This window comes from Aphelocoma coerulescens, chromosome 13 (assembly GCF_041296385.1).
Source record: "Aphelocoma coerulescens isolate FSJ_1873_10779 chromosome 13, UR_Acoe_1.0, whole genome shotgun sequence".
In the NCBI taxonomy this organism is placed as follows: Eukaryota; Metazoa; Chordata; class Aves; order Passeriformes; family Corvidae; genus Aphelocoma; species Aphelocoma coerulescens.
The window spans coordinates 9017742-9089830 of NC_091027.1; the positions used below are offsets into that span (position 1 = coordinate 9017742).

Below are 72089 nucleotides of genomic sequence, written 5' to 3' on the forward strand. Positions count from 1 at the left end.
GCTTGGATTTTCTTTCAGGAGTTTGTAGCAGAGTCCAGGGTGGCCTAGTCCTGTGCTGTTAAACATTCCTGCATTTGTTCAATTAAATGTATGAATTAAACATACATTTACATATGGAGAAGCCTGATGAGGCTTTGTGGAGTTTAATTTATACCCTGAAATTTGTTGAGCATTATCTCTTACCCTGCCATTCTTGCAAAGAACACCCAACCCCACTTACCACAGTAGATGAATTTAGAAAAAAAATCTCCTTTCTCTTGGGCCTCAGGATAATTTTGTCATTTGGGGTAGTTAAGGACACCTCAGGCTTGGGATTTGTCCTTCTGTAGCTACAAGCCATCTGCCAGCAATCATTCCTTCACAAATTCACTTCCCAGCTATCACCAAATACATCTCTAATAACTGAAAATTATGCTCCCTGCCAAAAGAAATCCAAACAATTTTTGCTTAAAACCAACAGCATACCTTCAAGCTCCCCCCTACCAAGGGTAAGTCAAGTTTCTTATTTATCCTAAATTCAGCCAACCTGTGGGTACTGCTGGGCTGGTTTCACTACTGCCTCCTCCTGGCCAATCCTTCTTGCTCACCCCTGCTCCTCCCTTATACTCAGGCTGCCGTGGTGCTATAAAGACTTCCTGGAGCTGTTTAAAAAGAGATCACTTTGGATTACAAGACTTTGCCTGAATTCTTCTCTTTTCTGGCACTTATCACTTGCTGAACTTTTGGGTTCTTTATTAGAAGCAGCAACCACATCAAAGCAAGAGCGGTTACCAAGGATTGTCGAGTCCCAGATGAAAGCCCAAATCCCACGGGAGTTAGAACAGTGAAGATTGTAGCCTTCTAAGATTTAATGAAATCTCCAGCATCCTTATGCCACTAAAATGAATCATTTCCCTTCAACAAAATGAAACTGCCATACCTCCAAGGTTTTCTTGTAGTGCACTCAGCCAACTGTAATTTCTACTTTACATTTATATAATTTGCTTTTGTTATAAAACTCTGAACTCTGAGAAACACACTGTCCACCAGTCACTGTCTTCCAGAACCTCCAGCACTGAACTGATAATGCAACCTTTCATAGAAATACTCCTTACTCTCCACCATGAACTCCTTGGGGCAAGAAATTATTTTTTCCCCTCTTTTTGTGTGTTGTGCCTGACACAGCAGGGGCCAGATTCCCATTAAGCAGCACATAATAGGATCTACAGCATAATGAGTGATAACAAGCAGAGTGGTAAATGATGTCATTTAGTGGATACTCTCCCTGTGGTTCCCTGTTGGCAGTTTTTTTATTGAACTGACTTGTCTTCACAGTTTCCTACTGATCTAAAAGTTTGTCTCTATCATTATGCCTGTCTGATTCTCTATTTAATGCTTTCCTGCTGCAGCTTCTCATTTCTTGTCCCTCTTTTTCAGCCTGCTTCAGGGAATTGGAGACTCTGTTCCTGTGTAACCTTTTCTTCTTTTCCTTTCTTTTCCTCTCTTTTCCTGTTTCACTTCCCAGCTTGGTAAGCAGTGTGGACAGTCAAGTGCTTCTGAAGGCCAAAATGGGACTGCTACCACAGAGAAGCAGATTTACCCCTAAAGCAGAGATGATCCTCACAATCACACATTTCAGGAGACAATATTTCACACATATCACACAAACACACAGCAGGAGCTAATACAAGGCTGCTTGGTATATTTCTATTAATCATCTTGGCCTCATCCCATCTGCCACCTCTTTGCTTTGATCTGGCTCACCCCACTCCCAATTTTATAGTACTTGATGCAGAAGAGCAAATTGAATCCAATCTCTCAGCACAATCTCCAGCATCTGCTGTTCCATACTGGGCTCCCAGCACAGGCTGCTCAGTCCCAGCCTCATCTCTCTTGTTTATACCACAGCTCCCATTAGACCAAATGAAGAACGTATTAATTAATTTGTACCTGAACTTGGAAGTTTCACATGCTTTGTTAGAAGTAATCAAAAAGCTCTGCTCTGTGTGGAAACACCTTTTAACTATGTCTTCTCATTATTTGCAGGGCAGCAAAGCCAGGAGCCCCAGCTCACCCTGGGAGCTCATCTCTGCAGGTCAGAAGAAGGTGAGAGATGCAGCTGAATAAATGGAGGGATGGGAAAGCAAAACAGGGAAAGATAGGCAAAATTCCATGTTTTATGCCATGTGTTCTTTTGAATAACACTTACATGAGTGTGGTTTTTATTATTAACATTTTTAAAAGCTATTGAAATTTAAAAAAAGTAAATAATCAGAGCAGTGTTTACCTCCATCCTCACATGTTTTTTATAACAGAATTTCTCAACAGTTTGTAAATTTTAAAGAAGATGCCTTTACAATCATAACCACAATGCTTGTTTTATCACAGATACTGAGGCCAGGGTGTTTTCTGGCACAAGAGCCAGTGCAGGAGGCCAGGGCAGGAGGAGGCAGCACTGGAGTCAAGCTGTTCCAAGCACTGTCTGATGAAGAGGGTGAAGTCCCAACAGCCCCAAACTGCCCTTTGATACCACACCTGGGTTTTGTCCATGTATTCCCCCCTGAGGAATACCTTGTTCTGCAGGGTCTCTGTCTGCATTGGCCATTCATGGATTTCAGCAGGTAGTGGTGCACAGCAGATCCCTAAATGAGACATGATTGTCCTTTTTGTAACAAAATCAACTCAGTGAAATGATGAGCCTGGGTAAACGAATGGAAAACCTATCATCCAGCAGCACAATCCCACTTTTGCTTTCTTTTGGAGGATGGTACCTCAGGCATTCACTTACTTGACATTCATTACTTTTTCTGGAGCCCAGCTGCGTTGCCTCTACCCCTCATTTCTTTTCTTCACAGCGCAAATCATTTCGATGCCTGCATAGCTCTGAAACAAAGCAGCCATTTCTTCCTCCACTGCTCAGCCTGGTCCTTCTGCTGGAGATAATTCATGTGCCTACTGTTGTCATCCATCCCTGGAAAGGGGGAGGGCTGGGCTATGTTTAATAAAAAATATCTTATACTGTTTACTGACCAAGAGTTGTTCGACAGATGCTCCATTCTTAGCCATGCTTAAATTATTCCCTAAGCAAACAATGCAAACTGCACACTTCATCTTACCCAACACAAAAATAAACAGAACACGCAAAATATATGGTTCTGGTTTAAGTTCCCATATAAAGAATACTGATTTCTTCTTTGCTTAAATATTTTCTGCATAATGTTTGCTCGGTGATTTATTCTTTCACTGGCTACAACAAATTAAATGTCAAAAACTGTTTATTTTATGAATTTTTAAGACTAATAGTGAGTCTCCTATTTCAGCTTAAATAATGTTGTTCATGAGATGCCTCTTGATGGATTGTATAAATAAAGCCAGATACAGAGATTAAAAAAAACAAGAGCTAGTTTTTTTTCTCATTTTTCTTAGTTTACCAAAGAGGCAAATGAATAAAGAAAACAGCTCTAGTTTCCCTAAAACTTCTCAGGTTTTTGAGTCTTTTGTAGATGTAGGAAAGGACACTACCTGCAAGATCACTGCAGATCTGCTTTGCTGCTTTTGGGTCCCTCCTACCACATCCCGCTGTGTCCTGTCTTGCCAAGAGGCTGGAGGGGATGGAGCTGGGGTGACCCAGGGCACTGGGACCAGCCCACTCCATGTCCCAGTACGGCCCAGGCTCCGAGGGCCCCTGGGAAACCGGACTGGGATCCACTGAGGCCAGTCCAAACCACAGAGCCCCCGTTCCTTCCAGCCAGGGCCATCCCTTGAGCAGCTCTGCCCATCCTTGGACAAACCAACACAGGCAGTCTGGCCCTCAGCCTGGCCCTCAGCCTGGCCTCACAGGTCATTACTGCAGAGCAGGACAGACACTGCCATAAAGATGGATAAAAATCACTTTTCACCTTGACCTTTGAAATATGGAGCTATGTCAGGCATACCAGACACCAGTTCTCATTTGGAGTGAAAATGTCCAAGGATCTGAGCCATCACCCATCATGGCCCTTCATCCTGTACCAGCTCACTCTGGGCTCTCCAGGGCTGCCACATAGCTTGGAATAAGATCCTGGCTAAAGCCTTCACATGCACTTAGAATAAATATTTCCTACTAATTAAATAATTTTCTCACAAGCTGTAAATGGATTAGGCAAAGATCTCTTGTATCTCTAAAGCCACCTTATGTTAATTCACAAACAAAATATACCAATTTATTTCACATGAGAAGGCAGAGGGAGTAAGAATCAATTTAGAAACATCCTGGCACTGCCAGGAGCTTCCTACCATTTTCCCTGCAAAAGCAGATGTTGGGCTGTTCTCTTGCTTGCTTGCAGCTAAAAACCAAAGCAATGTGTAACACAGGTCCCCAAAAGAGACTGCCATCCACCTGCTACCAGCAGCTCCTGCCAATTGCCGTGTGCTTGGAGCCCACCCAGGAGGAATTGTTGTATTAAGACTTTTGTAGCAGGGTCAGGAGCAAGCTCCTGCCTTGCTTTCACTACTGACAGTCTTAAAAATGTCAGCAGGGAGGAGTGGAGGGGTTGACAGGGCCCAGTGTGTGTGTAAGCCACATGCTGCAGCAGGGCTTCACCTGGGGACATGTCAATACTGGCTTTTTGGATCTGTCTCACCATGTCACTTCCCACCAAATATATTTAAAGAGAAGTCAAACAAAAGAATAAAACATCAGGGAACTAATGGGTCTTATTCATGGGGGTGTTTCTCCAGATTTAGGCAATTCCACTCAAAACTCTACTTCAGAAATGCAGAAAAACTGAACAGAGACCAGCAGTAGGAGCAGAGCAATTTCTGTGAGTAGTGATGCAGGAGCAGAGATGCAGCCCTTGAGGGAAAAGAAGGATGCAGGTGGAAAGAGAAGAAAGGAGATTGCCTCAGTTTATCAATTACTAATGCAATGAATGGATTAACAAGATGAGGAAGGCTCAGGGGTAAAGAAATAATGCTCTGGCTGTTGGTGAGCTCTGCTGTTCCTGCTGGGATCAAGTGGCAGCCCTGGCAGGTCCAGCAGGGCTGCTGGGCTCTCAGCAAGGCACAGGTGGGTGCTGGGGAGGGGTGGCTGAAGAGGAGAAGAGATGCCATCAAGGAGGAATCAAAAGTGCAGCTCTTCAAAAAACTGGGATGTTTCTCTGGCTCTTGGTTTATCCAAACCACTGGGGTGAGGGTGGACCAGTGACAGACCCTCTTGTTTATGCTTTCAGTCTGAGAATGACAGGGCATTTTTGGACACTGAAGGGGCAGGAGTAGTGGCTCTGACACCTTCCCAAGGAAGACAGACACAACACAAAACAACTGTTTCTCACATCAAGGAATTACTAGACTCCACAATCTTTTTGTAGTAGTGTTTCCAAAGCAGGTGAAGAAATATGGTCTGATTTCTCTCCATAGCCAGGGGAGTACTTGTCCTGACTTGGCAGCAGGCATGAGACAGCGGGGCACAGAGGTGTTTCTTCTGTTCGCCCAAGGCTCCTTGGCAAATCACATCCCTGCCAAACTTGGAGGGCTGAATACTGACACTCCCATGAACAACCTGCCCAAGTGGCCACTCTCCAAATGAGATGCAGGTCAGAGGAGTGTTAAAGAACACAGAATCATAGAATGGTTTGGGTTGGAAGGGATCTTAAAGATCATCCTGTTCCAACCCCCCGTCATGGGCAGGGACACCTTCCACTAGACCAGTTTGATCAAAATGGTAACAAAGCTGATGTGATCCATGCAAAATGGTTCCTTCATTTAAATAACTCTTTACTTAAGTTTATTTCTTATGCAGCAGGAGTGCTAAGAGAGAGGGAACATCTCCTGGAGCTTCTTCTCACTAAGGAATTCCAAACTCAAGAGAAGAGGCCTGTAACTGAGACAAAGGGGATTTACTTCAGTTCTTTTTGTATCCATGTAGGTTGCTGAGTGTTTTCTCAGTGAATTACAATAGATCACTCAGCTCGGGACCTCTTTACAGTCTTCTGGAATCAGTTGCAATAACAAGTGATGGAAATATTCCATTCAGACAAAGGATTAGGAGAAGATAGACACACTTGGTGTGAAAATTAGCAGCACATAGGAACGAAATTATGATCTCTTCTCCACCCTACCACCAAAGCTGCAGCCAGCAGGGCGTTCAACCAGCTGAAATTAAGGGCTATTTCAAGTTTCATGGGAGCTGAAGGAGGCACACTCTCTGGCCATCTGTGGGGGGTCAGACCAGATGCTGACAAGATCTCAAGGCACACGTGAGGGCTGGGATCCCAGCGGGAGGTGGGTACAGCCCTTGGGAAGGAGCTGGGCAGAGCTGGGGTCCAACCTCCCCTGTCAGAGCACAGTTCTGCTGGGCCTGCCCCAACCCCACACACAGGTCATGGTCTAAGAAAACAGTGGGGTCCCACAGTGGTGGGTCTGTTGTACTTCTCTGCTGCCATGAGGGGAAAGTCGAGCACACTCTCTTGTTCCTGTGACTTGGTCACATCATGAAGCACTGCCATGAACCTGCTCTACGTGACATCAACTCCCAAACACTGTCTGAGGGTTCAGAGTTTGTCATCAAGGGAAATGGCATATTCAGGGCTGGTTCACTGAGACTCAGAGCTGGAAAATGCTTTCAAAATGCACTGAATAGAAATACAGATCAGGAGAAGAAATACATTGTAAAATGACTCTTCAAACATCGCTGTCAACAGACCCAGTGTCACAAATACTTTTATGGCCTGTTTGCTTGTGAAAGAGACTGTGAAAGGCATTATTCTGTGAATATTGGTATATTTTCTTCTACAGGATGATAAAGCACAGACCTGTCAATGCAGGCCCCAAGGCAGGAGCAACCCAGATTATCTCGAATATCAAAATGTACAATCACACATTGCCTGCAAAGGCAAAGAGATCATTTGGCATTGACTAACTACAGCCTCATTATCATTGTGACTTAATTATTATTTTTATTGCAAAGCTTTTCCCACTGTTGGACCCACAGTCATCTCTAAGTAAGAGGTTTATATTCCCCTTCCTGTAAATCAAACTTGGAACAAATAAAACTTTGCAAAATTTTGCTGACCTCCTGCTGTTGCCTTTGCATCAGCCTGCCCCAGCCAAATCCCTGTGTGTCCTCTCAGACAAACAGTTCAACTCCTTCCACCAAAATTACACATTGAATTTGCAGACCCCTTGTTTTTAACTATTCCATTGGAGAGTAGAAACAGTGTAAGATTTATATAAAGAGTGACCCCAAAACGTGAGAAACTTGCAACCTCTGCACAGATCATCTCTGAACTTGAAAAAGGGCTCACTTAGTTGGCTAACAGAAATATTTACCCAGCTCGAGGGAAAATACTCAGGCACAGATTTTTATCTAACAGTGTCTCTAGTGACAGTTTAACATGGAATTTGTATTCAAAGGGGTAATTTAACTTCAACAAGCTTTTCCTACAAAGAACACTGAAAATTGCACTTTCTCTGGTCGATGGGTGCTTTCATTGTTTCTGGTATAATGTTCTCTCAGTGTATAGAAGATTACTCATATTTTGTTACTCATATTATTTACAGACATAGGTCTCAACACATACACAGGTATTGTGTGTACCACTGAGATGCTGGAAAGAAAAACTGCTGAGATTTCCACCTCTCCAAGAGAGGGAGGTTTGAACCAGTTCCCAGATGTCACATGACAGTTAAAATAGAGCTATACTCATGTTTTTATTCAAATAACTACTCTAAAATTACAAAAGATAAGTACTACCTTTCAGCATGAATAAACTTGAATACATGCTAAAAATAATCCCACATTAACTCCTGAAGTCGCTGCCTTCTGGAAGGTGTAAACGGATAGAGTTTGCTATTAGATGTTTTACATAACCATATGTCAAAAAATTCAATAGAATGAAAATTTCATATCTGAAAGGTGAATCTGCAGCATTTTGAGAGGCAGTGTCACTTATTTTTTTTAAACAGCTACTCAAATCTTTTATCTAAGATGAAGATTTTTGATGCAAATCTTTTTTTTACACTCTGATGGCATAAAAATTTTAGGGGGTAGACAAAGAGGTCTGAAACACAGTGTGGGGATTAGGGTACAGTTCTCTCACCCTCACTTCGAACTGTTTGTACTTAAGAGTGCGAGTAGCCCTGATGAAATCAATGCACTCCAGAGTAAGGGACAACTCAAAATGAGAAGGGCAAGCAGAGTCTGAGCCACTTCTGATAAATGTCCTCCAGTGGCAGACTGTGGTTTCAGCTGTAAGCCAGAGTCCTCCCCTTGTTGTATTTTTGCATATCACAGCAGATTTTTTACCTCAGCCAGCTGGTAAGAACAGCACAGGATATCACCTTTTGGCTCTGCTGCCATGGAAGTTGCTGAGGCCCCTGCAAGCTCAGAGAGGAGTTATTTTCTATGCCACTTATTTCTTATAAAGTTCTCTCAACACAGTGTGTGGCACAGGGTAGAGGGTCAGCAGAGCCACGCTTCAACAGCTCTTTGGGAGTTTCCTGAGGAGGGGCAGTGCTGGGCTGTGTGTGTTTCTAATAACTCAGAGGACAATTTTCATCCTTGATTCAGGCATTGCTTTCAGAAAGCACAGCTGCTGAGCTTCACCAGGAGAATGTCTGGAATTGTGAACAATAAAAGATGTATTAACCCAAATACACAGATTGCAGCATTTATTCCTGCAAGATACAGCACAAACAGCTTCTTTCTATATGCACGGGTGGGCTCTGTAAATCCAAGTAAAGCAATACCATAAGCAGGCAAAACACAATGCAAAATGAATTTGTAAGTACTAAGTGAAGAGTTTGAGAACTACTGCAAATGGCAACTTCTGAGCATTTAAAACATGAAAGGTGTTCCTTACTGGAACAGAATTTCCAGGACTCATCATTTGGGCTGTAGTGTCAAACACAGGACCTCTAAATACCATGGCCTTCACTCTGCCACTTCTTCACACATCTTAATTACAAAGAAACATATTTTCAAAAATAATGGTATATATTATTATAAAACAGTTCTACTTCCCAACATTATGGTGGTATCCAAATTTCAAGCTGATAAATATGCAGTGAGACTCCTTAATGTTACTCAAAGTTCCAGTGTCAGGGAGGAAATTACATATTGGACCAGTTCCCGGAGAGAGTTTGTAAATTCATTTTGGGTCCCTAAACACTCTGTGTGTGAGCTGGTTTTCCAGTATGTTACTAGGCTCAACAACATTGAATAATGTGGGGGGGAAAATTCCCTGTAGAAATCACAGGAGTGGATAGCCTTTCCAACACAGAGTCTTTCCCTGTAGTGTCCAACTCAACATCCATAATTGGCAAGACAGACTGACTTAATTTCTCGTTACTGAGATCTATTCAGCACATAACTTCACAGTTCCCCCTGCTGTAAGTTGGTTCTGCTCTGATGACTTCACCCTCTGGAAGTATAAATGCCTGCCTCATTTGGACATCAAATACCACGCACTGGGGGTGGGAGGGTTTTGAAAGTCCACAGCTTACCCTTCTGTCTTCTGACATGCATCAGAGACTTTCCCTACTCCAACTGGAGCAGAAAAATCCCAGCACAAGCTTTCTTTTACAGCCAGTCCCTGCAGTCATACATTTGTAAATCATTCTCAGCTGTGGATATTTATGATTCAAACATCTCTTCTTTTATCAATAAACATCCTTCAAAGCCGAGCCTTTGCTCTGTGACAAACTTGAATTCAACAAACAAACTTTAGGCATTTTTTTTTTAGATCCAAACAATATAAATGTACAGTTAAGAATCTTTATCTTTGCAATCAGTCATTTGCCATCATTTTCCTTCTCTCCACTTTCAAGTTTTAGCAGAACTGCATGATTTTATGTCTTACATAATACAGACTGGATAATTACCAAATGTCCCATGTGTTGCAGGTCATTCCTACAGCTGTTGATGCTTAAACTCTTGCCTCTTGTTTCTCCTTGAGCAGGCATCCTACCAAGTTTTGATGCACACAATAGACTGGGTAAAGGGAACGGATTCCTTTCCAATAATGAAAGAGGAAAAGGAAGAGGGGAAAAAAAAAAGGAAAGTTTTGAACTACTAGAGCAAAACATTTTAATCAGGCTGATAAATAAATCAGTCCAAAAAGTATCAAAATCTTTCATGAGATGGCAAAATTTATCCAGCTGTGAGTTTGAAGAGTGGATGCTGAGGGCAGCCTGAAATCTGGAGCAGAGACAGGAAATGACACAAACAGCAGGAGAAGAGGGGTTATTTTATTTACATGAGATAAGCAGCACGGCCCCTGTCACACCGATTCACAAGGAAATTCACCATTGTAGGACTGTTAGTGACTGACACTTCGGATCCCGAGGTGCAGAATTCCTGAGGCTCCCGCAGCCTCGTGTTTGGGGGAAGGTAATGAGAGCATTTTGTGAGCAAAGTAGGTCATGGCTCAGCGGGAGAGGCACGTTGTCACGTCAAACTACGACGATGCACAGCTTCCAAAGGGTTTCTTTTTTCCTGCAGTTGTTTCGTTTAGCCGAGTATAATCTGTATTTTAAGGCAAACAAGATGGTGGTAACTTATGGGTCACCTCATTCTCTCACAAGGGCTTTGTGAAAGAGGAAAGTGATTGCGCTGCCTCACCAGAAAAGATGGTGATTTGGGTAAGTAAGCTCAATTGTCTGAACAATATTCTGCAAACTAGTGAAAAAAATTGTATCAGAGAACAAAGGATGAGTCACACAGAATTACTCAATAAGAAACAGCAAGTCAACTTTCACAGGATTTGGGTAATGTGGATATCTCCTGAAGTTATGCTTCACTGCAGCATCAGTCATGATGGAAACAAGACACACACAGCAATGAAAATACCCTGTTGTTCCATAAGTGGAAAATTTCAGGTGACAAAAAGCAAAGCAAAGCTCTGTCACACCATATTTCTGATAGCTCATGTAAACTCTGCCAAGTGAGCCCAGAAATCTCCCAAAGAAGCCTGAGGAGCAGTAATGTCTTACCCACTATCCCACCAGGAACAAGAGACTGATGACAGGAATGATTGAGGCTGGATTTTGACACTTGAGCATACATAGAGTAGGTGTAGAGAAGATTACAGTTATGCACACAGATGGAAGAAGTAGATCACTGGAGAACAGAAGTGTGACAGTATTAAGACAGATAAAGTAATTTATTTTATAGGAAACGATTATACAGTTGAGAATCGTGGGGTGCTTTCTTTTCCATCAGAGTGAAAAGGAAAGAATATCTGATTTTATTCCACATGATCCGCAAGATGTGTCATGTGCTCCCTAATGGAGTCAGAGACATAAAATGGTTTAGAGAGTGGGTGAACATTTGGATTTCTACCTGATTGACAATGTGCAAGTCAGGGAATTGGCCCAGCATCAATGAGTATCTCATTAATTTTGTCATTAAATACTGTCAACACTGAGGGAAGAAAGTCATGTAACAGGTTCAGAATCAAGACGTTGCCCTGTATCTGAAGAATCAGCATTGAAATTAATATAATTTTACTAATTCCCTGTCCCCGGATTTACCCTGTGGAAGCTGGAGCAATTCCTATGTTTAGGAGTGGGGGTTTTTAACCAATGTTTCTCAGTGTCCATTTGATCTAGTGACCAAACATAAAACCCCCCAAAACTCCGCTGGCAGTCACCCACTGGGAGTTACCTTGATGTTGGCAAGAACTTCCACCCAAATCTGGCAAAATATGGTCTTCTGCTCTGAATTACAGGATTTTGTACTGCTTTGCAGCAGTGACACCATGCACAGATCAGAAAATATTCTGCATTTAGGTGTTAATGCTTCTGTCTTCTGTACCAGGTTAAGGTGTGCACAAAGCAGGGCTGATTTCTGGCAGCAGAATGGTTTGTATTCTTTGTGTTCTGGCATGCTGAGGCCAAATCCTCTCTTATAGACAACACAGGAGTTCTACAGAAATTAAAATATGAAATCTGAAATTCTGCTTGAACAGGATGGAAGAAAATGAGTCTTTAAGGAGGAGAAGCAATTTGAGGTAGCTCAAAATTATTTCAGAAATTAATTGACTTTAAAGTAATTGGCAATGTTATCTAGGCACCGGGTAGGCAATTATTTGTTTTATAAAGTAAGAGTCCTAAGGGATGTTGAAATTGGAGGGCAGAATACTTCTATAAAATATATGGTTTTTCCTGCTAGTTTTCCATAATGTTATCTGTACATACAGACAGTACAAAGGCATCAGAGCCTTTCAAAGCCTTTTGTGTATTCTTCCTCTGCACATTAGAGAGGGAAACATTAAGAGTTGAGCAAATCATCAAAAGAAATGTATGTGCCTAAATTCTCTTTGTTTGAGTAGCCTACATATTTCCTGAGGATCCAAGCCCAGAGACACCAGATGGTTGTTTTTCTCAGATATTTAGGCACCTACACATGCAAATAGATGCCCAGCAGTATTCTCAAGCATGTCCAACACTTCATTCTCTAAATAACCATTAAAAGTATTGATGCAACATATTTATGCTATGATTTTTTTCTAAAATATCAAAGGAGAAAAATACTTGTGTAGAAATTTGTCAGTAACTGAAGAGATGAGCACCCACAGGCTGCAGAACAGGGTCCACACAGATCTGGGGTATTTCTGCCAAATGCAGCACTAGACAGCGGAAAGCCATGGCAGCAGCTCTAGGAACAACCTGGCACTGGAGGAGTTAAAAACTTCAGTTAAATAGAGGTAAAATCTACAGCCAAATTTAGTTGTGTTGCCACCATGTAGTTAAACATCTCTGTCCCTCCCTACCTTCCAGGGTTCATTAAAACTGAATGGGGACACAAAAATACACTTGGGAGGGGTGATTTGAAGAAGTTCAGCTGACATTTACCCTACAAAAATTCAGCAAAGAGTCCTTAACCCCAAAAAGAGAAGATGGAAGCAGCTCAGAGAGGAGAAGATGAGAACTATAAACACTAAACAAAAATACGGAATTTACTCCCCCTTTCCTAGGAATGTGGATCTTGCAAAGCTGAGTGCCAGCAGAGCTCTCTGATAACCAAATAGCCTGTGCTGGGTTCTGCTGAAGAGGAATAGGGTGTTCCTTCTGTTCTTAAGAAGAATATATGTTAAGAAGAATACGTGATGTTTTGTCCTAGAGAAACTTTTTTTAGATTCCTGACACTTCAGCAAATTAGATTATAGCAAAGTAGAAAAGAAGATGGTCTTGGGGAACAATTAGGGAGTTTTTTAAATGCAATAAAAAGTTACAGGGAACAATCTCTTTGCTATAATTGATGGTTTCATCTCAAAGGGAATTAACAGAATTTTATGACTTTGATCTTCTAAAAAATTAGGTTCTTAACTTCATTAGTCGTTTTGCTTCAGTTTCAGTATGGATGCCACAAGAGAGAAACTCCCAGCCTTTTAAAAGGGGCAATCCTCCTACATCTGTCACAGCTGCCCTACTGAAGTTCCGTTCAAGAGATCAGTTAAAGAGATTTTGTGGCAGAAAATCCATTATAATTAATGAGCATTCATAATTAATGGCTGGCCTGATGTAGCCTTTGAGAACGATCACAGATTTTCTCTTGATGATCTTAATGCAACAATTTTACTTTATGATCACAACCTTTCTCTCTACTTAAAAACTTAGCAATGGGTTAAATGATAGCAGGAGTTAGATAATTCCACTATTAACCAAAGCTAAAAGCTCTTTAGTTTGCTGTTCTCAGAGACTGTACTAACTGTTCTGATTATAAAGCATGAATTTTAATAACAATGCTGTACTGTACTCCTCACCTGCATAGGTTTAGAACTAATTAAAATACAACAGGAACATATCTGCCTCTATGTAGGCAAGGAACATGACTGAGTAACATCTTCTTCCATCACCTCAAAAGAACCATCTCTTGATAACACTGCTTTTCTCTGCGAAGTTAAAAATCAGGTGAAGTTTTTACTTTACTAATGGGGGAAATTAGTTGCAAATATTTTTATTTGCTTTCTATTTCATGCAGTTTTATGAGCACTGTTAGAGGTGTGAAAGAGATAATATTGTTTTTCTAACTGATAGTGGGGTTTGAGTTTTTCAAACTTACTTCCATGAAATTATGGCAATGAAATTAAAACCAATCTGCTTGCTCTGTGAAAGAGCAGATGTTCCAGAAGCAATAAGATTTTAGATTATTAAAATAACCCTTGTCACACCCTGATAGTTTTTATTTCAAGGTACATTCAATAAGCATAAGTTCCAGACCATCTTTGCTGAGGGCATCTTCCAGCTTTCCTGGGAGTGGCCTGCGAGCACCAGGACACCACACGCTCGTGCTGAGACATGGCCCTGCCTTGAAGCCCTTCTCCAAGGCTTCCCAAAGCACAGGCTGCTCCAGCACGCTGCACTCCCATCCCCTCTGACAGCCGTGGGCAGGCACCTTGCCTTGATCACTGCTAATTACAGGCTCAGGCAATGAGAGCCAAAGGCACGGAGCTGTCAGAGCCGGGAAGGGGACGCAGAGGATGCAGAGGACTCACAAGGAGAAGCTGTGCCAGCCACAGGGATGAGTAAGGGTGGATTCCCCTCCTGCAGACATTGACAGGTGGGCTTCCCACTCACAGATCTCATTTTCCATCCCTCCCTGGCACCTGGGCTTTCTTTTCTTCTGGCTCTCCCCTAAGGTCTAACCAGTAACTGCCCACAGAAACGAGGAGAGGGTGCTCCAAGGTTTGCAGAGAGACTGAAAAATCTTGATCACCAGAAAAATTTCATCTGATTCAAGGCTGGGTCTGCTCAGGCAGGGACAATGCATTGTCATTTCTACAATAAAATGTATCTGAAATATAAAGTGCTGACAATATGCAAATCCTTCTCTGGGATTCAGACTCCACAGAACAAGGAATAAACAGACACAGAAACCTGATGTACAGGTCTAAGAGCCTTTTGTCTCCCTTTTTGGGTGAATATCTTCAGTGAACAGTACAAATCTTTCAGATCAGCTCTTCTGTAGGAATGGAAATGATGAATTTACCCTTTCCTTGTATATCTGCAGGTGTTTTTAGAGAGCAGAAAAATAGAGAAGAGGTTGCTTTTCTCAATTAAGGATTTCATACAAAGAAATTGAAACAAAGTTTTTGTTCTGCCATCCTACAGATAATTTACTTCAGTTTGGGACACAAACAAGATTTCAGCTGATGGAAACCTTGTGTCTGCTGAGGACAGACCATCCCCTGCTATGGGCAGGCCCTGTTTTCAGAGGTGCTCTGTGTGATTTAGAGAAGGTTTCTATCATAACACCAAAAAGACCCTGGAGTTAAAAACAAGCAATGTGATTTCTTCACTCAGACTGTTCTGAATGACAAATTAGAAATCACAAAACTGTTTTTCTTTATTGAGCAGCACACAAGCAATTAAACTCTCCAATCCCCTGGTCTGCTGGAGAACACTGTGTTCAATTTTCCTTTAATTTTTTCACAATCATAAATGAAAATATGTCTTAAAGCAGCAACCAGCCACACTGAGGGACTGGTACTTCAGTGGGATGATGGTTTAACTTTCCAGAGTGTCAGTACCTTATTAAGATTTCAGCTTCATCACCCCCAGGGTTCAGCTCCATCTTCCACCCTGTTTTAGATGGTTCTTTAGTCTTTTTTTTTAATTTTTTAACCACACCAGAGCATCTTGCCACCTTTACTGATTAATCCTCTGGATCCCTGCAGGGCAAGGAAGTATTACCAAGTCTGTTTTTCAAACTAAGGAGGAGTTTGAAAACAAAGATATTGCAAAATAGGCATCTTGTTGCACAGAACATGACCAGAGATATCCAGGCTTAGCATGCATGCAGGGAGGCAGGAACACCCCCAGTCTGTAAAAAAACCCTTCCATCTGTATGTCTAGGGCATCACCCAGGTTTAATAACTCCCCTTATTACTTGGTGTTGACTCCTCTTGGAATTTATAATTAATACCAACCTTAAGAAAAACAGAGCAAAAATCAATAACCAGAGAAGAAAGAGGAACCTCATCTCCCCAGCCTGCCACCTGCTGCCTGACAGACACAGCCACAGCTGCCCACCACTGACAGACCCTGCCCAGGGGTCAGAAAGAGAGGAGGAAAAATTTCTGACACCAGGCAGGTGAGTTGTACCAGCAAGAAGCTTTAAGTAAAGACAGATTCTGGTAATAAAAAAACCCTGTGATAATCTATAGCTTCAAGAACAATCCTTGGCTCATCCCAAATACCTGATACTGGCAAAATTAATGTAGGGAAAAGGAGGGCAATTTCTACCTGATTTCTACCCAAGAGTTCAACACTTTTTCAAAAGATGATGGGGACCCCCAGCCACTCCTGATCTGAATTCCCTACAATGAAGTTAACATTACAGTTAAATAGGAAGTTTTGCAGCATACCAGTGGAACAGGCAGGAGGAGGGTTATACACACAGGTGGGATGTTTTTGTGCAGCAGCCTGGAGAAAGACTCCTTTTAATCCTTTTGAGAAGAAGCATGAATAGGAGAGAGATGAAAAGCACAATTTTCTACAGCCTCCCCAAATCCACTTCTGATCCCCAGAGGATCTATTCAGGATGGGACTGATACTGCCTTTTATTCATGTTGCAAGCTGGTAAGGGACTGCTAACACCAGAAACAAATCATATTCAAAACTGAAACCTTGTAGTGAGTTGAAACCCTTCATCCTTTCTTTTCTTAACTAAACTTCAACCCCCAATAATTGGGGTTAAACACTGGGAACATGGACCCTGTGAACAGCACACAGCCTTGTTACTGCACATGCCTGTTCTTGGACATGTCTCCCTGTCTGGGAGAGCAACAGGCTGGGCCAGAAACAGCCCCAGGGAGAGTCCTTGTGCTGCAGGGGCAGGACTAACATGGTCCTGAGCCAACATGTGCAGACAGCCCTCAGAGCAGCACCCCTGTGTCCAGCCGAGGACTGAGCTGACACCCCTGACCTGGGTGAAGCTTTTCTCCTGCCCAGAGCTGGGCTGCTGCAGAGCCCAGCACAGCATCCACGGCCCCTTTTGTTCCCAGCTCAGCTGACAAACCAGTGCTGTTTGACTAGAGATCAATTCAAGTGTAAAGGAGGTACCAAAGACAATCTTTCTCTACAATTAAACCTTTTGCTTTTACTTCCAGAACCCCCTCCTGCTCGTGTTCTACATGTGTGGATGTACGGAAGCTGCATCCCCAGGAGCCCCACTGGATGCCCACTCACATGCTCCTGGCTGTATGAAGCTCTATCAAGCTGTGATTTGCCCTCTGAATGCACCAAGAAAGCTACTGCACAATGGCAATTTTTGTCAGGACACAGGGAATCCATGCATGACCACACCCAACCTTTCACTAGGGGTGAAGCTCTTTGCCCTGAGAAACCCCCTGGAAGCCGTGTGGAGCTGCCTGCTATGCTGGACCAGTGAAGGCAGGGCAGGGAGGCTGGGATGCTCCCCCCATTCAGGTAACAGCCAGAGTCTTTTCCCTACTTCCACTGGAGCAGTGGCAAAGCTTACTGGGCTTGCAGGAGGTGTGTGGTGCTTACTGCCCACCCAATGCCTTGATGGATCACATTGCTCCTCCCAACCTAGAGAAGAGCAAAGGATCTGGATGCAGCACTGACCAAATGCACACAAGCTCCCTTTTATAGAATCATAGAATGGTTTGGGTTGGAAGGGACCTTAAGATCATCCAGTTCCAGTCCCATTGCCTCGGACTTCTCTGGAAACTTCCTAAATGCTCCTCCTTTAGCTGGTGCAAACATGTCCTGAGAAACCTAATGGTAGAAGTTAGTTTTAAATAATACACACAGGCTCTTCTGAAGCAAAACATTTTCAAGATTTCTCTGCACTTGAGCCAATTTCTTCAGGCATCCTGCTCCATATTTAAGAACCAAGGGCAAGATCCCCACGTTAGGTGTCTAGTGCTAAGTTTTACGGCCCTGAACTTGAAAATATGTTCCTAAATATATGAATCTCAGGCACCTGGAAATAAGTATTTGCCTTGGGAGTGAACAAAAAAGGAAATAATCCCTGTATATTATTTTTATTTTCTTTCCTTTATATGGTTTTAAGCCGCTTTTATGCAGCACTGGAAAGTTACAGCCCGTGATTTGTTGCATTCTGGTCTGGTAATAGAAACATCCCCCTGACTGCTGCTCACTCTGCAGAGCAGAAGGATCGTAACGCAGATTGTAAATGGTTGCATTACGAAGAAAGATAATGTTTCTTTCCACTTCCATTTCCCTCGGTTGGTATTTATCGTGGTAGGGGTTGCGTAAGCATATGAGAGAGAGATCATGCATTATTTACCAGGCTGGAACAGGGGAAAGGCTCCAGCCTTCACAGTGTGGATGAACGCCCAGCAATTCCCACCTGCTAAGATTTGTGCTGTGTTTGGTGGGAGCTTGGCTGAAGGATTGTTAAAGCAAATAGGATCATCCTGCCAGCCTGGAGAGTGGCAGTGGATGGGGCTGAGGGTCACAGGCTCTGTACTCTGTACCTTCCATCTCTGGACAGTTTATGTCATTATTTATTTCACACCTTGGCAAAACTGGACCAGAACTGCTACCGAGTCACCACAACCATCAACAAATTCCTTAAGGTCTGCTGGGGCTCCAGCTCCAGCACATCTGAAGCAGATTTCTTGCTCTTTAATGTAGCTGAGGGCAGACAAACCTAGAGATGGGGGTGACACAGGAGGAGGCAGAAGCCTTTCCAGCTCCACACTTGTCCCCATGATGCCAGCGGGGCCAGTGATGCTGACCCAGTTTCTAAACAGGACAGGAAGTTGCAACACTCTAAGGTTTATTATCATTAAACTCCAGCCAGTGTCAGAGGCTCTGTGTTTGTCCTTGCAGTGCTACTGCCAGTGCACATAAAAACTAACAAAATAAGCCACAAAATGCTGACAGCCTTGGGAAAGAATTAAAAAAATCCCAAAAACCAAGAAACAAACCTATTGAAACTCCTAAATAAGGAATAAGTTAATGAGGAAAAATTACAAGGAACTGAAGACTTTAAATGCTCTTCCAAATTAAAGAGAACAAAGGGAAAGGATCACCTCTTATTTTTGCAATTAAGGTGTTATTTATGGCAATTTAGCTGTTTTAAGATTAAGCCTGGATACAGTGCTGCAGAAAATACATCTGATTTACTCCCAAGGCTTCTCATCAGTTTCTATATAAGCACCAGCCAGCCAAAAAGCAGAAGTTCTGAACTCTCTGCATGCACACAAAGTGGCTGTAAAACACCCCGAGATTTATCCCCATGCTGGGCAGCTGGACTGTGACCACTGAAACAATCCTCAACCCACAGTGCTGGTCCTGGAGCTGAACTACTGCACCTTCGGGGCAGGGATCTTCTGAGAATGAGAGAGAACATTTTGTAGGAGCAAAAGGGAAAAATAAAGATTCTGGTTCTGTGTCTACATGCAACCTTGCATGTGAAGAGGGGATGAAAGAGGATGCTCAGAGGGGCACCCCGTGTTTGCAGGGAAGGGACACAGCCCCACGAGGCCGTTTGGAAGCACTGACCTGGTAAAGAGCCCCTCTGCCCTGTCCCAGCAGTGAGGGAACCATCCCACCCATGGGACTGTCCCATCCACCTCCAGGGACACATCAGCTGGTGCGGGGGAATGCTCCCCACAGGCTCGAGGGAGGGAGGGAGGGAGGTGAAAGATGCCAAGGAGCCCCTGGCAGAGCCCTTTCTTCTGCACCACACTTCCGTGCAGGGAGGAAACACACAATGACCATTACATCCCTATGCAACTTTTGTAGTATTTTCCCCCTGTTACAGAGTTTATTTGCAGAGAACCTGTATGTTAAACATTACGACTGTGCACACTATTTGTAGGATTCAGCCCCAGATGCTTTCTTGTTTTTCCTACATATTAATAAAAGCAAAAAAGGAAATAAATAAAAAAGGATGTAAAGCTTGGTTAAACTCAAAAACAGATCAGAGAGGAGAGAGCTGAGGATGGGATGGTGCTGGGAAGACGTTCAGCCTTGCTGTGCTGCTGCTCACAGACTCCCCGCTTTGAAGGAGACATGAAAGGAGACATTGCAACATGACAGTTGCAAACTCTGTGGCTCTGTTGATTTTTCCAACCCCCACGGCTGCCTGCCTCGGCGTCCTGTTCTTTGAACCCACACAGAGTAAACAGGTGTCACTCCTGTGGTTCTGTGGGCAGGAGATGTGTTCCCAGGAGGAGCACTGGGGGCAGGCAGGAAAAGCTCCCGCTGCCATCCTGGAGAGCAGCACGTGGCAGTCAGAGCACTCGGGCTGAAAAAGGGGGGAAAGAGAGAGAGAGAGGAACAAAAATCAAGAAAACCTTCCATAGAGGAAGATCTCCTTGTGAATAAAAGCGTCCCCAGGACTTGTAAGTAAATACACAGGTAATGGCTTTTCTGAGGATGGCTGCAGGAGGATTTGAACAGGAATGTGACAGAGATGTGTCAGCTTTCTACCACCCCAGCAGAGCTGCTGGATGAGCAAGGGGTTTAACTGGAGCACCTGGAGCTTGGCAGGAGGTGAGAACACACTGACCAGGGCCTCAGAGGGTGTTGCAGTGATTTGATTTTATTAAAATCTGACTAACCAGAAGATTTCTCTTCTCTTCATTCACCCTCTCTCAGCAGAAACGCTTCTTATGCTAAGTGAAATGTTTAACCACTGGCACTGTTGGCTGCAACAGCTCACCATAAGCAGCTTTAGCATTTGCTGGGATCAGCACCCTGGGGCCGGAGATGGTGTTTTCCTCTGCCCAGTTACTCCTCTCTTCCCTGCTTCTCTCGCCTCCAGCTCTGTCCCCTGTCCCTTTTTCAAGTTGCAATGCGTTAAAATAAAAGTATTCACAGTGCTTATCTGATGCATGGGAGATTGTGAGAGCAAGCTGGCAAACAGCCAGGAGCTAATAGCAGCATAAAGCAATTTGCTGGAAAAAAAGAATTAACATGCTAATTGTCAGGCTGGAGAGGGTGCTGGGGATCACAGAGAAGTAAAAAAAAAAAAAAAAAAAAAAAAAAAAGAAAAAAAGAGAAGACATTGATTACTCTAGATTTAAACAATAAAGGACTGAGGAAGAAAGAAAGGTTTTGAGGCAATTTTCTTCTTTTTTGTCCCATTCTCTGCTACCCTCCCCCAGCTCAAAACCTCCAGCCAGAGCCTCAGGCACTCACGGGAATTTATCCGAAGATCTCTTCCTCTTTAGCATCGTGTCACTGCCAGCTGCACCACGGGCTGCGGAGCTGGTCGGCACCACCACGCAGCTCTGCCCTTCCCACGGAGCAAGTGGAGCGGCTGTCGAGGGGAAAGTCAGGTCTGACAGACCCTGCACAGTCCCAGCTCGCAGCTCGCCTGAGCCGAGCGCAGGGAGGAGGTTTCCAAAGAACTGACCCTCTCCCATTCCCAGGGAGGCTTTTTTGGTGTTTCTTTCTTGAACAAAGGGACATTGCTCTTTTTTTTAAAAAATTCTTTTTTCAATTTATTTTTCTCAAAGCTATGAAAGGAGTGCCTGGAAAGCTTAAGAAGAAAGCTCAGCCTCTTAACACTGGCTCCACAGAGCGCCGTTAACTGGGATTAAGAAAGTCCACTAATGCTTCCCAGCACCAGGATTTCAGCAGCACGGAGACTCCCGAGGCAGAGAGCCGCGACGGCAAATCCAGCAGGATCTCAAGGCAGCAGCTGCCTCCCCATGCAGATGCCGTTTAACTCCGGATTTATGTGCATCCCTCTTCTGAAAATCGGCTGGAAATCCATCGTGCCTCCCCGTCACGGACAGTGAGTGCTGCCAGCCCAAGCCGTGGCTGCTCTCTGCCTGGTGCCAGCACCGGGGCTGGAAGTGGCTCTTTCCAACCCCATGCAGGTGGAGCGGTGGCACGGGGCTCCCAGCGCATCCCCAGAGCTCCCAGCACATTCCCAGAGCTCCCAGCACGTCCCGGCTGACCAGCAGATGAACCAGCGCATTTCCCCAAACGAGGCGTGCTGGGGGAACAAGGGCCAGGACACGAGGTACCCGTATCATTTTTGATTAATATTTGTGGATAAATGCTGTTAATATGAACCAAGAAGATTTAAAAGAAAGTCACTGAGCCATGCAAGTGAATTAATTTGTTTTAGACAACATGAGGCTGGTTTGCAGCCTTTTACAAGCAGGAACATTTTTTCTTTCCTATGCCAAAGACTGACTGCATTTGCCCTCCTGCTTTACTTCTACTGTGGAGGAAATTTAAGCAAGAACATGTATAGTGAATTGCTCAATTCAACCAGTGCCACTGAAGCTCACCTAATCATTCAGACCAACACGCCCTACCTGAGCAGCACTCCGAGACCCGTGAGCTCCTCCGCTCTTTACACGTCGACAGCCAGGGTGTTAAAAGAAGGGGAAATAAATAAGCCAGACCTGGTGACTTACATCATTCTGTTTTTCTTTCTGTTCTTGACTGTGACATTCATTGTGTTCTTCATAAACTGCCAGCTGAAAAATTCTTTTTTTGCTACTCTTCCTTACGACAGATCGCTCAGGGAAGCGAGGAACCCGTGGAGGACACAAGCTGTCTGACACTTCTCATTCCGGCAGGAGCAGGCACCAGAAACCCTGTGCAATAAGGAGTTAATGCCATGTGCCAGTGCATGGATTTGACCCCCTTTAGAGTAATGGGCAGCAGGAGACTGCTGAAAATTATGCTGTATGCCAATCTGAGTAGCTGTAAATAAAAAGCTGTTATGAACTGAAGAGAATGCTTTAGCAAATTCATACAGTTTTTGCAAAAAATTGCCCCGTGATTCCAGATTAAGCTCTGTGTGTATGCAAATGTCATCATCCACCCATTCAGTGTCCATATAAGGATAATTGTATTAACAACAATCTCTGATTTGGGCATCTGGTGGAGCTTGTTCCCCCATGTTTATGAAACCAAGCATCAAATGTAAAAAACCCTTTGTATTTACCTAACAGCTCTACACTGAGATGAGTTTACTTTCCAGACCCATTTCTCCCAACTGCTGCTGGAACTGCATGGTGATGCCGTGGGAGGCCTGCCAGGCAGGAGGAGAAAATGGCAAATGTTTATTTAGGCTTTAGATTGTCATTCTGTTAAGGGTGTTTTTGATGTTTGAATGTGTCATCGATCAAGTTTTAAGTTACTACTTATGTGAAACACTTATTACACAAGGAATTTGTTTTCAGCTTGCATAAGCTACAAAGGAAATTATTTGCCACAGCATGAAACCAAAATAATCAGGATGGGGAGAAGAGGGGGAAAGGAAATGAATATATTTAATATTATGTAAACTAATGAAAGGGGTGAGCAGAGTGCTCCAAGTTTAGTACACAAAGTAGATAAGTTCTGAAAGCCATAAAACACAGCTTTATAGGAATAGTTGCTTTACTGCACAGTATCCCCACTCCTTGCTCTTCATCTAAACCTAGCCCAATTAGAAGCATGAATGATCAATATGGCAACAGCTTGATTCAACAGTGGTCACTGGCACCCCCCACCATTTTAAATTATTAACTATCTGATTTTGTTCTAAAAGCTTCTGCTCAACACTGGTAGCTGACAAGCTATTTTGTGGTGCTGATTTTTTGTAAACTTGCAATTACAGCACAATTCCAGATCAAGCTGCATGAACCCGGGAAGAGTGTCCATAATTCCCACAAACAGTGGGCAAAGGGCTTTTTTTTTTTTTTTTTTTTTTAAACCCAATGGCTCAACATACAGGAGAATTGCAGCTATCCAGAAACACCCAGTCCCATATCCTATTTTAGCTGCAGTTTTGGGTATTGGATCATCTGAAATGGGGTTCAAAGTGGAGTCAGACGCTGTACTCGTAACCCCGTTCTTGACCAGCAGAGTACAACAGAGGAACTGTGTGTATATATGTGTACATAACTTCTTTCATCCAAATGAGGAGCTTTTACAATGCAATTACACACACATACAGGCTTGCACTTGAGCACACAGACAAAATGTGTATATATGGAAGTCTGTTTGCAAGCGTTTTCTTTTTTAACCCAAAAATTGCGCAGTTGATAACACTTCCATGTCGTTGTCTTTGTTACCATGTTTTATTTTGCTCAAATAAGCTAAACTACTACTTAACAGATTTCAATATTTTATTCCTTGATATGTGGCCAATATTTCCTCTGAACCAAATTTAACTGGTGTAATTGCAAGTAGTTACTCTAATGTAGAAAGCAACAATAAATGCAAGTGTGTTTCTCTCAGCCCTTTTTGAATAAATCAAGTTTTATCAAATCAGGCATTTCTTATTTATTTTTAAGTAATGACAGCTTGTTTTCAGCTACCAGCCATAATGAGTTGGGTCTAAGAATTTCTGCTGGCAAAAGCCTCAGAACCTGACAGAGCACATGTTGTGTTGCACTCTCTATTTAAACATTCACGAATAACTCTGGAATAATCCTATTTTTCTCTGCAGCCTGGTTGGAGTAATACTACAGAAGAACCTGTCATGCCGAGGGTGTTAACTGATTTTCTGGGAAAGCTTTTATGCATGCCCTGTGTTGCTCTCATCAATATTCAGGATCATTTCTATTGCAGAAGAAAGTTGTATTGATGATATTCAGAATCACAAAATCCCAGAACAATATGGGCTGGAAGGGACCTTAAAGATCATCCAGTACCACCCCCCCTGCCATGGGCAGGGTCTTCTTTCAATGCCAGGTTGCTCCAAGCCCCTTCCAATCTGGCTTTGAGCACTTCCACGGATGAGGCACCACCACAATTTTAGCCAATGTGTGAAATGTACGTGTAGAAAACATTCTGTTTCACCAGGCTCAGGATTCAAGCTGACCAAAAAATCCACTTTCCAACCACAAGCACAAGGGGGGGACTGATAGGCATTGCTTCACTTGCTGGAACTGCTCTATTAGATGTACGACACCTGTGGGGTCCCACATGGATTCTCCATTCCTTCCCATCACCTTCTGCCAGTCACAGTCCTGCCCCTGACACAAACACACAATTCCCTGTGTCTTTTACCAAATCCCACTTTCTCAATGTGCCTTTTGAAAGTCTCTGAACACAGCCCTGCAGCAGCCTTCCCCCTCCTGACGGATTTTCCTCAAGGCAGACTGGAGGTCAATACACTGCTACACGAAGGATGAGTGAAACACCAGGAATCTGGGGCACGAGGCTGTGAGAAGCAGACTGGTCCCCATTCAGAGGAATTCTTAATTATAGGCTTTGCTTTCAAAAGATGAGCAGCTCCCGTAACACTCTGAGGAGCAGCCATACGCTTCACATCGTGGCTAAGTGCTCCACCGAATCAGGAGCTGTGTGTTAAACAAGCTTCTAACTCTCCCTCTGGGCCAGGGAAACAACTCATCACTTCCACCTGGAAGCAGTGAGATGCTTTGAAGCTGATGCCATCCTTTCAATGGATTATTAATATTATTATTATTGTGATATTTCATTCTGTTGGCTTCAACCTCTTAGTCCATGGATGGTTTTGAATCCAGCTGCCCAAGCTGTTGGCACAGGTAGTGCCCATGGGGAGTTTGCCACAGCACTGTACTGAGTAACCAAGGAGAAACCACCAGCTCCGTGCTCCTCTGTGAGAGCATTCCGTAACTGGGAGCTCACTCATCCCATTGCTCTGCCTGAACACTGGGTTTGTTAACATTTTGGGGACCCAGCAGGACCCATTTTTCGTCTCACATTTCCTGATGTAGGTGGGCTTCCCCATGAGCATTTGTCCTCCTGCACTTCCCTTTCCCTGAACAAAAAGCAGGAGCTGAGGGTTTTCTATACCCCTTGCCATATGGCCATCACAACTTCTGCCTGGAAAGAGCTCACCCATAGGACTCACAAGTCAGTCAAACTGCACAGCTAGACAAAAGGCTAAGAATAAATCCTAAGATCTAAATATCCCATGTCTGTTTGGGGTGTCTCAGCCTGGTAAATAACCCAGTGCTGCATGGCAAGGCTGTGTTGCATGATCACACTCCAAACCTGTATCAAACCACTGGAGCCACAGCAATTTGTATCTCAGGAGATTTCCTCTAGCGGGTGCAAGCCCTGATTTCCTGGTGACAAGCGGCTGCCTCGCTCCCACACAGCAGAGTCTGGCCAGACCCGATCCCAGCGGATCAAAAGGTTCAGTTCAGCTCTCCAAGGCAGTGTCCCCACTGAACGCTGCTCTGCCCATCTTGAGGGCAAGGAGCTTTACCTACCTGATATGTGAAACATTTAAAACAATGAAAGACATGTCAGACTGAGACAGTGAAAGGAAGAACGACCTGGATTGTGTTCACAGCACATTTGTCTTTAGGAGGTTCTTTCTTCCAGAAACTACAGGTATAAGTAGAGAAATTTGCTTTATATCCAATAATCCATACAGAAAGTCTCCCAGGCAACAAGGTACACAGTCACATCTTTTCAAGTTTTTTTTCCCTCCTCTTTGCCCCCCTGGTATCAACAAATTCCTCCCTGCAGGGCTGAGCATCTGCATAGATTACCACTGGTGAATTCTATTCATGGACACAACCTGTTCAGTCCTAAGTTTGCACTTCTAGGTTTAATATACTGTATTTACCTTAATTTCTTAGAGGAAACTTATGAATTCCTTCTATAAAAATCTTTCAGTGAGACTGCTAGAGACCTGAAATCTCAGAAAAAATAGTCTGCATTTGGCTTTTACAGAACAGAGCCCATTTTGTCTGTTTTGTGTCTGAAGTCAAAGTCACACACACAGCGCAAAGCTGTCTCAAGTGTTTGCCTGAGTTTGCCGTCAGCAGTTTCTCTAAGAGACTTCAGAAAATCAGAATTTGCAGGAGTGACTGGGTTACACAGCACTTCTAATTTAGTCCTGGAAATAAATTCTGTTACTGCAAACAACAAAGTTATTCCTCAAAAAAATAGAAAAAAAAAGGTATTTATAAAGAAATTAAAACTGGCCTTAGAACAGAAAAGCTGCTAATTTAAAAGGTGTGGGGTTTTTCTTCCAACGTCTTATGGAAAAAAGGAGTCCTGCAAGAAGCAGGAATATAGAATGTCTGGAGATGACTCAACAGCTCCACCCCCTAGAACCTCACCCTTCAACCCCCTCACCTCCCATCTCCGTGGGAGTGAAGTAAATTTACAGGGTTTGTCTTTGGGAGGGGAAATGTTATCTAAGTACACTTATATCTGAACACAAGTTAGAAGCTTATTTTCAAGACTTAAGTCTGAAAAAATTGATTTCACATTAATCTGCTGGTGTGTATAAATACCACCTGTCATTTTGCCTTTATGAGACTTTTACCTTGCCCTCGCTGTCCCTCATCACCTGTAGCAGGAACGTTTCCGTGGCATGGTCCCTGTTTGTGCAACTCCCACCTGCAGAGCAGCAGCTCAGTCTCTGCTAACTCAGCATCCCTTTGGTGGCAGCCAAAACCAACTCCTGCCTGAGGCAGGGGGGCTCCAGGTGACAGCAGTGACACAGCTGCCCATGACACCCCTGGATGTGCTGCCCACTGCTTCTGTCCTGCTGCTCTCCCTCCAGCAGAGCACGGGCAAATCAAACAGCGGGTTCAGCAGTTAAACATGGAACTGACTGGCCTGGTTCTAGAAACCTGCTCTGCACTCCAGGACAAGAAAGATCTCTCTTGTCACAGGGTATGGGATACCTTACTTTAAATGACAGTGAGATACTTGCTTTTCACATAGCAGTGAACAGAAATAGTCTCTGACTTATTTGACACACAATGTAGGTTGGAGAGGGAGTGGAAGAGAGGTGTTTCACCCAAAGCGTTTTTTCTGTCTGTGAAAATCCCATGAATGAAAAATTTCAGAGGTTACTTTGGGTACCTACTACCAGAGTTGTTACTGTACCTCCAAATGTCCCAGAAAGACCAGTAAGATTTAAAAAAACCCCTCTTAATTTCTACAAAATTATTTAGAACTTTTAATAATCAAGGTATTTTGGTTGCTTGCTTTTTACTTATAAAGCTGTTCATAAAAATGCACATTAAGCTTCTGAAAAGCCAATAAGCCACTGAAACTTAATCTGGATCTTGCTCACAAACTAGACTGTATCATCTGTGTAACACTATCACAGTGTATCTTCTGGGGATTTTCATGGCAATCATTGTTTTGGAAGCAAACCCATCAAAACAGTAGAGGAGACACTGATATAAAACAGCAACAAGAGATTAATTAAAAAAATACATTTTTACCTGAGTGATTGGATTCTCACATTCAGAGGAAAAAAGCTCTTATGATTGAGAAAATGACAGAGTTTCAGAGTATTACTGCACGTGGCAGTCTGCTGGTAAAATTAAATCCCAAAGCAGGAAGCCCAGACAAGATAAAGTCATATCAACATTTTCATTTCACTTTTATACTGAAGAAATAATTTGTCATTGCAGAATTGGGATTCAGGGTTTTTGTACTCACTCTGTCCAAAAAAGATTTAACATATGCACACCACTTTTCAACCTCTATTTCTGCAGTATCTTGGTAAACAAGGGTAAAGTTTTCTTCCCCTCAGTCTTTAAAAATAAGTTCACTGAACTTATAAATTTACATTTTGTTGCAGCAGCACTGAGTTACAAGAGATATCTGAGCAGCCTTCAATTCACTGAAAGGCTGTTGGTCAGTTCAAAGCTCGACACATTCAGACATGATGAATTGCTTCAAAATGTTATGGTTGGCCACAATGGTAAAAAAAAAAACCCTACCACTCCCAACAGTAATCAGATTGCTACAGTCTTATAGATAAACAATTTTTCATATTACCAATTGAAGTATTTCTATAAGTACTATCAAAATGATGCCATTTTGGCTGGCTGTATTCTGCAAGAAAAAAGAAGTCTTTAAAAGAATGAAATAATTTAAGTCTCTGCTTCGGAGCGCATAGCAGCTTCTATGTCACCAAAAAGCTACAGAAAAGTATTTTTAAAATGAGATCATCACCTTTGCACGAGCAGGAATATGGACATGGAGAGGCATCAGCAGCAAGTTACATGTGATAAATTAACCCTTGTAAACAAATACTTGAGACAGAGTTACAGATAAAGGAAATCAGAAGAATCTGTGTGGTTTTTGTTTTGTTTATTGAAATATGAGCAGCAGTATGCAAAAAATATCTTTTAAAACATAACATAGCAAAACCTAGTAATTTTAAAATTAACAAAATAAAAAAGATGTTTAGAGTTAAATGAAAAAACGTCATTGCTAGAACTGTGTTTCCTACAATGTAAACAAAAGCATAAAGGTTATGCTTGCAACAAACACAGAAGCAGGTTTATGGAGCAGCACAAGAAAGCAACATTATGTTGTAATCTGATCGTTTGGTCTATTGATTTGAATTCAGAATGGGAAACCTTCCTCAACAGAAACTTCACAACTACAGAAGAAAGTTAGTCACATTTGTCATTTGAAGCAAAACATTTAGAAAATGTTTTGCTTTCATTTTTGGTTTTTGTTTGTTTGTTTTTCCAGAAACCATCACTAGCAACACTTTGAGCAAGTAAAACAATATCCTGGAAAAGTTATTATTTCAGACTAGTGAGGAAGCCTGACACATTTTAATTTCCTCTAGTTATACTGCAAGAATCCCAAGTTAATCTTACACCCAAGAATTGACAACTTTCACATTTTAATACTGTGGGGGGGAAAAAATCATTGTTTCAAGCAAAAAGGAAAAGAATCCCAGTATTTTAAACAGTTCTATCCTGAATTGTAACACCTGGGCTGTTTCATCATTCTTTTGCCTGTTGGGCTGTTCTCTCAGATTTGTCTCTCATCGGTCAGTCGGACTGGAAGGTTTTATTTTGGTCCTGTAGAATCTATAACCCACTGTCAACACTTCATGGACAACGACTTCATGCCTAATGCAGTTAAATGAGTGTGATACACATGGCACTGACTGACTGCCAGCAAGACCCAGGTGTCGAAGGAGCAGTAGCCAAGCTGCTGTCTTACCTCAGTGACCATAAAAGCAATCCCAAGAAAGGCTCAAGTACAAGCCTGCTCCAGGCTCTCTGCTGGTATTGCCAAAGCTGTCAGTCAGTGCTGGGGTTGGTGCAAAGCAGAAAGATGCCCAGAAAGAAGGAAATACACTACAAAAGCCAAAGCAGTTTTTTACTGAAAGTATTCAGTCTAAGCTGGGCTACACTGGAAAGGCTCCATCTGCCACTACCACACCACTGGCTGAGTTAATTTCTCCATCCCTCCATCTAGACCAAGAAGTGAATTCTGCACAATGTGCTGTACCAGGAGCAGCACTCCCTGCTCTCACTACAATTCACACATCGTTGGCATCTAACAACTTTCCATCCAATCCATCCGTGTGCCCATATCTGAATTTTGTATCAGCAGCACAGATGAACAAAACAGGGTTAGGAACACCATGAACCAGTAGCACACAAAATCTGCTACCCAGAAAGCTCCCAGAAAGCCCTACTATGAAGGAACAGAGAAGTAGAAGAACGCAGACAAATCTTACTGGGTTCACTCCTGCAAGCCTGCCCTGCCAAAACCAGCAGCCACAAGGATATCCCAGCACTGCATCTATTACAGTTCCAGAATATGTACACAAGCAGAAAAATGCCAGAGCACTTCAGTACTTAATGACAGCATCAGAAGTGGGTTAACTGGATATTATTGCAGAAATTATGGTTCAGTGCATGGGTAGCCAATCTAACCACAATACCAGCACTAAGCACCAGCTCTGGCTCACAACAGCCACTTCAGCACCCATTCTTGAGTCATTCAGTTGGCCACATATAAGCATACAAGTGAACAGAGATGAAGCCAGGTGAAAAACATTTTGGATAAAGTAAAATCTTGTACCTACAACTGCAATCTTTCCTTAATTCAATGTGCCATGTCATTTATTACATAAGCTAGTCAAGAAATATAACATTCTGTAGTGTCAAATATACATATTCAGCAACTTGACAAAAGTCAGGCCCCAAGAAGAAAATAGAAGCTGGATCCTGTGGCCAACTGACTTGGCATCTCATTCAATCAAAAGAACTGTCTGTGGGTTGCAGCTCCAAAGAATGAAAGGGAAGAACCCAAAGCTAAGTGGCAAATAATGTTACTCCCCTTCTCCCAAAGATGCAATCATCTGTTTTCAAACATACTTGAGACACTGTTTAAAAAAACAAAACAAAACACAAAAAACCAGAACAGTAATACAGAAAGTCCTGTACATTAAGGTTCTGCAGAAGTGTTACAGTTTATTCCTTTAAGGCAATTCATAAAAAACATTTTAATGACACGTAAACAATTTTAATCCTTTAAGATCATTTGTTACTTAGGTACCATATGATGCACAATTTCCACATTTGAGGAGAAACTGTCATTCAACAGAAGACACAAGAACTTGTTTAAAAAAAATCATTGTTTCAGGACTGCAGTAATTAACTGCAACAGATCTTTTAATAAGTATTTGCATATTAGAGTTTTCAGCCTCTTCCCCAAACACTGAACCCTTTTCTGAAGAGGTGTTCAGGAAAGAGAAAAATCAAGGTGAGAAGTTAAAAAATATAATAGGGTCTGTCTGCATGCAAAATTTTGTATATAATTAATTTCTAACTATCTTAAAATGTTTCTTTCAGCCTCTTTTTTATTATATAAAGGGGGGAAATACGCGTATATCATTTTAGTGTTTAGGACAGTGTTTAAATTCTCTACCAAAGTTTGCCAAATGCAAATGTCATGAAGTTCAACAAAGCCAAGTGCAAGGTCCTACACCTGGGTCACAGCAATCCCAGACATCCCCTACACAACCCAGGTTGGGCAGAGAATTGACTGAGAGCAGCCCTGCAGAGAAAAGACTTGGGGGTAATGGCTGATAGAAAGCTCACCATGAGCTGGCACTGAGCACTCACAGCCCAGAAAGCCGACGGAATCCTGGGCTGCATCCAAAGGAACATGGGCAGCAGGGTGAGAGAAGGGATTGTCCCCCTCTGCTCTGCTCTTGTGAGACCCCACCTGCAGTGCTGAGCACAGTTCTGGGGCCCTCAGTGTAGGAAATGGAAGTGCTGGAGCAAGTCCAGAGGTCACAATGCTGGTAAGAGGACTGGAGCACCTTCCCTGCGAAGAGAGGCTAAGAAAGTTGGGGCTGTTCATCCTGGAGAAAGAAGGTTGAGTGGGGACCTCATAAGAACCTTCCAGTATCTGAAGGGGCTACAGGGAAGTTGGAGAGGGACTCTTTGTCTGGAACTGTAGTGACAGGACATGGACTAACAGGTCCAAATTGAAAGAGGGCAAATTTAGCTGAGCTATACAGAAGAAATTCTTTACTGTGAGGCTGGTAAGGCACTGGCACAGGTTGCCCAGAGAGGCTGTAGATGCCCCAACCCTGGTAGTGTTCAAAGCCAGGGTGGAGAAGGCCTTGAGCAACCTGGTCTGGTGGAAGGTGTCCCTGCCCATGGAAGGGGGGTTGAGACTGGGAGATCTTTAAGGTCCCTTCCAACCCTTAACATTCTGTGATTCTTTACATGTGAGATAGAAATTCCATCATCATATTAACATCCCATAAAGATGCCAACCACAGTTACAAGTCTTCTGACTGAACCCTGCCATCAGGGACAGGATCAAGAGCACTGTTTCATGCAGGCTACAAAGAAGTGATTACTTTTGGTCATTACCAACAGGTCTGTATTAAATTACATGATCTGGAAGTAAAAGCTTCTGCATTCAGTTACTCATTTGCTAAGCCACTCACAGTCTTCAAAGAGACTCAAACTCATACTTGAAAGTGAATTAAATACAGTGTAATCACTAATACTGCATAGCGTCTACTGAGAGACTAAAAAGGCCTAAGACAGATCAATTCCAGACAGGTAAAATAAAAAGCTAGAACACCAAAAAGAAAACAAAAAACTTATTCCTTCCAAAAAAGTAGTAAGCACTGCCATTTACAAATAGTAGTGTTTATGTTAAAATAGAGAAAGGTACCTAAAAAGAAATAGCCTTGGCAACCAAATCCAAATGGCATGAGTGTAAATCAAAGCAAAACAAGAACCACTACTCCAGAAACGTGCAGGATGTTTACCCTGGATCAATTACTATTTTAAATGGTGATTAAAAGAGAGATTACAAAACCAAAGTGGGAAAAGGCTAAGAACTGCTATTCTGCATTAATATACAATGTGTTTATGATAGCATTTTCCAATAGAAAATACAAGTGTTTTTACACCACTCCAATATTTGTAAAAAGTATTTTTCATGTGTACACTTAAAAAAAAAAAATCACATTGTTCAATCTGAGGCAAATGAGCCACAATAAAGTCTAATTTTGCTTATGACAGATGTCAACCTTAAGATGTTAAAACACTATGCTAAAAATACAGCTTGCAAGCTGTAACTGCACATGTTCAAACAATTTCATAAACATTAAAAAAAAATAATCCCAAATTATGATATGTATTTATTTTCTGAAGTCAGTCTTCATTAATTCTTGTCCCTACAGGACAAAAAGGTTTTCCAGTTAAGACATTTGTCTGTTTAAGTTCTAGGGGAAGAAGGGAAAGTGTTCTGAATTTTTCAATAGACTATTTTTTTTCCTTAGGGCTCAACTGTCACTTAAGCATCACAAGAACAATTTGAAATGTAAAACTGATTAGCTATACACAATGGAATTGGTCACAAAGGGATCTAAAAAAAAAAAATTAAATCATAAGATCCATTCTCCATATAGCTCACAGTATCCACTGGAAGTTTCTCTAGAATTAGAATAAGTTCGCTAAAAATAAGGCTGAAGATGGAATTTCAGCACTATGAAACAGATGAGATGGGATTAAGAGGAGAACCCATTTGTGTAAGTACTTTATCCAGCCACTGGAGGGGCCCATGAAGATGAATTTCTATCCAGCACGGGGTGCTTGTGACATCCTGTCGGTGATATTCAGCTCCCCAGCCCTAGAAAATGAACAAAATGGTATCAGTCAATTTGAGGAGATGCTTGTCTTTTAAAATAGCTGCTAACAAGAAGCTGGAAATCATGATCTCAAGATACTTATCTGAAGGTAATTCACAGTCTAGTAACATTGATCTAAAGGAATGAACCTGAGGCTGGGAAGGAGCAGGAGGGAAGCTGCACCTGGAAGCCCGAATTAAGTCTCGCGTGCTACAGACTCCTGTGGAGTTCACCGCTGACTCAAGGATGACTCCTGGCCACGGCCACATCTCCTCTGTTTCAGCCTCCTGCTCCCTCTCCTCTGCACTCTCAAACTCAGCAGTATTTGTCATAACTGACAAAACCAACATCTTTTGGACAAGATGCAAAAACACCTGGAAAGCCCAATTTAGACTCCACACTAAAACTGAGACAGACAACATCTTGATTAAACAATGCTCAGAAAACACTCCTGTGAGAATAACAGCACAGCTTGACTTCATAAACTCAAATCATGTCTTTTTTCCATACCCAGGGTTTTTTTTAAACTAATAATCAGTTTGAAGAAGTTAAAAATTTTCTTCAATAATTATGCTCTTTTCTAATCACATTCCTTTAGTGGATTTGTTATTCACTTTGCTACTTCAAATTTAGAGCATGAACTCAAATCTCCTTTAACAAAATTACAGCAACCACAATGAATAAATTCCTGTCCTGAATACTGAAGTAACTGAATACACAGCCAACATTCAATACAGCAATCTGTGCTTTTCCTTTATTGCACTGATTTCCCTCTCCCCCAGTTAATCACTTTAAATATACTTATCATTGAAAAGAATCACATCAGGCCAGAACAGCTTTGCTACAGTGCTAATGGAATTACTGCTAAATACCCAAACCCACAATAAAGTTTAATACCCTCAGAATAATTTACCTTTACAAAACTCATTCGAATGGTGCACATTTTGGTGAGCTCATACACTGCTTCAAATCCATGGTTGACAGACTGAGCTAAAAGCTGAGCAAACTCCTGATTGTTAAAAATTTTCAGACTGCATCCACTGGGAATCTTGCATACAGTTGTTGGATGAAAGCCATGGTGGTAGTTGCAGTTCCTGCTCTGTACAAATATGCTGCTATCACTTAAACACTCAGCATAGACTTCTCCACCAACATAGTAGAGATGAACTCCTTGAAAACAAAGATAAAAACATTTCAAATTATTTTGTTGTCTCTGATTTCGAGGCAGTTGTTGTAAATTCTATTTTTATGGAAAAAAAAAAGAGTAAATTTCTGCACGAGGAGGTTTTCAGAAAAGCTTCTGCTCGCACTATAACACACTTTCAACACAGCAGGCTCATGATACACCAGCCACTAGATGTCCTTCTCTGATCAATTAAAGAATAGAAAGAAAAAATTACTGCCACATTTCAACTGCTATTTCAAGCTTTTTCCTATAGAATTTATGTGGATTTTAAAACTCCAATTTTATACACCCGGCAGCTTCTGCCTATGCCAAGTACAACAGAAATAGGTGTGTCCTGGGAGAAGGATGGACACAAATGAGAAAGTATACCCATAGTCTGCTCTGATTTTCAGTACATTTTATCAAGCCGAAGGACAGCTAAGTCCAATTAGTTGCTCAACTTAATTACCATCAGGCTTTACAAACCATAACATCAACAAAGTCCCTAGATTTAGCACATCTGTGTGTGTACAGCTATGCACACATTTTAAAGTCTATACAACATTATTACTAACTAAAAATTAACATATAGAAGCTGCCCATCCCTTTAGCACCCAAACACAGGTTCTCACTGCTCCTTCATCGAAACATCTGCCTTCCTTCCCCCATTCCAATTTTACATAGTTGGGATATAGCTCAGTTTAAGTCTTCCCTGCAACACCCTGAGAATCCACTGTGGACTATCCCATGGTGTGCCAGAGGAGGCTGCAGCAAGTCAATAGATGCAAGTTAATCTTTCAGACAGCAGCAACTGTTGCGAACATTGCAAGACCCACTTGGGACTAAGGTAGGATGGAGGCTACAGAGGAACCACTGGCTTCAGCAACTACTGTCAGACAATCAGCTGTCAGAGAACCTGGGGTGGGCAAGATGCATTTTCACAACACAACCCTATTTATTTAAAAAGACAACGACCACCACTTGCCAGCTACAGTAAAAAACCTTAGCAAATAGGATTGGGTAGTTCTAAGGAGGCAAAACCTCAAGACCTTTTGAACATAAGCCATAAATAAACAGTACTTTATCCCTAAGCAATCTTGTTGTCAGAACAGTTACCATACAGTTACCATAAAGCAAAGTTTAAGTTAAATAATTACTATTAGAGATGCAGACATTTTAAAGTTCATTACTATTCTATAACATGATGATGGTTCTGGTTACACTTCTGACCTTAGGCAGATGCACAAGATTTCTCTGCCAATACCATCAAAAGGGGTGAGCCAAAACAAAAGAACCTGACAAACCACCCACACCCCACAAATTACTTGTTCCCCTTTATAACATTATTTTATTAATAAATTTTTTTGGACAACTGCATTGCAGAGCCAATGTTTCCAAAAGATACAAATAGAACTTCTGGTCTCCAGATTATGTGCAAAATTTTGTCATATTTATAGTAGTTCCTAATTAAAAGAATGTTATGTGACAGGGTGGATTTTCATCAATCAAAACTCAAGACCAACTTCACCAAATGCTCTTAGGTAGTAAAAAGGCCTCTAAATATGTGCAAGAGAAACAGGGTTCTCTTCTCAGGACTGAGTTAATCACAAAAAAAAAAAAAGATATTCAGAAAAAGTGTTCTACAACTTAAGATAATCTAAGCACATTCCATCAAAGAGGAAAACTGTGCATCTCTATGTGCTATCAGCCAAAACAGTAAAGGAAAACTAGAAGATCTTGCAAAACCTGCTGTCTTCAGGAATCCCTCCCACACACATCCACGCCCCATGGATTCACTCCAACAAATGAGCCCTTGCAATTCTGCATTAGCACTTCAAAGTCCTGCTGCCAACTCACCAAGATATTTGAACATACTGTAGACAGCAGGTAATACCTTACAACAACAAAACAAACAAAAAAATCTTTGACATACTGTAAAGATGTATGAAGAATTTGATTTAAGAAATAGATATAATGTAGAGTATCATGGCATATCCTGCAATGTTTCTTGGTGCTGAAAAACAGAATTCTACACATTATTCACCCTAACAAGCAAGCCCCAGTGACAATCTAGTTTGGTAAGGAAGGGGTAATACTTAGTCTTTTTAATTAGTGACAAAGAAAAATGTATGCAATTCCTGACTACTTAGAATCAAACCATGCCTAAGTAAGTTGTTTTCTGATACTGGAGAGGTGGATAATGTATCACATCTCAGATTACCTCTAGCATTCTCATCTGAGAATAATCACTGCTGCAGTACAGAGAAGCTGGAATAAAACCAAGGACTTGGTTTCTCACTCATGAGTAAGACAGCTCAGTTTTACCTTTGCCAATGTGCCGTCGAGTGTTCTCGATCGTTGAGTTGCGATTAACGTTGGAGAGCAAACCTAAGCAGAACCTGTTTTTGTTATTGGAGGGATCTGTAAACCCATCTACTAAGACACTTGTGGAAGATGCATGGAAAGCCTCCCCAACACGATTATTTAATTCATAATACACAATGGAACACCAGTGTTTGGGTTCTTCATAGGCAACGGGCTGAACATCTGAAAAGCAAATGGAAATAATAGTTTACATAAGTGTTAAAATATTAAATCTAAAACTGTCAAGCAGACCTTCCAAAACACCATCAGCTAAGTAAAATCTTAGTAAACAGTTATGATGGGCAAGAACTGTCCTGATTATAATCTTAACTACTTTGACCTTTGTGGATTTTAGCTTGCCTGTTGATTTTATGATTATTTTCCAATTTTAAGCCTGATATTGAACAAAAACAACCTTACACACACACACACACACATAAGACTATTGTGATAGGCAGTAAAATGTAATTCTTCTGTCCACTTTTAAAAGACCTGTTCTAACTGGTACTTTGGGACTCACTTTTCAGAGCCTTTGTGCAAATATTATTCCAGCAACAGACAAAGGTAGCAGAAAGAAATTAAAACGTCCAACTCACTGTAAGCCACACTATGCACCTGAGGCTTTAAAAGCAAAAGATGAAAATTAAAATAAGCAAGGCAAGTTTTGTTTCTCAGTTTTGTCTCTTACAGCTCCAGTTTGAACTGCTTTCACCTATCAGCAAGATTTACTGGCCCATTTGAAGTTATTCATTCCGTTTGGTCATGAGTTGCAAGAAGCCAAACTATGTCATTCTACACCAGACCATACAACTTACCTCTGGTAGATATATTTGGCATGATTTGAGGGATCATTGTATTGCTTGTGTCCATAGACTGTGAATTATCCTGCCCCATTTGCTCATCAGGGGGCATATATGCAGGAGGTGGAGTATCAGCTACAAACATGAAAAAGTAAGAATAAACCTCAACAATTTAGAGTATGTATTTATACATTCTACAGTTGTAAACACACAAAAATATTCCCCAACCAGAGATGCTAAAAAATTTGGACTCATTTTCAAAGAAATCTGAACACAGCCAGCTGTCTTCACAGTAAACTCCTTCAACAGCTGAACTTTTACCTATGGACCAATAACAAGATTGGAAACTTGAAGAAAATATGAGATGCACTTCTTTTCTTTTTGCCTTTTTTTCTTTAATACCTGCACTTCTGCATTTGGGCAAGATGACTCTGCTTCCCTCTTTTTGTCACACGAACATAAGCTTTCTTGCCTAACCTCTTCTCCATGTTCAAAAATAAAGCAGTAGAAGAAATAACTATTTGCTTAGTACAACAAAGGCCTAGAACAGTTATTTTTTCTTCTGCTTCTGCAGGCTGAGTTCATTACAAAAGTGTGGATCTGTTTTCTTCCATCAGCACAGCACTCAGTGTGTCAACACCCCACTATGCCCCATAAATGCATATACCCCAGAGATCCCAGCACTTGGCCAACAGGGATACCCACTGACTGGGACACTTCCTGGGGAACTGAGCAACCAGAAAGAACAAAGATTAGGCCACTGAGCTAGTGGAAAAATAAAATCTTTAATCTATTAAATTCTTGGCTTTATAAACCACCCCAATAATCAGACAGAATCAGTAAGACTTCTTTCCTTTGTCTGTATCGTTTTTTCTGTCTTTTCCAACTCAGTTAAACAGAATCAGTTTAATCTGAGCTGTTCCCAACAAAAATGTTACTTTTTTCCAGTTAATAATCATATTTTAAGTGTTTTTATTCAGTGAAAGACATCAATAAACTTCCTGTTCAGCAGCCTGCCTTTGCTTTCTTTTCATTGCTAAATATTCTTCTAAATATGGATTAGTTATTCTATAGTGAAGCTGTGCAAAATAACTCACCAGTATTACCTCCATGACAAAAAACATTTGGAAAAATAAAACTGTAACAATTAATTCTGACCAGTGACAAAACTAGCAAGAAAATCCCATAAAATGCAAATGAAAAAGCCATTTATTGCAAATATCATGAATTCCTGAGGTCATAGGTCACAACAACACGTGACATCTCAATTATTTTTGTTAAACTGATGTTCAGGCTGTGCTCACCTGGTAGCTGAAAGGGACTTGATGGCCCAGAGCTGGCTGGGGAGCTTGGGTAAGTGCTGCTGGCTGGAGAAGGGGGGTAGGGGCTGTTTGGAGAGATGGAGAAGGGAGTGCTGTTGGGCTGCTGGAAGGAGTCGGGAAATGTCGCGTTGTGTGGCATGTGGGGCTCGTTGTGGCTGAGGTTCCTGAACTGAACTAGCAGACTGTGCTGGGGGTTGAATTCACTATGTCTAGGCACTAACACTGGAGGTAGAACTGCAAAAAAACAAACAAAAGCCAGATACATTTAGGTTAAAAACTGAGATATAAGGTAAGAGATACAAATAATGTGCTACTCTGCTCATCATGATAATTTCAACAGTAGCTGGGGTGGGAAGGGGAGCAGGGGATGAATCTGGCATGCCTTTAACCCATCCTCTCTCCTTTATTTATTTTCATGCATGATGGAAGACTCAAACTTTACTCTTGCAAAAATCACAAAAACACACCTATTTCAGGCAACTCGAAGATCACCTTTTTTAAAAAGTAATAAACCAAACCAGTCTGGCACACACTGAAATACTGACGCAGAAGTGCAAAACTCACTGCCTGCATACGTTAGCAAATCAGAGAAAACAGAAATACAGTCCCCATTACTACAGTCAAACTATACAGTTACAGATTGTCCTTCCACTGAAGACAAACAAAATCTATATTGCCATATAAAGCTATAGCTAAGCTGGAGTTTTAACTTCAGGACTGGTGGAGTCTGGAATTCCAGGGCTGCAGTAGTGCACTTGAGCACTACAGTTGGTTGCAGCAGAGTTACAACCACTTTGGCGAGCAAGGGAAGCAACTTCTCACCACTGGCCAGAGCAACACTCTTCATCACTTCACCGCAATCCCAATCCTCCTCACTTTTTCCCACGGCAGCACACTTTAACAGCAGGCTCGTTACCTGACACACATCTGACACATACCTTGCTCTAACTGATCATGTCTCTTGGTTCCATTAATCTCTGCTGTCTCCTAACTGGAAGTCATCTGGGGAACTCTATCATCCTAGAATTTTATTCATTTTATTTTTTCTCTATCTCCTCAATTCATGTCACACATAGATTAAGTAGCAAGCCCCTGAAAGGCGGCCACCAACTTCCTTGCAAGGACTGAGAGTTTGAAACAATTTCTCAAAGAAACTGAAACTGAAAGAACACATCACTGCTTTCTATTTCATGACAAATTAGAACTTTGCTACTAACTTTAAGGGCAGCAGACTTAAGAGGTCTGTGGGAAAAAGGTAATTAATCCCAAAGAAAACAGCTGGTACCAAATGGACAACACACCTCCCTCAAACCCCACCAGTAATGTACACTTTGAACACTCCTCTCCCAAACTGATCATACACCACTTTTAATTGGTTGTACAGTACCAGAGAAGGAGGAGAATGGAGTGAATAGTAAGTGGTTGCTAAAGATTCTGTTCAGTTTTTAGGACAGTAACTTTCAAACATACCTGGGCTCTCCACCCTCTTGTAGTGGTATGGATTGATGCAGACTTCCTTTTGTTTGGATCCAAAAGGAAATTCACAAATATCCAATGGCTTCAGCTCATGATGGCTTTGTAGATCCGGCCAGCGCCACACGCGACAGTAAATCACATGGGGAAGGCCTTTTCTGTGAGAAACCTGGAGCCGTCCATCTAAAGAGCGGGGAATAGTAACGCACTTGCTGGGCTGTCCTGGACTGCTCAAGGCTTTCTCCAGTTCTTCCATAGCACCTTTTTTCTTTTTCAGCTTTTTTACCAAAGCATCAACAGCTTTTTCTGCCCATTTTTCCTCTTCATCTCCTTGCTTCCAGCCCAACAGACGCTTTACAGCTGGGCTAGTAAAGGAGAACAAACTGGCCATTGACGTCATTTGACACAAGTCTTCAAAAAGTTTGTTGGGTTTTGTCTGTAGGGGTTTTTTTGTTTAATTATTTGGTTTTTTCCAAGTAAGTGTCAGTGTATACCCAAAGCAGTTATTGCAACTGATGAGCTGTATTATTTCCTGGAGGATGACAAATGAACATAGAGATGGTCAGTGATGAAGTCTTCACATCAAAAATGATGATCGATGCCTCCAATTTAGTTCTAGTAAAAAGGTAATTTAACAAGGAATTAGCAAACAAGCAAAGGCTGTGGTAAAACAAAAAGGCAGACATTAAAAGACTTACTGTTTCAACCCTAGCATTGCACCTGATTTTGTTTCAAAACAAAATCCCAGAAGTACTATGACCTCGCCCCAAAAAAGTGATCAGTCCTCAAAGCTTGCACTACTGATTAGTGGGAAAAGGGACCATCAAGGGATGATAGGGACAGCACAGTTCCCATTAATATTCCTTAAACTGATGACTTTCTCTCAGAATACAGGCTTGAGGAATATGCTTTAAAACTAATAATATATCCCTGTCATGGTGCTGCATTAGCAGACTAAACTTGCCATGAAGAAACAGGGAAGAAGCAGAGTGGAAACACCAGTTCCAAAGCCAGTACTGCATGGAAATACTCAGCTTCTCAAATGGATCCTTATTTCCAAAAATGAAAAATTCCTAAAGCATCTGCTTTTTCTAGAGCTCTAATTAGTTACTCCATGTTTTTGAGAGTATTAAAAAAAATTAGGAAGAAACTGTAGATAAAGAAAACAAAGCACAGTTAAAAGAAAAACCCAATACAAAGCACAAACTAAACCTTCTCCAGCCACTCAGAAAGATGGTCAACCTTTTTTTAGCTGTAGCTAATTTTATGCTGCACTTCCTTGTATCTTTTAAGAATATCTGAAGTGCTGGATATTTTTAGCCTTGGCAAAAAAAAAAAAAAACAACTGTTTTCTTCTCCCCAGAAAAAAGAAGGGGGGAAAAGATATGGTGGAGTAAGCACTAGAAATGTGACCTTTACTACAAACTGTCTCAGAAAGGAGAGGAGCAGAACAACTCCCTCATGAATGGTGTTTTACCACTCACCAGCCCTAATGCAAATCCTCCCCCCAGCAATTTAAGGAGTACCGATGACAAGAGGAAATGATGTGCTGTGGCAACGAACTGATAAGAACTTGTAAAATCCCTTGTGAATACTAAATAAGCAAGTATAGACAATGAGCAGCTGGCAAAAAGCAAGAGCAGAGCTAAGAGAAAGGATGTCAATAACAAAAGATGCTTCCTCTCTTGCTACAGAGACTGCCAAACAACATTGTCTCTCCACTTTTGATAAACCACGGTGAATTAGAACACCTACCCTAGCCCAAGACACCAAATCTGCACATAAGAGAAAAAAAAGGTGGGGGGGGGGGGGGGGGGGGAGAGGAAGCAAGATGTTAAATGTCTCTGTGCTGGTTCTCTTAGATTGCTACCTTTAATCAAGATCTTTTTTTCTCCCATCCTTGATAAACTAAAAGTCATCTGATAAGGCTTTTTAAGTGTCTGGGCACATTTACAGGCTCACTCAGGCACTTGGACAGATACTTTTATATAACAGAACCGGGTACTAAGTACCATCAACCAAAGCGACAGCAAACATCCCTAGGCAAGGCATTTATGTCCTGCATGGAACCATCCTACATTTTCTACTGTGGCGTTAGAGGGTGAGGAAAGCAGGGAACAAACCCAAGGACACTTGGTGTTCCTTTACAGGAAAAAATCCATTCATTTCACACAGTAGCTTAATCCCACTGGTACGTCTTTGATTATTCAGCTTTGTTTCAGTAATATTAAAAAAAAAAATCGGAAAAGCAAAACAAACAGAAAAACTGTTTGAAGGTCTTTCTTCCTAGAGCTCTCATAAAAAATATGGGAAAAAAAGAAATTAAGAGAATAGAAGTCTTCCACTGCTTCAGTAACTCCCTAGAAGGTACTGAGAAAAAACTAAAGAAAAAAACTCAAATAATTACATATCACCTTTTTTTTTTTCAGAAATATCACCATGTCTGCACTTTAAGACTAATTTAGTTCCCTAGGACTATTACACATGAGAACCTTCGCACCCTTCAAAGTAACAGGAAATACATAAAGGGAGATAAACTTGGCCAGGAACTCAGACTGATTTTTTTCTTTTACTGAGGATAAAAGTTTACTGTTTTAAAAAGTAAAAGCTGTTTATAGTTGCAGCTAACTTTACTTTCAAGCCTTGCATACATTCAATAGCTGCAAGATCAGCAACTGCTCACACCCCTAGAAAAGGAAATTAACCCACCTAGAATCTCAGACCAGAAGACAATTAAAACGTTCTATTTTTGTTTCTCAGCTGTGCTTTCAAAGAACCTTAAGCATCATCAAGGCAGAAGATGCCCTGGAAATTCCTCTAGTTAAGCTGAGCTCAAAGGAGATCTTCAGAAATGTCCCCTGATCTATCCCATTACAGGACCCCCACCCATATTAAGAAACAAAATTTAAAGATCTACAATTCTATGCTATGATCATATAAAATTTTATTTTGTTTTTTAGTATTTTGAACATAATGCATCCATACTAGGGAAGATATTTTATTGGTTTTATATAACTTCAACATCATTTACCCGCAAGTATGCTCATGGAATAAACAAGCTCAGTAAAAGAAAAGGAAGTTGGAACAGTTCTACTAAGAAGATATTTTGCAGTAACTAGTATTTGTAGGGAAAGCATCGAGGGAATTATGATAAATTACTGTCCTATAAACTCTCATTTTAGAACTAATCTGCTTGGAGTAATGCAACACTAAAAACTTCATATTTGTCTGAGGGCCCATGAACAAAAGCAAAGCCTGGTAAAACAAGTATTTAGAAGCACCAGAACAGATCTGATCAAAACTGCTTCAACTTCTTCAAAAAAAGTTTCCACGTACATGCTTGTAACTATAACCACTGAAAAATGAGACTGTTGAAGTTTAAAACCTTAATACCATTTACTGTAACTCCATTCTGGCCACCCATGAGGCTTTCAAGACTCTTCAGCAGAAGTGTATTTTAACCTGTTCAAGAAAATCAAGGGCAAGAAAGAAACTACAACAAAATACTAATAGGCTTTGAGTAGTACAAATGACACTGAATTTATCTCATTACATACCTTCCAGAAGTTCATTCTGGAAGGCAAAACACTGAAGGTTTACAGCTTTTGCCTTTTCCTAAGAAAACAAGGTAGAATTAAAAAGCTTCATGAATCATAAGCTCGCTTCATGAGCTATTTAAGGCCACAAAGGAGTAGGTTCAGGTATTTATGTAGAAACCAAACATTTCCATGTAGAAACTGCAATTCATGTAGGGTTTTTAGATTTCTGAATGTGTGGCATAAACCGCATTTAGAACATTTACTTGCATTTGCTGTAATTTCAACATCTAATTTGCAAAAGGTTTCTAAGTAATCACGACATCTGCCAGGAACAGCTTCCCCAGATCATCTGTACTTACAATCAATTTCTTCTGAGGCTTAAAAGCACAAGTTATGAGCTGTGATTGCAGTACCACAGAGCATCACTGAGCTTTGAATACAGAAACAAATGCTTTAAAGAGTCACATTTTCATTCAGTGGTGCACAAATTACTCGTATTGCTGCACCTCTAGACACAGCTGGTAACAACTTTCATGGGGGAAAAAAGCTTACTTAAATTTCCTTAAGAGGCAGAGGGTCTATTATGCATTACCTTCTTTTATTAAATAACTTTTCAGGTGAGCTACAAGAGAAAATCAACTGAAAACCATGCTATTACATTAAAAAAAACCAGTTACAAACACTCTTTAAGGAGTGAGTGTAATGAATTACATGGAGTAGCATGAGGGGGCTTTTAATGGGCAAGTATAAAAGGAAGTAGTCACTGTATCAAAATTAGACTTTGGGGCATGCATTATTTATATTTTTAAAGTTCTTGTTAATGACTACAGCAAATGGAAGGAAACTAGCTGGGTGAACAGGTCCATTGTTTGAACCCCCTCCTTAATACTTCATCCAGCCAGACAGATATAAACACAGTTGGCCAACAGCAGAACTTACATTTCATTTAAGAAGATGGAAGTAAATCTACCACCTTCCATCTGCCATCACAAATACTGAGCAACTTAACTTCTTTTTAGCAGTTCTTGTGAAATTTTCTTAGCCTCCTGCATTAAACTGGCAAGTTCAGTAGGTTCATTTCATGCCATACCAAGGAATCTCCTTCTGGCTAAAAGGGCCTGAGCAAGAGTCACTGCAGAACAGAAAATGTAACATTACATATGGTATATCTGTTTTCATGAGATGCATTTTGTATGTAACGTGTTCTCCCACTGATTCCAAACTAATTTTCCACCTGCAAAATCTAGGTTTGAAGTACCATTAACCAAGCAAACCATCATCCCAAGCAGCAGGGCAATGAATGATGCTTTCACAAGCACAAGAATAAAATGGGTAAAATCATTTTAAAATGGGAAGACCAATGTCCCTCATCCTTTCCTATTGCCAGTGTTAAGCCTGGGTTCAAATGTACAAGGACCATTCTCTTCCCACTAATTTACTTCTTCACAAATTCAGGAAGCCTCCTGTAGCATCATACCCAATCTGAAACAAGAAACTTCACTGCTGATGATTAGAAGCTGTTTTGAGACTCAACTTCATACAATAAACAAAGCACCACTTATAACCAGCAGCACAACTGGGAGTTCATTAGAGCTGCTGCAGATCTGCAGTTAAAACTGTTCTGCAGTCAGCTCTTGTGCTTAACTTTATTGCCCTTCAGACTCAGAAATGCTCAGGTTTTTTGACTCCATACACACATTAACATACATACTCATACAGAAAGCTCAGAAACTCTACTGCAGTATATTACAGTGTATTATGCTATTTACACAGATCAATACTTTCTTTAAAACTACAACCTCACACATCAATTTCACCTGGTTTTATTGAAATCCTTCTTTCCTTATAAATTTCCTGACAGGAACTGTGCAGGATTGTGCTTGGGTTTTATTATCATTTTCCCAAGTCTACAGCTCACATTGCAGCCCAGCATTCAGTCCTATGGAATGGCATACTTTAGTCTTTTCTTGAGAATACAGGAGAAATGTTACCTTCACAATTTCTTCATACACATCAAGCATAAAAAAAAATCCTAAGATGACACAGTGGTTAAAAAACTTGTTTAATAAACTTGAAGGGCCTGCATGCTGCAGACCACCGCCACAGCCTCTCCACGGAAAGGATTTTTCTTCAATTACCCTGTGCAACATCTCACACAAAGAATACCACCAATGAAAAAACTTCTTTTGCCCTTTTTCCCTTAAGTAAAGGATGAAAGAGATTTTATAAAGGATATCAAAAAGGAACTTGTGATATTTTTATCAGAACTGGGCTTGCAATACAAATGTACATCCAGTTGACCAAAATCTATGGCAAGTGCTTTCAGACTAGCACTAGACTTCTTGCTTCAAACATGCCTTGCAAGGCAATATAATCTAACTGATAATATATGTAAACAAAAACAGAAAAGAACTGTCTGGTATCTAAAACTTTTACTAACTGTGACTGTCCTCTGAACAGAAAAACCTACTGACAGTTGCAGACAGGGCTTTTTCACACAATACTTTTGCTTTTAATTTCACATCTGTACACCATCTAACACAGCTTAAAAAAATGCCGAAGCATTTAGCTCTGTCAGCTGAGCAGTATTTAACCAGCACTCTCTTACAAGAAACCTAACAAACTCTGAGGCCAAGCACAAGCAGCAAGTAATACAATGTACGTGGAAGATACAGCTCAGATAGCAAAGAGACGCTTTTGTTTCTTCTTAAAGTTTTTTCAAAAACTACTGTCAAAAAATAATACCAGTGATAATGATTTATATCACAAAAGAGGTCCAGACAAAGAGATCACTAAGATCACTAAGAAAACTCCACTGCACTTCCAAAGCACCCTCACTTCCATCTGATGCCAAAAAAGCTCAGAAAAGTTATAATCAAAGAACAGTTTTGAATTTGTTTTGCATCATGGTAAAACTTAAACTTAAGTGTGATACAGGGGAAGGGAGAGGGAGGGAGAAAACACAAAAACTTGCCATGCCTAAAAAAGTCCTAACTATTTCTTAAAGCATCCACATTTACAACAAAAAAACATCCAATGCTCCCATGGCCTTAGTCTCTACAGCTGCTCTAATTACTGAGCAATCAGCTTTTGTAGAAATTCTAAAAATTATAAATTCCATCTTAGAACCAAAACCTGTCTCCCTTAAGTGTTTTCTCAGAAGTGTCCATTTTCTCACACTTCTATTTCAGCTAACTGGCACTTTCCAACAGAAGCATTATGCTGGAAAATGCCACCATCAACAGTAGTCAGCCCTGAAACTGCCTCCTGTTTTTAAGGTTATTTGAGATCTACTCTAACCAAAGCAGATAACTACAACGTAGAATCCATTTCTAATTAAAATTCCAGAGAAAAGCACTGCTGCATTTCACTAAACATGAAAACAAAGGCCTATGCCTCCACTGGTAGGTTGGTGGATGTGGACAAGCAAGTGGGTGATTAGGAATGACCTCAGTACTACACTTGGGAGACAAAAATGGGAAAATAAAGGGCATCTTGTACTTTTCACAAACCCTAAAGTATGCTAAAAAATTAACAAGCTGGACAAAGCCTTCCAGAAATCTAGATGTTCATGTGCAAGACCTTCATTACAGATTCTAAACACTATGAGTTGGCAACAAAACTTATAACCTGGAAAACAGGACACTCAAAAAGCTCTAAAGGAAGAAGAAAAATAAAGATGTATGTGTGTGTGTATACACTTCCACTCCAACTGAATTGCATTAAGCCTGTGACAAGTTTACAAAAGCTACAGGATTGGAGGGAACACTGACAATAGTAATTCAGCAAGCTTTTTTTTCCCCTTGCACAGAATGAATGAATGGCAAAGTATTCTAAATTTGTCAGTTTGTGACATCCACTGACCCAGAATTCAGAGACACTACTTCATAGTTGGTGTATCAGTAGCAGGGACTCTGACAAAGATCCTCTGTCAAGGATGACAGTGCTGGCAGGCTCAACCTTGGTGGTAGGTCAGTAGGGATACAGACTTGGCAAGCAGAGTCCTGCCCCTTGCCAACCCACGCTGGTCAAGCGCGCTCAAGTGCCAGCCAAACTTTTCTACGTGGTCACAGGAACATGGCTAAAAAGGCTTCCAGAAAACAGTGCAGGAACTTGCACTGTGACTAATGATAACGGCCAAAGCGTTAAATTACTGTTCAACTTGCTTTTAATGAGCTGTTTATCGTTAGCCATGAAGATATCTCAAGTGCACTCAGCTCACACTAGAACAAATCTTCTCATTTCGAGCACAAGCTCCTTACCTGTTTTCTAAAAAAAAGTCGTGTAAAGACCTTTAAAGAAACATTAACAGATTAAAATTCATTCCACCAGATCTAACACAGACATTTGAAGAAACTTATACTTTAATTTTAAAAAAACAAACATTAAAATAATCAACAAGGCCTTAACTAGAGGGAAAGGAAGACACAGGGACTTGCACAGAATTGCCACAGAAGTATTTCTGCAGGTATGTAATTCAGCCAAGAGCAATAAAAGAGTTCCTAGCATTTTCTCAAGACATCTATAAAGAAAATAGGGCAGTTTTCTGCAATTTAAAGTGTCCTCCAAAGTATTAAAGATCACAACATAATTTGTAAAAAACATTAAAATAAATCCAAAAAGGTTCCTTAATTGAGCATGAGCACTCCATCTTGGGAGACAATTTTTTCCAGCTCAAATAATATTCTGTGATCATAAAAACTCTGTACAGTTCATTCACTCCAGGTGCAAGATTAAAAATCTGACTTCCTAACAAGTATGAAATAGTATAGGGTCAACAATTACAGTTCCTTCAAGTTCCATCAGAGGTTAAAACTCCAAACCTCAAAAAAAAGAAAAACCCCACCCACCACAGCTGTACACAGCAGCACACCCTGTTGTGATCTTTTGTCATCAAGAAGAGAAAGAAATGCTGAGGAAGCCTCTCCTCCTTCTTTTCCATTTCTCAGTCCCATCATGATTGTCCATCTGGGCTTCCACTAGGAAAGTCCTCTTGAGAAAAAGAGAAAATTCCTATCTCAAATATATGTCCTCCACATTTGAAAGGAAAAGAAAAAAACAGGTATCCCAGTGAACACATGGTTTGTTGGGGTTTTGTTTTGCAGAAAGAAGTGGCATTAAGCACTCAGCAGCAATTTCAAGGCCAAGTGAACAAAATTTTAATATCAGAGGTAAGAGTAAACCACTATCAAACGGTAGGGATTAAGACATTAAATCCAACACAGACAGGGCACTCTCAAAAGTTACAACACACTAATTGTGAAACATCTTCAATTAAGTTATTTGCTGCTTCTATTAACTTCCACTACCACTAGCTGCCAACTTCATAAAGCATTACAGGCTTTGATGAGCACAGGCACATGACTGCAAGTGTTTGCACCTTTTTCTTCAATCAAACTGTGATTCCTCAGAATACCAGGAGGATATTCTGTGCAGAACTTCTGTAACTGACACATGCAATGAACAACGCTCATTTCAGTTTTCAGTATTTTAAAGCCACCCATGGAAGGTTAATTATCTGGAATTAACAAAAGAATGAAAACCAGCAAGAGATTTCATCTAAAACCATCATATACTGACAATCTAATTTCCCATGACAGACAAAACTGCTGATCCAAATTTTGACAGTTATTCCTTGGAGGTTTTGTTAAAGCAGCGAGTCCAAGTGATTCACTGCACGGAATTTCTAAATCCTTACCTATTCTACCAAAAGATTCAACAACTATTACTGAACCTATTCAATAATATATTCAACACTACTACTGAATCAGTTCTTCCCTATCTCATTTTCCTGTGAAACACCATTCAATTACCTTAAGGTCACATCAGAAACCCCACAACTGGAACAGAGCACAGATCACTTGATTTCCAGTCTTGTGCTTTTAACCGCAAGAGCATATTTCCTCTATTAAATTTACAACCCGCAGAAGACAAAAATTTGCCGTCCTAAATCACCGAAGCTGTGCATCTGTTGTCAGGCAGCTGTCAGGGCTGGGCGCACGCGAGAAAGGCCAGGGTGGACAAGTGTGTGTTTGTGAGAGTCGTGTGTGAGCCCTCACATCGCCTCCCGCCTCTTTACCAGCGGCTGCAAACGTGCGGGTTTGTTGCTCTCCCCTCGCTCGGCCAGGCCTGACTCCAGCTAAGGGAGTCCTCGTCTTTAAAAAAAAACAAAAATAAAAAAAAAACCAAAACAAAACAAAAGAAAAAAACCCACACCAAAAAAAAAAACCACTAAAACGAAAAACCCCGAACAACAAAAAATAAGAGACACTCCCTCGAGCCTCTGCTGAGCACTGGGATGTTCGCTCCTGTACCGGCACCACGCGTGTCCGAGCAGCCCCGCGGGCGGCCCCGCGCTCCCCTCTCCCTCCCGGGGCTGCTCCTTCCCCCACAGGCCGCTCCCCGTCCCCTCCCGCCCCGCCAGGACCACCGTGTCACTGCGGGCCCGCTCGAGGCCTCGGCCCCGCTTCCCAAAGGGCCCGTCCCGTCTCCCCCCCCCACACCCACCGCCGCCCGGAACCCGACTCGCAGCGCCGCGACCCCGCGGCCCGCAACCTCCCCCCGCCCCATCCCACCGCCCCGACCCACCCGGCGCGGAGCAGGCGGCCTCCCCAGGGCGGGTGTCCGTGAGGCGCCGGCTGGGCCGCGGCCGCCGCTGCTGCAGCGAAACTTTGCCGGGGGGAGCGGCGGGACGGGAGCGGCGGCGGCGGGGCCGGCGGGGCCAGCGCCGGGACCCGGATGTGCGCGAGGGGCGGGGCCGCGCGCGCGCCGCGGCGGGAGGAAGCGGGAAAAGGGCCGGGCCGGGCCGGGCCGCGGGTGCCGTGTGGGAAGGGGCCCTGTGAGGAATGGGCCCTGCGCTGTGAAAGGGAGCGAAATAAATGCAAATAATAAATCAACAAATAAGTGTGCGGGGTTCGGTGTCCAGAAAGTAACGTACCGCATAACGGAGGAATGGAAAAGCCCCCGAAGGTCCCGCTGCGTTGGCGGGCACTGCTGGGGCCGAGGGCCGGTGCTCTCCCCCAGTACCGTGTCTGCTGCCGTACCTACCGGCTGACACCGGCCCTGGGCATGGGGGCTGTTTTCACAGAATCACGGAATCAGTTAGGTTGGATAGACCTGGAAGGTCACCGAGCCCAACCTATGGCCGAACACCACGGTGTCAACCAGACCATGGCACTGAGTGACACGTTCAGTCTTTCCTTGAACACCTGCGGGGCAGTGACTCCGCCATCTCCCTGGGCAGCCCCTTCCAATGTCTGAGCATCGTTTCTGCGAAGAAATTCCTCCTGATGCCCAAGCTGAACCTGCCCTGGTGCAGCTTAAGACTATGTCCTCTTGTCTTGCCACTTACTGCCCGGGAGCAGAGCCTGACTCCCACCTGGCTACAACCTACTTTCAGGGAGTTGTAGAGAGCAGGATGGTCCCCCCGAGCTTCCTCATCTCTTATGGGATGGGTGTTATCCACAATGTGTTGGGGCTGTTGAGGTCCTTCAAGGGGCTGCATCTCTGAGTAAGTTGCTAAAATACACAGTAAAGCTTCAAGAAAATGTGTCAGGAGTGTTATGGATGACTCTAGAAAGGATTGCACAGATGAGGATTTTCCTACTGTGTATAATGGGACACTTATGGGACAGAACTCTTACTGTCCTCATCATGTAACATGGAAGTCACTGTTTCCTCAAAGCTACTTTTGAATTGCACAGAAGAAAGTTTCAGAGAGGCACTGGGCCAAAACCACACCCAACATGCCACAGCAGTGCCTGTCCTTGGTTAAGCATACTGCAGGCACAAGTGTTTCTTGTCATTTTTAACTGAGTGAATTATTAGATATGAGGGTATATTAAAGAAGAATTGGATTCCACACCATGACTTGATGTAAGAAGGTTTTCATTTTTTAAATTGCTCTTAATACACAAATGACTTTTGGAACTCCAAACACCTCAATTTCCACTAAAGCTGAAGACTGTGCTTTCTTCCACTGAAATCAGCTGTAAAAATCAGTTGTCCATGCAAAATCCTCTCATGGTAGGGAAGGACTGGCCAGGCCTTGCTTGCCTTACAAGAGATGAGGTGCCATAGAGCAACACATGCAAGGCTGACCCATGCTCAGCGCTGCTCTTCAGGACCAGGTGGAACCGCTCACCACAAACTATTGTTGAGGTCCGAACTCTGATGCCTTTGAAAAATTTAACTCTATATGGGCAACAGGAACATACACAATTAGAGGAAAGTATTTCACACTTCAGCTCACAAAGTGATTTTAAGAGGAAACTTTTCCTACAGGACAATTACTTCATAACTCAAAGGCTGCTTTCCTCAGAGGAGGCTGATCGTGGCTGGCTTCAGACACACTACTGAACTAAGCTAAATCCTACTCTTATAATTACAGAAATTCCTACAGGAAAGTTTCTCCCTCTGGCCAAAAAAAAATGTGTAGGAACAGATATGTGGGGCAAACCCATCATTTGTACATAAATTTGTATCTCTGTTGTAGAATATGTAACTACACCAGATTTTCTAACTTGCCACAGCTAGAAATCTGGCATGCCAATTGTATCTGGCATGCCAACTGAATCTTGCTATCGGATTCCTTTTGGAAAAAAAAATAGAAGGACGCAAATGTAATGAAGAGTGATTTTATATATATATATTTAAATACATATATATAATATATTATATACATTAAGCTAAAAAGAAGCCACATTTGAAACCCTATGTTCTATTTGTGTAACTTAAAGGTAAAACATCTACCAAAAAGAAAAAAAAAATCAAGAAAAGGCAATGTAAAATTGATAGATATAGGGAAAAATATCAAATGAGCCAAGCTGAAATTTCAATTCCAAGTATATTTGAGCTTTAAAGAAATTTTCTTCTGGTTCAAAACTGCATGGCTCTTGATTATTTTGGATGTAAACAGAAGTTCTTAAGAAGTCAATTAATAGCCCAGCAGGATATCTCTGCTAAAGTTCATGGCAGCGGTGAAGCAAGGCTTTGGTGTAATTTAGTCCCAGAACTGAGCTAACCTTTGGGGACTCCTCCATATCTCTGCACCAGCAATTGTTCTGCTTCGTCCCAGCAGTCCAAAATATGGGACAAAAAAACCCCACAATAACTGTTGGCCTTTTTCCAAATCTTTTGTGTAACTTAATTAATAAACCAAGTAACAAACAACAAATTGGCAGCAGGCATTTTAGGTGTTCATGTGCCAACCACCCTGTCTCCAGAAAACAAAATGTTCTCCTCTGCTGAGGAGTTACAAAACAGTTGTATACTGCTGGGTGAATCTGTATTGAGGAACACTGTATCACAGAGCTCCAATGCACTTCCTGCTGTGGAGCTTCCAGAGTTCCAATGATGAGGAAAGCTGAAGGTGTGCATGCAAGAGCATGGGAAGACAAGGAAAACTGTAAGATTTTCAAACCTAAGTTTTCCTAAACACTCTCGATTTAAAACTACAGGCAATGGAGACATGTCTGCTTGCAGCACACCCTCCTCAGAAAACAGTCATTCTTAAGCACAACGCTGAGACTCTTTTGGAGTGTGGTAGCAAGGAATGTGATAATTCGGCTCAAAAGTAGGTTTCCTTTTTTTTTTCCATGCCATTTTGTCATAGACTAATGTTGAATGGGCAAACCCCAAATGTCTGAAGTCAAATTATCTCTTTGTAGTCAAAGAAACTGATAAAATACAAAATAATTGACATTGACTATCTGATGATTCAGGTCTGTGTGCCCTTAAGGTCACAGGAAAATTAACACCACTTTCACCACTGCCTATTCATACATGGTCTCCATCATTTGGATCTCTAGTGACACAGTCCAGTGGGTCCACTCTAGTAACATATCAAGTTCAATAAAAGGACAACAAAGAGACTCAAAGCACCCTGAACACATTTTCCAGAAATCACGTGATTTCACAAATTCCTGAATTTCACAACTCATGGAACCATCAATCTTATTTTATCATTGTCAAACCCAGATTCTCCAGCAGACGTGCCGCTGTGTTAATCTAAGGAAAAAGGACTAGCTAACCTTCCCCTTACCTGAATGTTTTAATTATTGAATTATGTTAGATTCTGCAGAGACAACTGCACATGTTTAGACTTTGGGGCCTGCCTTGTAAAGTCAGTTGAAGTACAACTACTTGTTTGATATTCCTTTGTGCACGAGCTAATGGCAATGAGGGCAGAAAAACACCTTCCCAGAAAGCTGAGTTACTGTAGGTGTTTACATCAGAGCGAAAAATAACCTCAAAGTCTGATCAAAGTGCAAAACAACCAACAGAAGAACTACCTAAAGCTATCAGGCCTTGCATAGTTGAGAAGTGTGAAGTTCAAGAACTATCTTAAATTCCATTAGTTTTATTTTACTCCCCAGATTTTGAATACAATTCCTGTATTTCTTAATGAAATTTTTATTTGGTTAGAAGTGAATTAGTATGAAAATCAAATAGATTGAATTATAAAGAAATAGTCTTGAAAAAAAGTTGCTTTATTATGAAACTTTGGCCTTCCTATAACTTCTAAAATGGCTGTATTGTTCAATTTAATTCTCTATCAACTTTCTAAATTGCTGGGGGAAGAAGGGGGAATGTTGTTTAAAAAAGAAAAATAAATATACATAAACAGTTGCCATGTCTCTACCCACATTAAGCATTTGCAAAGCCACTTTATGTTAAAAAAATCCTGTAGTGTGAAAGATGGCTTGGATATTTAAACCAAATCTAGCTTAACAACAGAATTGGGGGAAGTGGATAGGATAGCTCAAGAAAGTTCCACTCTCACAGCTGTCAGCTGAGAAGAAATGGGGGAAGGGGGAAATGCTGAGAAAGGAATTTATGGGGTTTTTTGGCAGTGAAGAGAGGAACATGCCATCCCTGTTTGAAAAGTTTCAGGGTGGGAAGGGCTAAGGAGGGGCTAACATACTATACATACCTTTATGTATATTTTTGAGGCAGGAAAACAGTGTTGTGTTTAAGCAGAGTTCAGCAAGTGAAGAGGGAGGTGACATTCGCTCTGGCCATTTGGTTCTCTTAAATAAGCCCACAATTTACAGCAGGCTGAGAACAGGCACAGGAGGTGGCAAGAGGCTGCCTCACAAGAAGACAATACAAATGTTGTGTACCTTGCATCACATATGTAAGAAAATGGAAATAACGTTTCGTGTCTGGAGGAAAGATATTAAAAGTGTTTATCCCCAAGGCCCTCAGAGGTGTAGGCTCCTGCAAAGTTACACTCACTGGCTCACAGCCTTTGAATTCCCAGAGCTAATTCTGAAATTAAGTACCCTGTTATTGTTACAGCCACACTTCTGGGTACCTTGCATGACAACTCACACAGAGAAAGGGAGAGAAGAATTAGTCTTGTTTCCTGAAGCTACAGGTAGAAGACATTAACATGAAATTGTAGACCAGGGGAGAGAGGGAAGGCAAGCCAAAGGTATTCTTCCCAGCAAGTTTAAAGCTGCAAACTTTTCTTCCTAGACTGGAAGACGAAATGGGATGAGACATGTAGCTGAATAATGCTACATCTATGGGGATGTTAGAAACAAAGACATAATTATGTAAAAGTTTTGTAAGTTCTGCTCCACTCCACAGAATAAAATTGTGAATATACTGGGGATGGTATATCCAGTTCAACAGAGAGTCACTAAGGATGCAAAACTGCACATATAATTCAAGAAAAAAAAAAGTCTGAAAAACATTTTAAAAAGGCAACATCCTAAGAAAGGAAAAAGGACACTGCAGGAAGAGTAAGATGTATATGAAGTAATGAGTAACAGAAGCATTTGCTTGAGAACTGTCACAAAGTCCACCTCAGAGTCGGAACCACCATCCATTGACACCTGTGGATAGAGTCTGGATAGGGCAGAGTCCTCCAATATCAGATCATCTTCTTGGAATAGGGTGAAAACCTTCCCAGAGGAATGGAAAAAATGTCCCAGCTGATTAACACGAAGTATTATAGTGCTCTCAGAGAGGAAATGATAAAGAAGATATTTTTAACCGGCTCGATTCCTTTGAATATTCCTCTGCTGTTGTTATTTTTGTGGACCATCCCCAGCTTGCCCTCACCATCACATCAGCAGTACAGAAACATGCAGTGCCCTCACTCTTCTAAATCAGTGATTTTCAACTATTTCCAGAATATGACCTCGCATTATAAGAACATTTTTTGGAGTCTGACACCTGCTCCTAAGCTCAGAAAAAAGTTGGCCCCTGCCTCCTAAAAGCTGTCTGCAACTACCAGACCAATTTCCTACAGACAACAGAGAAGCTGGACCATGGAATTGGGATAGAATATGTAGAACAGAAAGAGAATGAATCCAACATCACAGTGAACTCCTTGCACATACCATAACCCTGTGTTCACTATGAGCTTTCTTCTTTGATGAAAACTCGGCTCAAATTAGAAATGATCAAAATTGTGTCTTACTTCCCTAAAGGTTTATTCCCTTCCCTCCACCTGTTTACATCCCATACCATTAGCCAAACATGGAGAATCTGGGTGAATCCTTCAACATTATCTCCTGCATGGTCCCAGTTTTTCCTAGAGTTTTTCAGTGCCCAGCCCAAGCACTGCCATCCGAGCATGGTCCCTTTTGGTGGTCCCTGGCATTTGGGTGGGACGCATGCTTACTTCAGGATAGTGAGATCTGACATGCAGCCTCACACTCAACATAATCATCTGCTGACACAGTCATGAGCTGGAAATCCATTTCTTGCAGCAATAGAAGGGACCAACATCCACAATAACTGTGCACTGAAAACTTGCATTTGTGGCTCCATGGCCAAAACCACAGGAAAACTATTTTTAGCACAATGGAGCTCTAAATAGTGGAAGCACTGAAATTTTAGCTCACATCATGGGCCAAATTCTTCTCCTGGTTACACCCACTCTATGGAGAAGCTTGAGTATAGTAAACAGAGACACTCTGAAACGGAATTTTTTTTTTTTTAAGTGAAGTTTTGCTTATGAGTAAAATAAGTATTTTAAACTTTGAATGAAGAAGGGCACTCATCCTCCAGCATTTCCTCTGGAAATAAATGAAAGGAGAAAGGAACAATTTGAAATAGAAGCTCTCTATTACTGTAACTGTATCTGTTATGATAAAGGTAATTCTACCCACTGTATATGTGTGAACCATACCCAGAGCTGACATCTCTCCATTCATTACACAGCCACTTTTGGCTTAGACCAGTGAAAAGAACACTGAGTTTATCTGTATCTTGAGAGAAGGTGACGCAGATGAGTGTAACCTATGAGTAACAAATCAGGTTTTAATAGCTAGACCTACACTTAATTACTCACAAGCCAACTTTCTAACAGCTGTTTTATCACCTCAGGATTTCCCAACACAAAACAATTAGTGATGGCAGTGCAGAGCACTCAGGCTTTCTCATGTACGAACTGACAGGACCTGACTTTCTCCTTCTGGGTGTAATTCCAACGGAGTCACCAAGTTACAGGGTGCTGGGCCTTTATAACTTGCATTTAAATTTTGTGGCACACTTAGGGACACAATTTTTTTTTTCCAGCCCCATGACCAAATAGTTGGGTTTAATAATTTCCTCTACCCTATCAAGATCTGCATATACAAGCATAATAATGGCTATTGTAAATTAAAGTGCTTTTGGGCATAGTGTAGTACAGGTTTTGGACACTGTGTTGCAAGCTATTTGCTTTCTCTTACCAAAATTTCCACAGAAATTTTTTTTCCTTTTCCTTTTTTTTTTTTTTTTTCTGTTGGTTGGTTGGGGTTTTTCTTTTTTTTTTTTTGTTAGGAGAAGAGGAAACTGGATCAGTTTCTAAACCAGAAATTTTTGGAAAAGCCGTCAGATGAGAAAATCACAAAATAGTAATAGAGTAATGATAATGTTATTTCTCATTCACTATCTTATTGTTGATGAGTTTTCTTGCACTCTTTAAGCACTGCCCTATGACATATGTTTTAAAAGGAAGTACAGGAAGGAAAATTAAAAGGCAAACTTACCACATATTCAATTTGGTTACATTTTTTATAATCTGAAACAAATTAGGATTATTGTTACTGTCTAAATACCTTCATATGTAACACAGTAAAGGGCAAAAAATAAATTCATAAATGCTCCAGCTGCTTAGCTGGGCCCCGTGTAAGGCACTGCACTAAAATAGTCCACAACCGTAATTACAATTTGCCACATCTTGAGAATGACATTTAGGATTCTCGAGGCACTTTTAGATAATTTTTAGACTCCGCGTCGAAGTTCAGCTGTCACAAAGTCAGTTTTATTTTGTAACAGATTTTATCCTTTGGAATGTTATGTTTGGAGTGAGCTGAAGATACGGAAAAATACATGCAATATCGTTTGCTTACCCGACTGAAATATAACTCCTCAAACAAAGCTGGAACTTTTTTTTTCCCCCTTAATGCTCCTATTCCAGCCTGTGCTTGTCTACAGCTATTTAGATTTGGAAGAGGGGGCGACGGGGGAGAAGGGGGGGCCAGGAGAAAAAACTCTCCCCTACTGCACTATTCCGACTCCATTAGTGCCGTCAACGAGAATTCCTGCTCTCTCTCCAGTAATTAAATAAATATTTAACATTGCGGGATTGAATTGGAATCCCAGAAGTTAACAATAGCCTCAGCTATCGGTGTCGCTATCTCAGGGGTTCTGTTTTCACAGGGGTATATTTAGATCTCGGCCGCATCGCCCACTTGCATTACGAATAGTACCACCCCATCTCTTGAAAAAAAAAAAAAAAAAAAAATTAAAAAAAATAAAGGAAAAACAAAAAAAAAATCCCAATCAAACAAAAAACAAGAAGCTCGGTAAAATCTGGAAACTTTTATGAAGTGACGCCAGCTCCGCGGACCTCCTTCCCTGCTGCACCACGTACTTCAAAGCGTAAGGAAGGCAGTGGCCGGCAGGCTCGCGTAAAAAAAACCCAAACAAAAACCCAGCAACAACAACAAAAAGAGCAGTAAGGAATGAACACAGCATTACCTTCCAGCAATTACTGCAGCTCCAGTTTCTCACCCTTTATTTTGTCACTAGCTCCCTTCCAAGTGATCCCTATTCCCCCTCTCTCCCATGCCACGGCCGCGCCCGGGGAGGAGCCCTGCGGAGGGTCCCCAGCGCCCCGGGAGCAGGGACGGGGCGGTGACACCCCCGAGCTGCCGGCCAGAATTCACATCCCCGCTTTAGAAACTTTCTGCAAAACTCGTGTGTCAGGTCTGTTTTTGCTTCCTCCTTTCATCCTGTAATATCGCTCTTCGCTCCGATGCAACGCAGCCATCTTTTGTGCTGTGCCTTTCCTACAACCCCTGGATTTTGTGGTGTAAATCCTGGCTTTGCCAGAGCAGGCTGAGCCTTTTTGGTGATTAATTTATCTAGTTGGCAAAGAGGGAACAACTACAATCACGGGGTATTGAGTCTTTGCATTAAGTCTCTCTGCACAAAAAGAATACGCACAATCTGAGTTTGTAATGGATATAAATGTGTGTATGCATGTATAATACCTATAAACAGATATGTATACACATATTTAAGGACATGCTGTGTCTATGCTCACATCAACACACACACCTCAAAATTGGGAGGTTTAATTAGGATAATGATGCTTTTCATGTAAAAATTACAATTATAAAGTATGAATTATTTTCATACCAGGCCTGTATTTTCATTTTACTACTCTGTGTGAATAATCAACATGGCAGAAATAGAGAGTAACATTTGTAAGTGAGAATATAGGTCTGCAAAAGACAGATTGTTCTCTGTGTATCTGCTGAGCTGAACACAGTAAAAGCTAATTAGTCTTGTTGACAACAGAGCTCACAGAGGTTCCAAAGTCCAGTTAACAGGAACAATTTGACAGCTGCACCCCCTAGAAGAACCACTTAAAACTGAAAATAAAGTTTATGCAATTAGATGCTTGCCAAATCAAAACATTTCTTAATTAAATAATGAAATTATTATGATTATGGCTAATCATTAGCCCTTGCTCTTCATGAAGATGACTAGAGCTCTGCATGAATTACCAGCTCAGCGCTCTCAGACCCAGTTTGGGAGAAACCTTGTGTCTCTCTCACGCTGCAAGCTTGAGTTCCCTTGCCAGAACACCAATGTTCTGACAAGATTTGAGCCAGCAGCAGAAAGAAAGGTTAAGACCCCCTGTAAGGTGTTTGCTTGTCAAAGGAAAGTCAGACTTTGCAGATCACTGCTGGTTTTCTTGGAAGGATTCAGCCAGAGTGTGAGGAAGATAATATTTTTCTTGATGTAGTCCACCTGGATTTCTAAAAGGCTCTTGGCAACATCTCCCACTTTCCTTAGGGAAGATCATCTGCCAGAGGAGGTAATGGTCTCCTAAAAGTTATAACTGCTCATCAGAAAGGCAGCAAAGAGTGGCAGTTTCTGGTTCCTTTTTACAGCAAAGGGAAGTGGAATTTCGCAGAGAAGAGTGTGCCTGCTGGTGCTGCTCAGTGTGTCACTGGGTGAGCTGGAAAAGACACTAAGATGAGCTGTGAATAACAAAATCATGTACAAAAGTGAAGATGAGGACTTGGTGTGAAGAACTGAAGGAGGAGTTTCCCATACTGAGTGGAAAATAAAAGGTAGAAAGAAATCCAGTAGCACACATGGGGTGAAGTAACATCCAAGATTACATGATCTAGCATATAATAACCCACTAGCTATATTTTGTAATAGTTCAGTGCAGTATTGAATGAATTTTTGATCACCAAGGAGTGTACTGAATATTAGGAATTGCTACAAAAGCAATAGCAAACAAAGCAAAAATTGATTCCATGTTGGGAATTCCTGGTACACCTGCATCACAGGTTCCAAGCAGAGGGTCAGTTCTCCATCTCAAGAAAGAAATGCCACATCTGGTAGACAAGGCCAAAAGGATCTGAAGATCAGATGGGTCTCATGCAGAGCATGCCTAAATAGTCTCTTCCATCTGGAAAAGACACAGCTCAAAAGGGATGTTAAAGACACCTGCACAAAGTCCAAATTGAAAAGGTCAAAGAAGCCTTTGTCTTCAGGTTCTGGAGGAAGAAAGCTTAGCTGCAGGCTTTTGAGAAGAAAAACGTAGTTCTTCACCAGTAATCACCAGTTCAAGTTTCTGCCACCAAACATTGTGGATACTAAAAGTTTACATGAATTCAAAAATCAAAACTGCTGACAGAGACAATTCACAAAAGAAAAGCCCCTTAAAAGTCATTAAATCCAAGACACTGGTCTCTGGCTCTGGAAGTCCTGTGGTTGCAAATTGCTGGTGACAATTCCATGCCATCACTGTTTTCCCAGCACTTGCATTCTTCTTCTGAGCATCCCTGTTGTGGCTGTTGGACAGGGCACTGAGCTTGACAGGCTTTTGATCCCACCTGCAAGGGTCATACTCATGTTCTTCACATGCTGTCAGGAAAACTGTTTTTCATCCTGGCACTCATCTCTCACTGCAATCGTACTGTATTGTCTATAATACCACAAGTTCTGGTCGGCATTTTTTCTAAATTGTGTGATATCCCAGTTCTACCTCTCCACCATTCTACAAATATTTTACATCTATATTAATTACACATATAAACACATCTGTTAATAGGAATAAAAGCCTTCTATTCAAAAACTGTGAAATTGTTTTCATTTATGTACCACCCTGGCTTTCTCAATAGGCTCAGAAGCAAAGATTCCAAAAAGTCAGTAATGAGTTTACTCTCTGAGTTTTGAATTTACAACTCAAAAATGCATCAATTACTCTAATCTACATTAAGAAACTATTATTAAGAATTCCACATTAAAGGTCATTTAAACAGAAACCTCAAATTAGTGAAGCTTCAGTATGGTAGAGCACGACTATGAGAGCTCATAGCCCAGTGCAGACACCGAGTGAACAAACCCTGTTGCATCTTTTCTTCCACATTTTTGTATCATTATGTACAACAATGAATGTTATGTTTTGAAACACGCATCTGGTCTCTTCCAGTGGTACCAGGGCTGTGTAATAATGGGAAACTTCCCCTCATGCCAAACAAGACAAAAAAAAAAAAAGGCTTTTTTGCATTTTCTGTGAAGGGAAAATGGCAGCAGGCAGAGCAATCATTTAGCATTTGAAAAGTTTTGTTTGATAGAAAAAAAAATCCTTTTGAAACAGTAATGCCAGGGAGGAACATCTAATGGAAAAGAAACTTCCAAAACTTGAGTTTTGACAATGATGCAATGGGATTGCAGCTGAACTTCTCCTTTTGTCCATTCTCTTCCTTCTCTAAACTAGCAGTAAAATGTAATGTGTTTCATGAGGTATTTTAACAAATTTATATGGGCCAGTGGAACAGATTTAGACCAGAGATTCTTTAGTCCAACTCAAAAGGACGGCAAAATACTTGAGGACTACTTGATTATTACACTTTTAAGAGAAAAGCATTTGTATTCCTGTTAGAAATACAAAGTAAGGTTCAGCTAGAAAATGCCACGTCCAAAATCAGTCAGATATATCGGTGACAACTTCAGAGCTCAGGCTTTTAATTCAACCCCCAATTATGATGCCAAAGACGACTCTGATGCAGAGCATCTTGGGTGTATAAACAGAGCAGTTACAGTTGCTCTGCAGTTCCCACTACCCCTAAATACTGACATTTTGGGGTTTTGTAGGGCAAGAAGGTTTTTCCATTCTAGATTGCCAAGGAGCTGTTTCTGCAAAAGCCATGCAATTCAACTTGAAATAAGCTCTTTCCTGCCTTTCTTATACCTAACTCATCACACCCAGATTTTAATATTTGTGTTCTTGTTTCAAACCTACTCTTCTAATTTATTGTACGAGCAATGTCTTGATTTTCATTCTATTGAAGAAATTTCTTGGAAAAACCCTGGTTTTAGTGCCAGGTATTATTAGTGGGATAGTTGGAACTGCTGATAGAAGGCTATAAACTGGTTTTAGGAAAATACTGATTAGTGCTTACATTTAAGCGTAAGAATAATCTCCCATTTATTCAGTGAAGTATTTATGGCTGTGCTTTACTTTAAGCACACGTTTAAATTCAATTAACTTCATTTTAATAATGGACTTAAGTGCTTTGCTCTCTCAGGATAATAAGACCATTGGCATTTCATTTAGCTGGCTGAGCTTGTTTTTAAGTAAATTGTGTACTCTCAAGCACAAACTGACAAACATGCAAATAAGAGTTACCTTTTTGCCTAAAGACAGAAAATGATAAACCAAGTAGTTTTCCAGTCCATGAGGGGAAACACCTAGGCATGGAATAGATTTTCGTTTCCCTGATACTATCATATTAATTGTCTGGAAGTGAAACACTGCCTTGCAAGGAGGCTTTGTGCCATCTTTGATCTCCTTCTGTACTTGAGCAAGGAGGGACATAAGTGTTGTTTTCCATTGAAATGAAGAATGTTTGTTTGCTTGTTTTCTAGACAAAAGCAAATGTCTTTGAGACATTGTGGGCCATAGCTCCACTGGATATAAATTGGCACGTCTCTTTCATTCCAAGGGGAATTACACTAATTTTACACCTCAGAGTACATCTCCGAGACTTTCCACGTCATGTATAAACTTGAATAGAGAGATTCTGTATCATGAGGTGAGATCATAATATGCAAGTGTTTCACAGACATAAAACTATGAGGTCTGGGAATGCTTGATGGTAGCTAGTAAATACAGTATGGCCCAGTCATTAAGTTGGACCAATTGTTTATAAGCAGAATAAACCAGTTGGTAGGCAGAGCCAAAAAGCAGTTTTCTTTACCATGGCACTCCTAATTAACAGCTTTTCCCCACTGAAGCAATAAAATGAAAAATTATGGTTTTATTAAGTCTTACGTGGCTCAAAAATAAGCCCTTTCAAATGTCATTAACACTTGATCTGTTCACCAGAGAAGTAACCATTTTAAAAAGAAGTAAAAGAATAATTGAAAAATTTGAGCATAAACCAGCTTACATCACTGGCAAGGTTATTTCTGATGCAAATCGCAAACTGGCCTAAAACAATGCCAATTTCACCACCATTCAATGTTAAAGGAAATAAATTGTGTTATGTTGTCATAGTTACTTCAATTAATGTGAAATAAAAGACTTTCAGTGTTTTCTAACACTGTTAGTATTTATGGAACCAGACCAAAAGCAAGCCCAGCAAAATTGGAATTTCTGGATTTCTAACAGTTATTTCTGTGAATAATATTAGCAAAGGCTCAGTGTGAAAAGATACATTGAACACATGTGGCACACTTCCATTTCTATATTGTAGACATTACTGCGATTATTTTCACATCCAGGAAAAAGTATTCCTAGCTGAAGAACAACAATACTGAACGGCTGTTGGGAGAGCATCAGACAGGAACCTTGGTACCTTCAAAACCAAGGGTTTTGAGTGATTCACAGCCAGCTTAAAGCAGCTCACCTCTGCCAGAACTGGCAGTGGATGTGGGTACAACCAGCACCTGAGCTGCCACACACATTTGAGCGTATCCATCATGCACCCCAGGGAGATGGCCTGGAGGAGGCAAAGTCCACTCTCCTACCACCTCTCAGGGCTGGAAGGAGAGTGGACTTTGCCTCCTCCAGGCCAGAATTGCTGCAGGAAGTTCGTATGAGTGAGAGTGAAATGAGACTTCGAGAAGTTTGCATGAGCACTTAAGGGATTTCTCTCAAATTACAACATATTGGTGCTGCTGGTTTTACAGACAGCATAATGCTAAGTAGGATGGCTTCCCCATGTCCTACCCTTGACTGACAAACACCTTTTTCTAACTTGAAGAAATACTGGGTTTGGTTTGGTTTGAAGAGGTCCCTCTGGCTGACTGCTCCCCATTGCCTGCCTTTTGCCCTTTCCACTTACTTTCACAGGCTTTGCATAATGCTGCATATAAGCCCTAAAGATATTGTTTAGTCCTTTCTTCTAAAAGGTAAAACAAGTCTGAGGACAGAATGATTTCAGTCTGTTCAAATTCCCAACACGGAAAACCCTGTGGTTAGTCAAAAATAATGCTGTTATTTCCACCAGTTTTACAACACTGTAACCATCACTTCCCGTTGGGTGGTTTTGAAGCTACATCAATGTGAAGGGAGAACAAAGTTAAACCAACCCATCTTCTGAGTACAGAAGGGCTTTGGAACCTCCATAAAAGTTCACTTCCTTGTTGTAAATGATAATAATTCAGGACAATTCTTCATAGGTTCTTTGCATTTAAACATCAAATGACACACAAGGCTTCAGAAGCACTCACAATCTGGGCTGCGAATCAGAGGAAAAGAAAGCAGTAAGAGTTAATAACTTCTTGGGATCAAATAAACATTTACAGCTGGTTCACCATTAATATGTACCTGAGCAACCACTCTGAGTTCATAAAGTTCAGTGAATTCAGTACATTTAAATGAATTATTGTATATTACAGGGCAAGTCATATGTGTTTTTTAAGCAGGAAAAAGCTTCGCTGTTTTTTTCTGAATAGGACCTGATTAACAACAGCAGAACTTAGGTCTATGTTAATGCACTATTTAGTGCCCCGCTTTTGCACACTGCAATGCTGCATCTGTGCCCATTTCATGTTCTCAGCTAAGTTAAAAGCCAAAAAGAGTAGATTGAAATGGTGCATTACAAGTATCTCACACATAGTCTTGCTCATAAGCTGAATGGCTTTTTTTGTAACCAAAAAAATGGCCTCCTTTCCCAACTGCAGGCCTTTTCTAAATCTGAATCTGGCTTTTAAAATTCTTTATGGTAGTGGAGAGAAAACCCCCATAATCTGCATTGATGTTGTGCTTACAGATTGTCCTCCTTGCACAGGGCACAAAGCGCTGCCCTGGCCAGTGCATGGTTGTGCAGGAATCATCCATTTTTATCACTTTCAGTTATTGTTTCGTTCCCTTGCCACAAATATTTCCCACAGTGCCACTGTTTTCCCTTGGCCTCCTTACTCATCCAAGCTAATAGTTAGGGGCACACTGGGCATTTTGTTATGCTTTTTTTTTTTCTGTGTTCTGGTAAGCATGAAAACACTCAGTAGGGATTCCATTATGTTTTAGCACTTGTGTTGAAGGGTGAAATAACTTCACAGCCTGTCAGAGGAGTGATGCATTATGAATAGTTCCTTCTTTTATTCTACATATTTTTATTTAAACATTCCTAACCATGTTTTATAACAAGCTGCTTTCACTGTACTAGACTGTCTGGAGGAGGAGGAGGATCTGTTTTAACTTTCAAATGACCATGAAAGATTGGAGAGAAGCAATAAATAACGAGATCTCTGTGTTAAGTTACCAAATTTTTTGCAGGCATCTGAGGCTGGAGAGCCAAACATTAGCAAAGAATTTTTACCTTTGCTCAAGGTTTTGCTACCCTTGTTTTCAAAAAATTCCATTGTTTTCACGTGGGTATTGATTTCTTGTCAAACTGTGACAATTTTTTCCCTTTTGTAATTTCTTTGAAGGCTGAATGTGTCAGGATTTGCATGGAGGGCGGAGTGGACAAACCAATGGCAAAACCCCATTTTTTTACTGATAATCTTCAAAGTTGTGTCACAAAATTCTGTTTCGAACACAAGAAAGTGTCAGCTTTGCCATTTTTTACTCTGTTGCAAGAATTCATCTCATTACCACATTCAGCTAAATAATTGCACCAAGCCTTTTATTAATGGACATCTCTGATGAGTGAAACACCCAAACCTCCTTTTACGATATCAAGTGTGTGAAGGCCATTTAGCCTTAGCAGGTGGCCCTGCCTGGAAGGGACTGTGACACGGTCAAGAATGGACCATCTGGGAGAAGAGGAAAGGGCATTTTCCTCCCCTCAAGGCTTTTCACAGTGCAGTTCAAGCCTGAAGTTACTGAGTATTCCTGACTCTTCCTTACCTCTTTAAAACAAGTACCAACAATGGAAGGGTTTTGTCTATGCACAAGTTGAAGTCAAGTCACAAAAAGTATGCAGTCTTCTCTGTCTGATAGTGTCCTTCTGGTTTACCCAGCTCCCTTTCGGGTTTGCCTTTGGAAATTCTCAGGGGTTGGCCAAAGCCACCAACTCTGATGGTACATCAAACCCGGACGACACATGAACAGCACTACAGCCTTCATTATCTTGCCTTGTGCACTGACTTTTGCTTGCTGTTAACATTTCTTAATCAAGCCACAACATTATATGTTCCTCCAGATGTTCACCTTTAAAAACAATCTAGATATAAATTCTTGAATGCTAAGTTGAAAACCTAAGAGGAATTTTTTCACAATACTTGAGTCTGGAACATCTGTTGTCACTTTGCTCTAAACCCCACTCATGGTGAGCATGACATGTGCTGCCCAGAGGCAGGCTGAGACTTAGGTCATGACTCAGAGTGCTGTTAATCTTCCTTCCTTGGGGTTTCCTTCCTCCCTGTGTCCAGGAAGTGGGTCCTACACCAGCTGTCTGCCTGGAACAAAGTGTGGCCCCATGGCGGCATCTTGAGCTAACGTCTGGCAAAGGAAAGGAGTTCACTGCACACACAGCCCCATCAGTTCCTGTGGCATCCAGGGGAGGGACAGAGCTGCCTTGCTGAGACTGCTCACTATGATGCTGCTCCCGGCAGTAGTATCAGGAGCATCAAGAGCATGGAGCTTATCCAGGGATGTGCTTAGAAAATCCAGACCTGGGCAGGTTTGAGCATTCTATGTGAGTTTCTTCATTTCACTCAGCATCCACAGGCCCAGGATGCTGGTGGCCAGGAGCTGTGAAAAGCAGGGCCTTACAGAGACTGCAGACTGTGCTGGCTGTACCTTGCCCAAAGTCACAGGGACATTGTGACGGACCTCCAGAAATCGGTGGTCTCATATCCACCGCCACACTGAAACCAGAGCTCTGCTTCCCAGCTGATGTACTGCAGTCTGGCCTTGATAGTGGGCACCAAGGTACTTAAATGCAGTGACAAGCTTCCCATCTCATCTTCTGCTCCTGAAGCAAAAAACTGGGCAGGGGGGACACAGTAGTTTTTAAATCAGTCCATTACTCTTTGGAAAAGATGGCAGTGAACTGGACTTAGGCATCCTGCACAGAAACAGGAGACTGAGAACCCTCTTCCTAAATCTCTGTAGTTCTGTGCTGATTTACAAGTCCTAAAGACAAAGTTCATTAACAATATACCCCTTACAACCTGAACTGGGAAAATTCTTTTTCACCCTTGGCTAGGAATACAACCTAAGAATGGTAACACAATATTATCCTATTGATGCAGCAGAAGGTTCAGGACTGATCAAAACAGATGGCTGTGTGGATTCACTGGCATAGATGTGCAAACTAAAGGGTAGCACCAAAATAATACCAGAAGGCTTTAGAAAAGCAGTAAAACATTTTGGATCAAGCTGCATTGTCCTTGATTTACTGTAATGGGAAGAGCTGAAAGCAAGTTTTAGTCTCAAAACTAGAAGGAAGCAATAACAAGGTCCCTAAAATATAATGGCAAATTTTAGGAGAGGAGAAATTTTTGGGAAGTTCTTCACCATGTAACTAGGCTGCTCTTTTAAAGAATTCCACATAGTGGCTGGGGTTTGCAATAGCTATTCAGTAAATTTAGCAGTATGAAGGTAAGAGTAACTTGGGGATTTTTTCAGTTCCACAATGTTGATAACAAATCCCTTTTCTTTTTTTCAGTTTTCTGAGAATTTTGAGAGAAACCCTTTTTCCATTTTTTCAAAATAAAGTCAGCTTTTCTTTTCTGATCCATTTGTTATGGATATAACTGTGAACCACAGGATAAAATTGCTGGCTGCATGCAGTGTGTACTTAAAGGACACAGACCAGACTTTGGGCTCCCTCCTGCCTCACAGACATCAGTTGGAAGAAAATTAATAACAACCCAGAACTGATTTGCATTTGCAAGCTCAATAAAAGAGAGGGAAGGCAGGAAAGGTAATCACACGGGAATGTACAGAACATTAAAACCAGCAGCAAAAGGTAGTGTATAGTCAAAACACAGGTGCTTCATCACCGTATTTTCACTCAAGTACCCCTATCCTCAAATAACCTGCACAAAATTCCCTGGAAGAGGTGGTGGGAGGACTCTGGAGGATGAAGGAAACAGTGTGAGACCATGGAGCTGGTACCAAAGGATTACAGGGCGCAAGAACTTTTTTGGGTTAAACTTCTTCACATCAAAAACTGCCCAGACACAGGCTGGGCTCTCTGCTGGGTGACTTGCTTTTATCTTCCCAGAAGAACAGATAGGACCTAAAAAAAAAAAATGGACCCTTTAGATTTTCTTGGTTGTGGATTTTACAGTTAACAAGTCAAAAACATCAGGTTAAGAAGCAGACTCTAGCTGAAGAAGGGCAGAGGAGAGGGCAGGGCTGGACACACAGAGCTCAGCAGTGCCAGCTGCTGTAGCGAGTGGCATTCTTCATGCTGAGTGTGCTGAAACTAAATCACAATGAAGCAGATGCTGTAAGTCTAGAAGTGTCTGCATCGTGTTACTCTGGTCACACACTCCTCTCATTAGGGGAAAAGGTGCTTGGACAGCCAGAGCCATTGAAGATATGTCTTGTACACGCTTCTACCGTCTCTGGTCAGAAGAAGGAAGGAGAGGAACCATGTACGCCCACAATTATGAACCAGGGGCTTGATCCAGAGTCTATTGAAGTCCATTGAAAGGTTTCCATTGACGTCAGCAAGTGCTGGATGAGCCCCTAGAGCTTCACTGCATGCTCACAGCATCATGACTGATGTCAGCTGGAGCTTCACCGGGTGAATTTCAGGACTGGCTCAGATGCCCAGTTTCCTCTCCTCTCATGATGGGTAAAAGGGCAGCCTGCAAGGACATGGCTGCAGGTTTTTAGGCTGATTCTGAACAAGGACCAAGCTTCTGCATATTGTGCAGCCTTGGGCTGCACTAAATTAATGCCATCTGCTCCTGGCCTTCCTCCCCTGGCCTCCTCCCACCTCCTCCCTCAGGGGGCTTCTGACAGTAGAGAATAGCTGGAGTACAGTCACAAGCATCACGCCTCTTCCTGTCCCTAACACACCCTTTACACCCTTTGTTTCTCTCTAAGTGTCATGGGTGGAGTAGGATCCCAGTACGCTGGCTCCAAACCAGCTGGCAGCATCTGGCCAGGCTCAGCCCCATTTCTCCCAGACCTGGAGGACCTGAAGCAGGCAGAGCCTCGGCTCTACAATCCCCAGGGGTCAATGAGGGGATTTTTTCACCCAGGAGTGGAGTTATTTTCAGTGATGTCACTCCCAGCTGAAAGCTTATGAACTTTCCAAATTCAGAGGAGAATTGCCAGTACCGTGTGAAATCTTTTCTCACCCGAGGTTGGAACCTTTGCCAAGAGCCCTCTAGACCACTAGTCTGAAAGTTCAAAAGGTAGGAGCCATTTGTCACTATCAGTGTTTGTGAAACCCAGTTGAAAGGAAAGATCCTAATTACATTTGGCATTTCTAATAGTCAGTCTCCCACTAAACAAATGACATCATTTGTGGCATTGGCAGTAAAAGAGCCCACTGTAAGGGACGGTAAACAACAGTCCATCCAGCCTCATTCTACTCTAACAAAGGAAAGGGAAAAGGGGGAATCTCACTAAATGACCGTGATGTCCACTTTTTTTTCAAGGATTAGACATGTCCTGATACCTCTGCAAAATGGTTTTGAAAAGTGGATGAAGCACACTCAGAAACTGGGACTTTTGGCAGCCCTGAGGAAATCCGTGTGCTCTGCGATGTGCAGCAGCTCAGGCTGGGGCTTTCTGGAGCTGAATTTTGTGGGCCTTAAAGATCTGTGAGGTTGGTTTGAACCTTCCCCTGATGATGGAATGCTGATATTTCTATGGGATGCATTTTCCAAAACAGTGCTTATATTCACAGTTCCTCTTGGAAAAATGCATGCTCCTTTCTCTTCACCTGCAGGGGCCTCAGCTCACCCCTCTGTTGAAGGGGGAAGGGATGGTTCTATGTAAGCCTAGAAGGAGCTCCCTCTAGAGAGGAGCAAACCAGCTCTTTTCTGGCCTTACCAAGGAAATACCACGAGGCAGGAGCTGTGCACCAAATCATAATTAAGTGAACAGACAAAAAAAATATATGTATAATAGCTAAGACTGCTGAATTTCAGTCTCAGGTTGTGTATTTTCTAGTTTTTCTATGCAGCAGCCTGTCCCAGGGCTGTGCTGGGAATCAGGACAACGCCAGCTCGGAGTGACCCTTGCTGCCAACACAGGAGGATTCTTCAGAGCTCTTCTTTCCTTGTAATGATCCTGCCTGGCTCTGCTTAGTTGGTGATATTTGAGGGCTTTGCAGCATGAGGTGGTACGAACACAGGCCATTAATTGTAACAGGATGCGGGTAGGGCCGGTTTGATATCTGCATGCCCGTAACTGTAACCTGCATCCAGCTATTTTCAGCCCTTCATGCAAATAAAAGCAACATTTGCATTCAGATTGCCCTTAGTGCATAGATGTGATGGATGATAAATTAAAAGTACAGTGCAAGGACAGTATGTATCTGTTCCATGGCAAAGAGAGACTTTTCTTTTTCCTTGCCAGGTTCTGTATATGGATGCCTTTTGCCAGATTTCTTTTTAGGCAATTGCGCTCATCACTGAAAAACAACTGTTCATTTGGGCTGGGGGCTGGAGTATTATCTTAATACTTTCCCATTACTCAATTTTTGAAATCTGCTTCCT

General features: G+C 41.6%; 2 protein-coding genes across 11 annotated transcripts; one reads left to right on the forward strand and one right to left on the reverse strand.

Annotated features, from left to right (window-relative positions):
* Positions 1–20097: 20097 nt before the first annotated feature.
* Positions 20098–24170, forward strand: SMIM32 (small integral membrane protein 32). 6 transcript variants are annotated; one of them, XM_069029095.1, is made up of 3 exons: positions 20098–21245; positions 21426–21937; positions 22109–24170. In XM_069029095.1, exons 2-3 carry the CDS (start codon positions 21786–21788, stop codon positions 22485–22487), a joined length of 531 nt encoding a protein of 176 aa, XP_068885196.1. In that variant the 5' UTR covers positions 20098–21245; positions 21426–21785; the 3' UTR covers positions 22488–24170. The 6 variants fall into 6 exon arrangements, with proteins under 6 accessions (XP_068885196.1, XP_068885197.1, XP_068885199.1 ...); XM_069029096.1 differs by having other exon boundaries at positions 20098–20457; positions 21072–21937; XM_069029098.1 differs by having other exon boundaries at positions 20098–20457.
* A 4798-nt stretch (positions 24171–28968) lies between these two features.
* SMAD5 (SMAD family member 5) lies at positions 28969–51200 on the reverse strand. Of its 5 annotated transcripts, none has more exons than XM_069028581.1 (8): positions 51057–51200; positions 50282–50623; positions 40927–41461; positions 39439–39690; positions 38150–38269; positions 37296–37517; positions 34719–34975; positions 28969–33807 (listed from the first exon to the last, which is right to left on the reverse strand). In XM_069028581.1, exons 3-8 carry the CDS (start codon positions 41327–41329, stop codon positions 33664–33666), a joined length of 1398 nt encoding a protein of 465 aa, XP_068884682.1. In that variant the 5' UTR covers positions 41330–41461; positions 50282–50623; positions 51057–51200; the 3' UTR covers positions 28969–33663. The 5 variants fall into 5 exon arrangements, with proteins under 5 accessions (XP_068884682.1, XP_068884680.1, XP_068884681.1 ...); XM_069028579.1 differs by having other exon boundaries at positions 40927–41544; XM_069028580.1 differs by lacking the exon at positions 50282–50623.
* Between the last annotated feature and the right edge of the window lie 20889 nt (positions 51201–72089).

What these genes read in the sequence shown, in the direction of transcription:
- SMIM32 (XM_069029094.1), top strand. Translation starts at nt 21,786, where the DNA reads ATGCAGGTGGAGCGGTGGCACGGGGCTCCCAGCGCATCCCCAGAGCTC. An exon ending in AACAAGGGCCAGGACACGAG is followed by an intron (nt 21,938 to 22,108) that starts GTACCCGTATCA and finishes CCTATGCCAAAG; the next exon opens with ACTGACTGCATTTGCCCTCC.
- SMAD5 (XM_069028580.1), bottom strand. Translation starts at nt 41,329, where the DNA reads ATGACGTCAATGGCCAGTTTGTTCTCCTTTACTAGCCCAGCTGTAAAG. An exon ending in AAGTCCCTTTCAGCTACCAG is followed by an intron (nt 38,270 to 39,438) that starts GTGAGCACAGCC and finishes TCATGTTTGTAG; the next exon opens with CTGATACTCCACCTCCTGCA. An exon ending in TTCGAATGAGTTTTGTAAAG is followed by an intron (nt 33,808 to 34,718) that starts GTAAATTATTCT and finishes TTCATTTTCTAG; the next exon opens with GGCTGGGGAGCTGAATATCA.